This window comes from Macrobrachium nipponense, chromosome 25, assembly GCF_015104395.2.
Source record: "Macrobrachium nipponense isolate FS-2020 chromosome 25, ASM1510439v2, whole genome shotgun sequence".
NCBI lineage: Eukaryota > Metazoa > Arthropoda > Malacostraca > Decapoda > Palaemonidae > Macrobrachium > Macrobrachium nipponense.
Window position 1 is genome coordinate 9,774,524 of NC_087214.1, and position 72,089 is coordinate 9,846,612.

Genomic DNA, 72,089 nt, shown 5'->3' on the forward strand with positions numbered 1-72,089 from the left:
CTAAACATCATTACATGAGTAATATCACATTTCAATTGCATTCAGAAAATATTTATTTTCCCTTACCATTTCAATTATGTATCAGTTTTTTTTGGCGCCTATTATACACCTGGTACTTGCATTTCTTCATATTGAATGTAAGTAAACTATTACATAGGGGTTTTATCTTGATTGAACGTAAAATATAAAGTATGTAGAAATTTGTGTACGCTACACCCCCTCACAACAATGTACGCTACACCCCCTACAAGCCATATTGCCTTCAAACCATTATCACAGCAACAATGTTGGATAAAACCTAGATATATCTTCATATATCACCTACATCTGCCTAATATTCATATTCAATACCTTACCAATAGGATCAGGCTGCATTCAAGATTAGGAAACGATATGATATGGACGTCTCAAATTAAATCGGATGCTACAAAAATAAAAAATCTTACCTCCAATCCATACCCGTCGAGCTAGGAGAAATGAAAGCAGCCATCTTGGTTCACTGATGACGCTTCACATCTCAGTGCTGCCAACAGAACTCTTCTTTAAATTCTCTAATTTTAACAGAGCTTGTACGGTCCACCCCCGTGTACGCTAATCCCCCACATTACCCTATCACCTTTGAGGGTATGGGTTATTTTTATTTTTTAGCAGGGAGATCATAATGTTTAATTTTGTACATGAACTTCCCTGTCAGATATATACTTAGCTATAGTCTCCGACGTTCCCGACAGAATTTCAAATCTCGCGGCACACGCGACAGGTAGGTCAGGTGGTCTACCTTACCCGCCGCTGGGTGGCGGGTGTATGAACCAATCTACCTCTCCAGCCAGATTTTTTCTGTCGCTTGAAGTGATAACAACTGTTGTCGTTTCCTTCCGATAGATTCTTCATTTCTCGCTTGCCTGGAGATTGATTTGGACTTTTTGGTGACATATTCGCTCTATTTTGGCTTGGCATACGCTGATTGTGGATCGTTTTTGACTTTGCGCTGGATTTTCTTGTAGGATGTCTGATTTTGATTCTGTTTCCAAAACTCCGGTTTTGTTTAGAGTATGTTTTAACGATGGATGTAAGGTGAGGTCACCTAAAGCGGAGGTTGACCCGCACACTTTCGGTGTTAAATGTAGGGGGAATGAATGTTCGTTTAGTAACCCGTGTCAAGAATGTGAGGTTTTGAACGAAGATGAATATAAGGCTCTTTCTTCTTATATTAGGAAACTTGAAAGAGATATTGTGCGTAAGGCTTCTTCCAGGAGTTCGAGCAGGTCGAGAGTGAGTGAGAACGAAACTGACACTAATGTAGTTTTAGAACCTTCCTCCCAGGTCTCGGCTCCTGCTACCCGCACCGAAGCCGTAGCATAGATTCGTCTTCGGAGGCGGCGGCCTCAAAGGCTTCCTTGTGTTCTCAGGAAGACAAGTCTCTTCGAATTGATCAAGGTAAGAGTGTCAGTGATGATAAGTGCAGTGTACCCAGTGATGTGGAGGGTGCGTCTGATCGGCTCCTTAATGCCTCCAGGCCTAGACCTCTTCCAGACTCCCAGTTCCAGTGGAGGAGGAAAGTCGAAAGCGGCAGGAGGGCTAGGGAGAGCCCCCACCGGTCAGGCGTTCCCTCGGCAGATCCTGAAGTTCGCTCCCAGGCTGCCTTGGATTGTAAGAAGAAGGATATACTTCGCCAGTGTTTTTCGTTGTCTTCTTCGCCTTCGCCGAAGCGTGGTTGGAACTTTTAAGAAGACGTCGCTCCCGTCGAAGAGGGCTTCGGAGGCTCCCTTCAGTACTTTAGCGTCCAGCCCAGAAGACTTTTCTGAAGTAGCTTCCTTGCAAGCAAAGAAACCTAGGAGATCCTGTGATCGCCCTTCTACTCCCGCTCCTCGCTCTGAAATTGCTTCAGAAGAAGATCCTGTTGACTCTCCGACTCGAGTGCTAGCGCAGATCTCGGCCTTGGCGAACTCCTTGGCATCGAGACCCCGTAGAAGGAAGGATGTGTCTCTCCCTATTAAGAGATCGAGACGCTTTTCGTCGAAGGATCGCTCTCCTCGTAATCGGCGATCTCCTTCTTTTGAGGATGCTTCAACACATCGTAGGATTTCACGAGAGTGGCACCACTCCTGTGGCTCTCTCTCGGAGGTGTCGAAGCGCCAATCGTCGGATAGGCGCTCAATGGATTGCGAAGATATTTCCCCAGATCGGATTCCTGCCTCAGGTAGACGCTCCGCACCGTCTGTTTCTCCTTCCTCTAGAGTTCGTTCAAGAGGAGACTCAGAGAACCTAGGGAATGCCCTTCTGAGAGTAGGGGCGCTTCTCCTTCCGACTACTGTTATCGTACTTCGGAACCCGTGACTTGTAGGCACTCTTCACATGGAGTTCGCTCCTCGCCTGTAAGACATCGAGAGTCTAGTAGGAGCCCTGCGCCTGGTAGACGTCCTTCTTTTGGTAGTGGTTCTCCTGGGGAAAGGCGCCTTGGACCTCGCTTGCTTCGTTCTCCTAGTAGGCGCTTTTCTTTCTCGAGGCTCCCTACTCCTGATCGGTCCCCTCTTGATAGAAGTCAAGAATGCCTCAAGCGCCCTGCCTCTGTTAGGTGCTCGGAGCCTTACAGACGTTCTCCCCTTGGTAAGGACCAAGATCTCGTCGAACGCCCTGTTCCGTTTAAGCGCTCGGAACATAGCAGCCGCTCTCCGCTTCGTAGGCATCAAGAGCCTCTCAAGCGCCCTACTCCTGACAGGCGCTCTACTCTTAGCAACGTTTCTCCGCTTGGTAGGCGCCAGGATTCCCCCAAGCGCCCTGTGACTGATAGGCGCTCGGCGCCTAGTAGCCGCTCTCCTCACGATCGGCGCCAGGATATTAGTAGGCGCTCTCCCTCTCGTAAGCTCCCTGTGGATAGACGTGGTCTTTCTAGGGAAGGAATCCTTCCTCCTTTGCGGTTAAGAAATTGTCTTCTTCTAGGAAGGAATGCGTGATGAGACAAGAATTTTCGGACAAGCGTCCTTCGGTTTCGACTCGTCGCTCTCCTGTACGCCACTCTCCATTGGACTCTTCTCCTCATTCAAGACGTTTGTCTCCAACATCGCACTGTACCCCAGCAAGGAATTCATCTAAGGATTCTCATAGGGATCCTCATCCTCGTTCTCCTCTTCAAGAAGACCAGGAAGGCTCTGAGGAAGAAACTAATACATCGGCAGCAGTTTCTTCATACAAGAAGCTCACAAGAGCTTCTCCTTCAGGAGTTCGGGGAGTCTCTGAGCCCTACTGCTCCTCCTTCTCCACACTCGTTGTTCTCCACGGCGAAGGCAACGAAAGGATCTCCGTGTGTGAGAATGAAACCGACTCTATCTATGAAAAAAGCGCTCAAGAGTTTCGGTTCATGGATGTGAACCAAAGAGGAAGCGGGGAAAACTATGTTCGCTTTCCCTCCGTCGAAGCTTTCTGGACGGTCCGGATTTTGGTATGAGACAGGAGAGCCCTTGGGACTGGGCCTTCCGTCCTCAGCTGACTCAGATTTTTCGGCACTGGTAGACGCCACTAGAAGATCAGCTCTGAATTCGGCCAAAACTACGTGGGCCATGAATGAAATGGATCACATTCTAAAGGGCATTTTTAGTCTTGGAAGTATTTAACTTTCTCGATTGGTCCCTTGGAGTCCTAGCCAAGAAAACTCAAGGACCAGACCCTTTTTCTCCGGAGGATTTGAATTGTGTTTTATCCTGTATGGATAAATCGGTGAGGGATGGAGCCAGCGAAATCGCTTCACTGTTTGGGGCAGGGGTCTTGAAGAAAAGATCAGTATTTTGCTCTTTTTTAACTAAGTCTGTCTCACATGCACAGAGATCGGCTTTACTCTTTGCTCCTCTCTCTACGCAGCTGTTTCCTGAACATCTTGTTCAAGACATATCGAAGGCTCTCTCTGCCAAAGCTACGCAGGACCTTCTAGCACAGTCTGCAAGGAAGCCTCGTCCTTCCTTCCAGACTAAGACGAAGAAAGCGAAGTCGACCTCTCAGGAACCCTTTCGAGGGGCTTCTACTTCTAGATCCTCTTCGTTCAGGGGTCGTAGACCAAATAGAAGAGAGAGGACTTTTGCGAAGTCAGTCAAACCTCCCAAGTAAAACTCAAGTCCTTCAGACAACTGTAGGCGCCAGGCTTTTACAGTTTGCAGAAGTCTGGGCCCAGAAAGGCGCAGATGCCTGGACCCTGTCAATTTTGAGGAAAGGCTACCTCATCCCGTTCTCTTTGAGGCCTCCCTTGACGACTACCCCGAGGGAGCTGACGGCCAGATACAGGGACCCCATCATGAATCAGGCACTCCAACTAGCAGTAGATCAGATGCTGGAAAAGGAGGCGATAGAACTAGTGGCAGATCATCAGTCGGCAGGCTTTTCCAACCGCCTTTTCCTAGTTCCGAAATCCTCAGGGGGATGGAGACCGGTGTTGGACGTAAGCACCCTGAACTTCTTCGTCGAAAAGAAGAAGTTCATGATGGAGACCACTGCTTCGGTGTTAGCAGCACTCCGTCCAGGGGACTGGATGGTGTCCTTGGACTTACAGGACGCTTACTTCCACGTACCAATCCATCCTTCCTCGAGGAAGTTTCTCAGATTCATGATGGGGGGAAGAATTTTCCAATTCAGGGCATTTGGCCTCTCGATGGCCCCTCAAGTTTTTACGGCCATCATGAGAAATGTAGCACAATGGCTTCATCTAGAAGGGGTGAGGATTTCGCTCTACCTCGACGATTGGCTTATAAGGGCCAATTCCAGAGATCGTTGTCTGAAGGACTTGAAGAAAACCCTGGATTTGATGTATTCCTTAGGACTCCTGGTCAATTTACAGAAGTCAAGTCTGATTCCCGCTCAAGAGTGTGTTTATCTGGGGATCCAGATGAACTCTCTGAGTTTTCGGGCTTTTCCGTCACAGGAGAGGATAGCCCGGGGACTCTAGAAAGTAACAACCTTCTTAGGGAAAGAAGTATGCACAGTGAGGGAGTGGATGAGTCTGCTGGGGACGCTCTCCTCACAGGAGCAATTTGTTTCCCTAGGAAGGTTGCACCTGAGACCGCTCCAATTCTTTCTTCATCGGAATCGGAGTCGTCCTTTTCAGGATTTGAAGTTCTCCCTGTCCATTTCTCATCAAATCAAGAAGGAATTAACATGGTGGGCGGATCCCAACAAGTTCTCGCAGGGACTGTCTCTTCAATCCCAGAGCCCCAACCTGGTGTTGTTCTCCGATGCGTCGAAAACAGGTTGGGGGGCGACTCTGGGAACCAAGGAGGTGTCAGGAACCTGGATGGGGGACCAGTATTCCTGGCACATCAACAGGAAGGAACTAATAGCCGTGTGGCTTGCTCTAAAAGAGTTCGAGTCCGATGTGACAGGAACAGTTGTGCAGATAAACTCGGACAACACCACGGCTCTGGCATACATAAGGAAACAGGGGGGGACGCATTCCTTCTCTCTGTACGAAACAGCAAGAGATCTTCTTCTGTGGGCAGAAGAAAGGGGGATCAAACTTCTCACCAGATTCGTACAGGGAGAAAGGAATGTAAGGGCAGATCTCCTCAGCAGGAAAGATCAGGTCCTTCCCACAGAGTGGACTCTGCACCAAGATGTTTGCCAGAGCCTTTGGAAGTTGTGGGGCAGGCCTCACTTAGACCTGTTTGCAACTTCAAAGAACAAAAGACTGGATCTTTATTGCTCGCCCATCTCGGATCCAGGAGCAATAGGGATAGACGCTCTCCTACTCGATTGGAAAGGACTCGACGTATACGCGTTTCCCCCCTTCAAGATTCTGGGGTTGACTTTAAAAAAGTTCGCAGAGTCAGATTCCACGAGGATGACATTGATAGCTCCCTTTTGGCCAGCACAAGAATGGTTCACAGAGGTGCTGGAATGGCTGGTAGATTTTCCAAGATCGCTTCCTCTAAGGAGCGATCTACTCAGACAGCCCCACTTCGACAGGTACCACAAAAACCTCCCCGCTCTCAGTCTGACTGGCTTCAGACTGTCCAGAATCTGGTCAGAGCGAAAGGCTTTTCGTCATCAGCTGCTAAGGCAATCGCTAGAGCTAGGAGGTCTTCCACCTTACGAGTGTACCAGTCGAAGTGGGATGTCTTCAGAAGATGGTGCAAGAGGAATAACGTTTCCTCTTCCAGTACCTCTGTGAACCAGATTGCAGACTTCTTTTTATTCCTAAGACAAGAATGTGGTCTAGTCGTTTCTACGATTAAAGGTTATCGTAGCATGTTGGCGAATGTCTTCAGACACAGAGGCCTCAATTTATCGGAGGATAAGGAGCTGCATGACCTTATTAGGTCTTTTGATACAGCGAAAATGCAGTCTCCGAAAACGCCTAGCTGGAATTTGGATGTGGTCCTTCAATTCCTTGGGTCCTCTAGATTTGAACCCCCTAATTCAGCCTCATTCAGAGACCTTACTAGGAAGACTCTGTTTTTGATGGCTCTAGCTTCTGCCAAAAGAGTGAGTGAGCTTCAGGCGATTGATGGTAATGTGGGTTTTAAGGAGGACTCTCTCATTTGTTCTTTCCTTCCTGGGTTTCTTGCGAAAAATGAGAACCCATCAAATCCATGGCCCAAGAACTTCGAGATTCGTGGGTTATCTTCTTTGGTAGGAGAAGAACCCGAGAGGACTCTTTGCCCAGTGAGAATGGTAAAGTACTACCTTAAAAGAAAGGAGCAACTGAAAGCCAATCGAGAGGTCCTATGGTATTCAGTAAAAGACCCTACTCGTCCATTGTCGAAGAACGCATTGTTCTTCTTCTTAAGAAGTCTCATCAAAGAAGCCCACGGATCTTGCAGAGAAGAACATCTTAGGCTTCTTAAAGTGAAAGCCCACGAAGTAAGAGCCATAGCAACTTCTCTTGCTTTCAACAAGAATATGTCCGTGCGGAACCTGATGGAGACAACTTTCTGGAGATGTCAGTCAGTTTTCGCGAACCACTACTTACGTGATGCGAGAATCACTTACGAAAAATGCTTCGCCTTGGGCCCGTACGTATCGGCGGATTCGGTGCTGGGGCAGGGAGCTGGAACTCATCCTTTTTAGTAGTATAAATTTTTTGCCTTTTGTCTTGTGTTTGTTGTTGTTGGTTGCCTTAAAGAGGATGCATGAAGGCATCTCTTTAGGTCGTAATACTAACCTTTAGTAGTTTGGTTAGGTGGTCTGTTGAGTGTGGCTCCTTGCAGTAGTAGTGGTTCGGACCTGTTAAGCTAGTGGACGATCTCCCTTTAACAGGATCCGACTTGGATTCTACCACAAAAAGGGATCAGATATCCCAGTGGTAGATCCGAGAGTCTTTCAGCATCAGGTCACGTCCTAGCTGTAGCTCTCCAGGCAATGCAGACTCAGAGACAGTATCAATGAAGTCTTCTGCCTGAACAGGTAAGAACCAAGGTTATTTATATCCTACAACATCAGTTGTTTCCTATCTCTCCTTATTACTTTAGCTGTCTCTTACCCTCCACCAAGGGTGCCAATCAGCTAAGTATATATCTGACTGGGAAGTTCATGTACAAAAATGATATTGTTAAACTACAATAAAGTTTTGTACATACTTACCTGGCAGATATATACGTCTAATGGCCCACCCAGCCTCCCCTCAGGAGACAGGTGGAAGAGAAAATCTGGCTGGAGAGGTAGATTGGTTCATACACCCGCCACCCAGCGGCGGGTAAGGTAGACCACCTGACCTACCTGTCGCGTGTGCCGCGAGATTTGAAATTCTGTCGGGAACGTCGGAGACTATAGCTAAGTATATATCTGCCAGGTAAGTATGTACAAAACTTTATTGTAGTTTAACAATATCATTTTTTTCACTTTTGAATCAAGAATTAGCTTTTGGTAATATCTAAAAGTATTATTATAATTTAGTTAAAGAATTAGGTTGGTACTGAAATTTTGAAATGGTGGTTATGGCTGTATATTTCTTTTACAAGATTGTATGCTTAAGGAATTGTCACAGAAAAATTTATATGAAATTTTAACGGACAAGAGCTGTATTTTGTGTGGGAAATGTACTCGTGTTTAATGTTTGCAAGCTTTGCACAGAGATAAACAAAATTTTGTTTTTTCTTGAAAAACTTTGAAAAAAAAATGGTCACTGTCCCATTTAAAAAGATTTAATTAAAATTACTCCTTTTTGGAGAGAAGGGTGGATGGGATTTTGTGATGGTGAATGGGTTATCTGTTTAATGTTCATAGGTGGTGGTAGAGTATTTCATATCTTACTTGAAAAATTTGAAGAAAAAAAATTGTATTTTGACATATTTAAAGAATGAAATTTAAATAACTTTTATTTTATTTATTTATTTTTTTTTTTTTATTTTTTTTTGAAAGAGAGAGAACAGTGGATGGGATTTTGTTATTGTGAGTGGGTATTCTGTTCAATGATTGTGGGTGGGGCTAGGGTGTTTAATTTTTTTCTTTTTCATCAGGTGATAAAATATTAGGTTTTCATTGCTGTACCGTTCCTTTGTGAATACAAGAAAGCTTGTTAATTTTTTTTTTGATCGTTGTGAGAATAGACATATGGAAGGCTATTATTTTTGTTCTATTATGATGATGTAAACTCGGATGTACCTTTAGTTCGCAATATGAGACAACAGAATACAATACTTATCCTAACCCTACGGCAAAGGACACGAATTGTGAATTAATTTCAGATAAAATTATTAATTCACACAAAATTAATGAATGGATAAGTACTTACATGGTTCCATTAGCTGTCACTTAGTAATAATCCAAGATATCAATGGTTATTGCGTATTGCATGTGAATAGATTTATTTATGTAATAAAAGAGAAATTGTGAACATTCTCTTTCTGCCGTAACAGGTCAGCTTTGAAAACTGGGCCCTCGGGAAGAATGCTTGTTGGATGCTTTGGTAATTAGTAGATCGGAGAGAGAGAGAGAGAGAGAGAGAGAGAGAGAGAGAGAGAGAGAGAGAGAGAGAGAGAGAGAGAAATAGTGTTGTAGACTCATGAAGGGCGGGATTGGAGACCCAACGGCTGTAGTAGTGATAAGGTTTTACTTTTATGGTTTTTTTGTGTGTTTGTAACATTTAATAAGGACAGTGGAAGTGTATGTAGGCTGGTTATGGGAAGTAGCGAAGGAGGACATTATTGTTAGGGGGTAAGACAGTCGTGAAGGGGAAGGTTTGGAGACCCAACGGCTGTAATAGTAATAAGTTGGTTTTTCTCTAACTTCAAGTAACAATGGAATTGTATGTAGGCTGGTTATGGGAAGTAGGGAAGGTGGACATTATTATTGTTGGGGGAATCTTAACTTTTAATGAATTGGAACTTGATTGCGCTTAGAGAAACGGAGCTTAGCGACACGAATACAAATGAGCAAACTCAGAGGCCGAATAAAGACCGCTTCTCTTTACATGTCCTCCTACTCCTCCGCCTCCGCCTTCCTTCCTCCTCCTCCTCCTCCTCCTCCTCCTCCTCCTTTCGGGGAGAGAAAGAGGAAACTTAGCGGAAGTAAATAATGGTTATTTTCACCGGAAAGGCAGTGGGCATTTTCCGGGAGGTTTTTTTTTTTTTCCCTCGAATTTTTCATTCCACAATTTCGTACTTTTTCTTTCATTCCTTTTCAGTTTTCTGTTAAAGAAAACTAACGAGATTGCTGTCTTCCCGTCCCGTCCGCACTTTTTTTTTGTGCGCCCTCAGATCTTAAAAACTGCTGAGGCTAAAGAGCTGCAAGTTGGTGTGTTGATCATCCACCCTCCAGTCATCAAACACACCAAATTGTAGCCATTTAGCCTCAGCAGTTTTTATTTTTTTTAAGGCTAAATCTAAGCATGGTCGTATGTCTTGCAACCCTATAGGACAGGACACCACCGGGCCCTGGCTTGAGGTTTCATGGACCGCGGCTCATACAGCATTATATTCTGTACAGAAAAGTCGATTGTATTTCTTTGGAACATGTTTATTTTATTCATTACTTTTATTTTATGTAACGGTCGCTTCAGGACGTTTCGCTTACGCTCAGCTTTGTAGATGTCGTTTGCAATTAGGTCTGCTAATATGTTGTTATATAAACTTGTTGTCCTTTTTTTTTTTTTTTTTGCCGATTTCGTTTGTTATTCTCATTGCTTTGGCCGTGAAATTCTAAAAAGCTGTCAGTAATAAGCAGATGGTGTTTTACAAAAATTGTGACTTTTTAATTGTCCTTAGCAAATAACCAGATTCTCTCTCTCTCTCTCTCTCTCTCTCTCTCTCTCTCTCTCTCTCTCTCTCTCTCTCTCTTTTATATATATATATATATTATATATATATATATATATATATATATAATATACTATATAATATAATATGATATATATATATATATATATATCATATATATATATATATATATATATATCTATATATATATATATATATATATATATATATATATATATATATATATATATATATATATATCTATATATATATATATATATATATATATATATATATATATATATATATATATATATATATATATATATATAAGATAGGAGCTTTTGAAGAAAATACGGTCCCATTCAACCCTTTTGAAGAATAGGGGTCTCAGTTTGGGCCTATTGAAGAATACAGATCCATGGACACGGCGGTCGCAGCTCCTGTAGTTCCGCCACGGCCTTACTGTAATCCCTGTGGCTAGTGCGCGCAGCGCAACATTACCTCTTGCCAGAACATGCTGTGCTTTCCAAGAATCTTTAAATATGCAGATAAGGCGCGAAGCGCCGTTCCGCCACGGCCTTACTGACAGCACACTTAAATCGATCGTCCGCGGATATGTAGTCGCTCCCCTATGAATATAACATTGGTACTGACAATCAAACAAGCAATTGTTTGCTTATCTTTAAGTTTGTTCACCACTGACAACCAATCATGTTGTTACTTGTTGTCCTCGAGGGTTGTTCTCCACTAAATACCTTTTTAACAATACGGACCCCAGTTTTATCCTTTTGAAGAATAAAGGTCCCAGGTTTGAATGGGACCGCTATTCTTCAAAAGCTCAATATATTATGTATAATATATATCTATATATATCTATATATATAGATATATATATATATGATATAGATATATATATATATATATATATAATATGTATATATATATCTATTATATATATATCATATACATATATATAGTCATATTATAGATATATACTACATACATGTCTGCGCCTTTTAATTTGTCCTCTCTTGAAAATAAGGAATTATTGGGTCATATATATCATCCAATTTTTTTTGTAAGGATGCTTTTGACAGAGACTAATTATAATAAAATAAACGAATCTCTCTCTCTCTCTCTCTGTTTTGACCGATAGATCTGCCCCCAACATCACCGAGTACCGCCTGAAGATTTCGTTTGTTTAACCAAATCTCGACGTCTAGCAGCTATCCGTTATCCCGTCATGTCTCGTCTGGGATATTCCCTCACAGCGACACTAAGTCATTCCGTTTAAGGATTACCTTCAATTCAGTTCCGTAGATGGTCTGATAAAGCGCCGGTAAACACTCTTAGTTACCGGTATGGAAGGGGTAGTGTATGTCTACAAACAAGGTATTCTGTAGACCTTGTCTACAAATAGCCATACACGCCCATGTATATCACAATATATATATATATATTATAATATATATATCTATATATATATATATATATATATATATATATATATATATATATATCAATGTAGCACGAAAGAACACGCACTGGAGAATATCCTGAAATCCACGGTAAAAAGGTGAAACAAGGTCTTGGAACAAGTACTTGTTTCACTTACCTTTCTATCTATCTATCTTTATATGTATATACATATATGTACATATATATACATTATATATAGTGTGTGTATATATATATTTATTTATTTTATATATGTATAAATCTCTATCACTTCACTATTATTTATAAACAAGGCTCTACATCGGAAATAGTAATATGTATACACATCTACCGAAGGGGAATTATAATTGAAAAGTAGTTGGTCGTCTCACAGGCTCGAACCACCAAACGCAAGAACTAACGACTTCCAGTAACTTGCCTTTAAATTAAACCGTCCGGCTACTTGTTTCAAACGCACCAGTCCCATTTTGTTATAGAGCTTGTAATTTTTACATACGGTTATCAGGGAGGGTGCGGTTGTTCTCAACAAACAGGAGTATATCAATAAAATGGAAAGCATATTAAACGACCGAACGAAATTCGAAAAAGTAGGTTCTCCAGACCTTTATAATATCATCAAAACCGAGGCTAAGATAAACAGATTTTTAAGGTCATTAAAGCAAAACAAAGTTACAGACGAAAACACCTACCAAAACCTCTTTGTCACAGGTTCGTCTTATGGAGTGATGTATGGTTTGCCCAACATGCACAAGGCAGGGACTCCAATGCGGCCCATTCTCTCTTCTGTGAATATATACAGCAAATTATAGAATAGCCAAATACCTTGTTCCAATATCAGAACCCTTAAGCAGAAATTCTTACTCAATAAAAAAAACTCTGCTAGTTTCAAAGATGAGATTTTTAAAGAGGATTCTGACTTATTCATGGTTAGCCTGGATGTGGAATCTCTATTCACAAACGTCCCAGTGGGAGAGACCATCGAGATCATTTTAAATAAGTTGTTTTCTAGTGAGGGTGTTTTATTTCATAATTTTAACAAAACGTTATTTAAGCAATTTTTAGAATTGGCCGTGCTGGACACGGCCTTTATTTTTAATAACATTGTATATAGACAGGTGGAGGGGATGGCAATGGGTTCCCCTTTAGGTCCGGTGTTCGCCAATATCTTTGTGAGTTCTCTGGAAGAACAGGCGCTGGATAGTTCCCCTCTTTCTTTCCACCCCTTGTTTTATAAACGTTACGTCGACGACACGTTTGCTCTTTTCAAGCGTGATTTTAATGCCGACTCCTTTTTAGACTACGTTAACACCCAACACCCGAACATCAAGTTCACCCTGGAGAAGGAATCTAATAATAAATTACCGTTCCTGGATGTTATTGTCTCTAGAAATGAACGAGGGTTTTACACAGGGATTTATAGAAAAAATACTTTTACAGGGTTGGGCACGAATTTCTATAGTTTCTGTCATTCTAATTTTAAATTAAACTCCATTTCTACTCTCCTCCACACTCGTCCAGTTGGATGACCTTCCACGAAGAGGTCGTAACTTTGGCGAACTACTTTAGTAATAACACTTTTCCTCAAAGGGTGTTCTTCAGAGCCTTAAACAAGTTCTTAGACAAGATAATGGAAATGCCCACTGCTACCCATACTGTGCCGAAAATGAAAATGTTTGCAACGTTCCCTTACTTACATACATGATGATTATTTTAGGAAAAAGTGTCTAAATTTACTTCAGAGAGAATTGCCTGCCTTAAATCTAAAATTGATTCCCAAAAATCCTTGCACCATCGGGTCCTTCTTCAAGCTCAAGGACAAAGTTAGTCCGTTGTTTACATCCAACGTTGTTTATAAGTATACTTGCCCCAGGTGTAACCAGGTGTAACCAGGGGACTTACGTCGGATGTACCAAACGACTGCTAAGGGTACGCATAGACGCCCATAGAGGAGTTAGTTTTAGAACTGGAAGCAGACTGTCCAACCCAGAACAATCCAATATAAGGAATCATTCCAAATTATGCAAAATATACATAGATAACAAGGAGTTTCAGATAATAGGACAAACGCAGAAAAACAATGACCTAACAACCCTAGAGTCCATAATAATAAGATTAACTGTCCCATCATTAAACACCCGAACATCATCTACACAATTGTTCATTGCTTAATGGCCCTATTTGTCTTGTCGTTGCCTTACTGTACGTGTGTGCCTTGTTTATTATTATTGTAACTTTGTTTAAACAGTTTCTTTTTAACTCCCGTCTGGGTAGGTCCTTTTCGTGCCAATGGTGTTGTTTTTTTTTATATATGTATATTTTTAAATGAGTTAACATTTTAAATAAGTGATTTTAGTTATATATTATTGTAAGTGTTTTTATGATTAATGAATAAGAATCAACTCGCTGTATTTCAGCCTTGAAGATGGAACAATGTAGTTGTGAAACGTCGGCATTAGCAATAAACCTTCAATTATATTGAATGCCTTTCCCTGGACGCCTACAAGTATGATATCGAGAGTTGCAGCTCCATTTTTTTTAGTGTATATATATATATATATATATATATATATATATATATATATAGTGGAATATTGCATCTAAGTTAAACAAGCATCTTACTTTACTTAATTTGCAAGATTATATATATATATATATATATATATATATATATCTATATATATATATATATATATATATATATAATATATATTTTATAGAGAGAGAGAGGTAAACTGTAGACTAAAATACAATTTTTTAGTATGTGTATTTTAAATTATATCCGAATTAATTAACTTTAGCAGTCGATCTAATTTACTTTACTTCCAGATGTCACAAAAATTGAAAAGAAGTTGCATTCCTTATGTTCAAAAGTAAAGTAAAACTAAAGATACCGAAACAAACAAATAAATGATAGAGAAATTACAAATCAAAACATTTGTAATAAAAAAAATAATAGGGATTATCTCTTTGATTTTTGTAAATACAACAATCTCGGGGTCACAACTCTGCGTATGAAAAAAAACTTAAAACATTCTTTTTAACTAAAATATCTAATTGTTCAGCCTAGTCAGAGAAAGAAAATAATCTCACTGAAAAGTTCCAGAATCTGGCTATATCAGAATAGCTTTAATTGTGCCTACCCAGCCTATAACAATGAAGGAACTGCATTTAGCCCACCATTCACCAGTACCGTGGCGTTCACCAATTATTAGAGTCAGTGCACTAAAACATATCATACTGTTCATGAATGATTCGCCTAACGCAACGTGATCGGTTTAATACTTCGCAGGGGAAGCAGACACGTTCATAGATAAGCATAGGTAAGGTACTGTACGGAATTTGCCCGTTTTTCCGTACTTGAACTATAGCGTACCGTACTTGACCTATAGCGTACCGTACTTTGGTAAATTTATCGTATCGTAATTCCGTACCGTACACATAAGCTAAATATCAACCGTACCGTACCATAATGCCAGTTTACCGCCTGTAACCAACGTGAGCTGGTGCAACTTCTGAGGGCACCTTCATGCCATTCTTGCCCTCATCATATCCGGCAATAAGGCCGCTTTCTGCCTGGCACAGTCTGTTGAGTTACTTGTTCTTCTGTGTTAATTTTAGTATTTATTAGTCTCATTTTCTGTACACAAGTGTTTGAGATATTGAAAACTGCTTCAGAATTTTATCAGTCTCCCGATACCGGGTTGTTTAGTAGACCTCGAATTTTGCCCCATACCTAATGAACCCAGGTGTGAAGTACTAATGTGAGATTTTAGGTATATCGTATGGTTAACAGGCATTCACTGTCAGTTTGTGATTTTTTTTTTTTTTTTTTTTTTGAAGCTACTATGAGATTCAGGGCCTCTGTAACACGGTTTTTCGCAATAACTTTTTATCTATGCATTTCATAAATATAACGCTTATTCAGAATACATATTATATCTACACATAAATTTTGACTGTATTCTGCATTACGTAGGTGGAATAAATTTGGTACTTATAATGTAAAAGTGACCTTTTTTGAAGACGGGCCAACTTACTCAGAGAAAAGGTTTCGAACGCACTCGTTACGTAACTTATGACGGCATTTCTTCCCTCTTTCTCGATGGATGATTGGCTGTACGTAACGAAGGCTAAACCTCTGGCAACAATGACATACAAATTTAAATACAAGCAAAGCAGTACACCTTTATGAACTCTGGAACCTCTCCACTGATAATTGTCATAATGAACAAACCAACAAAATATGTTATTAAATACAAAAACACTTCGATTATTAGTCTAACTCCCAAAATAGGTTTCCTAAGAAATTACAGTCTACTTTATAGGTCACAATCAGATTGACAAGATGTAGGAAATAGCTGATAATTTTCAAAAACATAGTAGACAAGCTTGATTTGATAACTGCTATATCCAATTTCAAGCAATTTTTATTTATTGGCTATCTACCCATTTACTGAAAAAAAAAAAAACAGCCGGTACCGTATATTGGCTTTAAACCTTCACCAATAATTATCGTCAGAATGATGACTTCATGAGGCTCCACCCACTTTCGCCTTGTTATAATTCAGGATAACACTGAAGGCTACCATGGGCACTGTTGGATTAGAAAATTTAACATCTGTCTATAAAAACTAATTTCTCGAGTAGTTGTAAGAAGTGCTAAATGATCCTCAAGGATCCCAGCAGTTGGCCTAAACGTTTAATTCATGTATATTACTGTTATACTGTTGTGGCACTACTGCTACAGTAGTATTACTACGCTAGCACTGATACCCCACCCACATCTATGTATCGTTCCGCCATTCATAAAGTCTTTGGGTTTCAGAGCCGATGGAGTTTCTGCCTGGTGGATGGGCGGGGCAACATTTCGTCAAAAGGCGTGTTTACCTTGCTTACGTAATGAATGTTTTTCGACTCTTGGCTCGTAATCATTGGCCATGGCGTCGGCTAGAGCATTTTTACTCTATAAAAATTAAAACTATCGGGTTTAGGTTATTGATAATGCTGACAAAATTTGTGTGTGGTTGTAAAATATACATACGTCAACTTTCAGCTACATCCGATGCTTTGACAAGGAGCAAAGTCCAAAAAACCGTGTTACAGAGACCCTGAATCTCATAGTAGAATAGTTAAGGTATGTGATATGGGGCTATATTACCTTATTTGTATGCAGGATTAAAAGATCAGCTGTTATCCTCGACCAGCTAGAAGGGTCCATAGTACAATACAAAGCTAATCATTATCTTGTTTTTATTTTTTAAATCTTAAACAGATTGAGAGATAGAGAACTTATGCTTTACCTAAGCAATGACAGCAACATCCAGAGATGAATCCAAGTATTGTTTCTTGTCATGATTAATGACAGTTCCATCGCAAGAATGATGTCGAAAATGAGAGGGCAAATATTTTAGCCTTTACTTTTTTCAAATGTGATTTGAAACAGAACAAAGACTCTTTTCATACTTACATCACCCTTCATTAATCTTTCTTACCAGTATAAGGTGTGAGATTAGGATGCAGTTTCGTCGAATTATATAGTCATATATTTATTTATATAGTCAGCAATATTTATAACGAAACCCCAATATTATTATTTTTAAACCCCATACCAGGTATATGAGTATAAATTCATTATTAATTCAAAATGGGTTGAATTTTCCTCATATTGATTCCTACCAACTTGAAGCATAAGCCTGTGCTGGAATAAAAACTTGAGGCGATGTATGTTTAACGTCGACAAAAATCACCACGTTTCATTTATCACTTACACAATTAACGATCCTGAGAGAGGGAGGGGGGGGGGAGGTCTATAAATTACAGCACACACGAGCTGACCAAATTACAAGAACCGAATTTTGAAAACATGGAGGATACAGAAATAGGCCCAAAAATACAAGTAAATACATTGAGAAATGTCCTATAGACGGATACAGATTAGCTTTAACAATTATTATAGTCACGATACACGATCGTATTCTCAGCCATGAACATTTCCTGTCATAGGTTGGATCCTACAATTCAAGAATGACATACTCAAGTGCTCTCTCTCTCTCTCCTTCATTCTCTTCCTCCCTCTTCCTCCCTCTCTCTCTCTCTCTCTCGTCTCTCTCTCTCTCTCTCTCTCTCTCTCTCTCTCTCTCTCTCTCTCTCTCTCTCTCTCATATGACTTCCCCTGTTCAGATCCACCAGAATGGCACTTTTGTCATTATCCAATAACACGTCTTGTTATCGTTTCCATATAACTTAAGTGTTATTATGTAATATTTTGTTAGAGAGAGAGAGAGAGAGAGAGAGAGAGAGAGAGAGAGAGAGAGAGAGAGAAATAGACTATAGTGGGTCTGTTACCTCTTGTTCTTGGGTCAACTCAGTAGGGATTAGCGTAATTCTCTCTCTCTCTCTCTCTCTCTCTCTCTCTCTCTCTCTCTCTCTCTCTCTCTCTCTCTCTCTTTCGCGTAAAGCCGTTGGTCCCGTTGCTGAATAACCACTGGTTCCATGCAACGTAAAAACACCAAACAAACAGGATACGCCATATTAACTCTATGTATTTTGTTATTAACTATTATTATTATTATTATTATTATTATTATTATTATTATTATTATTATTATTATTATTTCGTGAACAATAATAATCATAATTACGGATTTCTGAATATCGAATTCAGGGTATGAAAGCAATGAGTTAGGCCTAAGTGCCCCCCAGATATCCGTTAACTCTTCCCCCCTGGCGTAGTACGACGTGCAAAATTTTTGAGATTACAATGTATATTTACGTACTGTAAATGTAAGGTTAACTGATATATGCTGAATTAACCTATTGTTTTAATACACATATAATAAAAGTCGTTAAAAAAATCCCTCTCCACTCCTTGTATCTGTATCAAAGCATAATAGCATTTATTTTGCTTGCTATAAGATCGACCTTTGTGATTTTCAGTTTGAATTCGATGACCGTTATGACTCCGTCACGCCTGTCCCCGCCTGGTTTATTACTCTCTCCTCTCTCTCTCCTCTCTCTCTCTCTCTCTCTCTCTCTCTCTCTCTCTGAACTCAGGATTCAATTTACGACGAAGGAAGTGTTTATGACAGAAAATATACGATCGTGTGCTTGTATCCGTCTTAGGCAACAATATAAATAACGAAAATGAGAGGTTTGAAATTGCCAAACGTAATTGTATTATATATATATATATATATATAATATATATATATATATATATATATAGGTATAGGTATACATATATTAGGATATATATATATATATATAGGTATATATATATATCTATATATATGACTCTTAATGACTCACTTGAAAATTAAATGGTGAATACTTGTAAGGCTGATTTTAGAGGGTGAGACAATTCTCTCTCTCTCTCTCTCTCTCTCTCTCTCTCTCTCTCTCTCTCTCTCTCTCTCTCTCTCTCTCTCTCTCTCAATTATTTTACAAAACGCAGACATCATCGATAGCTATTGTTAATATATCCAGTCTTGAAACGGTAGAAGATGCCATGAGTGAAATCGAAACAGTATTGAAAGATATAAAAAAGGGGATGTCGGCGAAGAAACTCTAAACTCAGTGAAGACAAAACCGAGTGTATGCTATTTGGATCTGATAGTGCACTACGAATATGTGAAGAACACTTCCCAAGAATAACTATTGGCTCGTCATCCATAAGCATTGTAGCGGCAGTGAGGAATTTGGTTGAGTGTTCATGAGCTTGGTGCGTCAGCCACTACTGTAATCATGAAATGTGTTAAAATGTCCATATGCCAAAACGGGCTTGTTCACCTGGGCATCCCGTAAAACACGCAAATAGGTATACAGAGAAATGAGAGAAATTAAAACAAAATAAAGAGGGTATCAGTACACAGTAAAAGAAAGTGTTACTGTAGCGAGTTTCAGTCCTCTCTAAGTAACTGACACATTTGCCCATTATTCCCTCACTGAAAAATGCAAAGAATAATTTAGTTTCTAATCCATTTGACCATGTGTCTGTTTGTCCGTCTCAGCACTATATGTCTCGTGCTTACACTATAAAATAGTCGCAACTCCTGCGTACGCTGCTCACGGGATTACGGCCAAAATTGGAACAGTGGAAGGAAGGAAGTTTGCTATCGATACAGCTGCGTCTGTATTTTGTAGTTATCTTGAAGTTTGTTTTGTTGATGAAATGCAATTGTTCCTGTCTTAGGGAGACCAGCTTGTTTAATGAATGTTATTATTCCATTTTCAGAACGTCTCGTTGCTGCACGCGGCGGCGTTGCAGAAGCAATCGTTCGGTGAGTACCAGTTATTATGTGCTTTAATTATCCTTGGGAAGGTAAAAAAGAAAAAACTGCAGCTGGTTTCACATACACACACACACACACACACACACACGTACGTCATGATTTGTAGTATCCTGCACAAATCGTAATTACCCCCCGTCTTCCTGTTTCGTTCGGAAGGAATTTAAATTTTTATTAGTTTGCTAATCCAACAATTTTGTTTTTTCAGTTTTAACTGTTGACTCCCCAATGGTGAAATGCTTGGTACTTTTTCTCTTGGTTATCAATATATATATATATATATTATATATATATATATATATATATATATATATATATATATATATTTTCATTTGTTGTGAAGTGACTGATTAGTTTTACATATATATATATATATATATATATATATATATATATATATATATATATATATATATATATATTATATTATATGAATTCCATCTGATAAAAGGAGCCCATAAAAAAACAAAAACACCAAAATATGGAGAGAAAAGTACTATATTTCAGAGACTGATGTCTCTCTCTTCAGGTACCTGAAGAGAGAGACAGCAGTCTCTGAAATATAGTACTTTTCTCTACATTTTGGTGTTTTTATGGGCTCCTTTTATTATTATTATATTATTAATATATATAATATATATATATATATATATTTTATGTAGTATGTATGTATGTATGTATGTATGTATATATGTATGTTGTATGTAATATGTATTGATGTATGTATATGTATGTATGTATGTATTGATGGCATTTCTAAGTTTTTTCTTATTTGACTTCGTCCACGAGCTTCTGAAACATTTTTATAACTGTGAGTGTTTTTATATTCTTTAATTGTCTCTTAGTGCTTTCTCGTCAGTATCGTAGCTTCTGCAGAATTGGAGTCTTTAGAATTTTTTTTTTTTTTTCTTTCTCTTTGTATGATCTTCAGTTCTGGCAATATTTTGTTGTATAGTCTTGGCGCGCAATGCTCAGATATAGAAAAAGCGCTAAAGTTGCGGATTGTGTTTTAATCCTTTCGTTCGTATAGTATTTAAAAATCGGGTGCACGCAATCGTTCGTCTACTGCTTCTTGTGTTGTGTTTCCAGGACTTGATTTCACTCCTAGCTTACACATATAGTGGCGTTGACACGTTTCCCATCTTGCGAAAGGTGGTATTTAATCCTGATCCAAAGGGGTACATTTTCAGGATTAACCTCCTCGAGGTTAAGGTTAATCCTAAGAGTGGGCATATTCGAGCGCACTGTCCACCTATTTGCTTTTATTCACAAGAGGGTTTGTTTTAAAGTATAGGTATATGCCGCAGGCTTATGTTAACGTATGTACTTATTTACATAGAAGGCTATATAATATATATATATATATATATATATATATATATATATATATATATATATATATATATATACATATATATATAAGCGAATACCACAGGAAAATGATAGTCAGAAATCCAAGCGCTTTCGTCCTTACTCAGACATCGTCAAGGAGCTAATGAAGTACAATTGGAGAGGAAGGTCTCAGGTACAAACAAGATCAGGAATACCAGATGGTTAATTATCAAAAGGGTAAAAATTAAAAGGGATAATCCAGGATTATCGGATATCACACGGTCACAAACTTAAACAGATTCTGACCCTAACCGAAATTACAAAGTATCTTTACAGTCCAAAACGTGTAAAAACTGAATATATTAATTTTGTTGCTTATATTTATCTACAACTTTTTTCATTATGAAAGCATCAAGTTTAAATAAACCAAGACTTAAATTTAGAACATTTCTATTATTTGACTTGATAAAACAAGATTCAATGATATTCCTTTTAACTGTGTCATTACATGGGACTAAGGCTCTTGCTTGACTCCAGTTAATAGGATGGTCTAAATCTCTCATATGTACGAATAATGCATTCGATATTTGTCGGTTGTTAGCTGCCAGTTGACTGATTTATTTATGCATTGATCCACTCAAGTCTCTCTGAAAGTTACTTCAGTTTAAACATATTTCGTACGATTTTTTTCTATCTATCTAATAATAGTTTACATTGCTGGATATATCTAACGATCACTCGGTTGTTACCTGCCTATTGACTGATATATTTATACACTAATCCACTCATCTCTCTCTCTCTCTCTCTCTCTCTCTCTCTCTCTCTCTCTCTCTCTCTCTCTCGTAGTGGTGCCTACTGAAAATGGTTATTAGAGTGACAGATATCTGAATGTATGGTGGAGCAGTGAAACGATAGACACTATGATTTATGGTAAAGCGACTGTTAAACTTGTGGTTGGTTACCTTCTTCGTAGTCCTCATGTGGACTCAGGGTATCAGCAATAAAGTACTTGTATTTCGAAGGTGAAGAAGATATGGCCACCACGGAACTTGCCTGTCGGCACGGTTACAGAAATTCGTTTGTCACGCAACTTTTCAACTTTTTTAGCCATGAAAAAGTCGCCAGTTGCCTTCAGATTAGTTTGAATAGGTAACTGGTTATAGTTACTTTGTGTTACAAATAAAAATTGAACCTTTCTACCGGACATCCATTAGTGTGAAATCCTTGATTATAGTGATGCACATATAACAGTCGCTTTACCATAAATCATAGTGTCCATCGTTTTACTGCTCCGCCATACATTCACATATCTCTCGCTCTAATAACCATTTACAGAGAGAGTGAGAGAGAGAGAGAGAAAGAGAGAGAGAGAGAGAGAGAGAGTCAACTGGCATCTAACAACCAACTGGATCGTTAGATATATACAACAATGTATATTATTACATAAATAGATAGATAGAAAAATCATACAAAATAGAAAAATCATACATAATAAGTTTAAACTGACGCAACTTTCAGAGAAAGACAGGGGAAGGGGAGGGAAGGAAGAAGGACAGGGCTGGCAGTGGAGCGCGGCGGGGGATGGGTGGGGGGGGGGGGGCGGGGGGGGGGAAGGTAGGCAGAGCTTTTTACTGTTGTGTTCGCATCCATTTCTGGCTAATGGAGTTTTTGCCTCTTGGTACAGGGACAAGTGTCTTTATTCTTTACAATTGGTGATTCACGATACCCTTATAAATTACGGCAGTGGGTGTGATACACTAAAGCAAAATCTGGTTCTGATACGAAGTGTTCGTTACAGAGTTATTGCCAAAAAACGTACTTGCACTGCCTCTGAAACCCATAGTAGGCACTGTATATATGATATATATATATATATACTTATTTCTCTATATAAAATTATAGGGCCTAAATGATAACTCCCCTCTGTTAACGATTTCATGGGCGATTCAAATCCGGGTCGTTTTATTTATTATGGAGCAAAAACAGCCAAGTGGCCTAAAAAGTGACCCTCGACGTCACGGCCACGGAGAGCCTGGGCATGTAGCCCCCTTGAAAAAGAGTGAGAAGATAATAATGATGGTTTAGACAATATTATAAACGAGATAAGAATGGGAAAAAATATTTTATGGAAATAATAACATTTTAAAGAAAATATTACATTGACCTTAATGATAATATTAAGGGATTCAGTATTTGCTGGTGCAACGGGAGATTGCTTTCCATTTCATTATATATATATATATATATATATATATATATATATATATATATATATATATGAGAATTGAATTTTGATTCATAATGATATGTTGCTTGAATTATAATTTAACATTTCATCGTGCATTTTATTTCACATGGAATTCACTGTTGCCAATTGGTATGTGTTTACCCTCCAAACTGGGTATAAGACTTGGACAAAACGTGGAAATTAGTGAAATTAGCCTATGTATTTGAAGTATATATACATAAATATTAACGCAATTTTATCATTGTTGCATTACTATGACTAGAATTCATGGAAACAGTTTATAATAATGCATAATGCGTATGTGTGAAGCTCCACTAATGTGGCATCGATGATTTTGCCATTCTTAGCATGCAAACACTAAAGGTTACATTTATTTCTAGCATACAGTTATTAAAAAAAATCTAAATACTGGTATAGACTTAAATCAATGAAAAGTGCTAGCCAAAAAAAAAATTTTGTTTATAATCCACTAATCCGTAATCTGCTCCGCGATGGTTTTCGGCAGCCAGATGTACGACAATGTTAGAAACATTGGATTGTATCTACTTTAGAAATATCTAATTTTTCGGGGCAGTTTGGTTGTAAAAAAGGGATAATAGACATGAATTAAATAAACACTGAAGTAACAAAGTAAAGTTAAAGTAAATAATGAGTAAAGTAAACAATTCAGGGAATAAAGCTTTGCACCTCATACACCGCGTACTCGTGTGCTGCCCGTAACTGTGTTTGTGGAGTGCGTTCTTAGGAACCAGGAACAGCAACGTGGTTCAAGTGCAATTTGGAGTGAATTAAGACCAAAACGTGTATAATAACAATCAAATAAACACGGTGGAGTTTCAGTTGTGATGGCAGTAAAGGCCCTGTCACACTATGTCGGACGTAAATGCGACACGATGTCGCACCTACATGCGACTATTATATCTAATGTACCTTTTCACACTATGTCGGTCCGGCAAATTTGCCGATCCGCCATCGCATTACATCCGACAGGCCCCACTGGACATGTCCGGTGCTGCACCCGGACGCGATTGCAGTTGGCCATTGAGTTCAATACGTGTCTTCACACTATGCGATTGTTTCCTGCATGTACGTGCGGATTTGAGGGATACAAATAGTGTTATTCCCGTTGCTGAAAAACCACTGGTTCCATGCAAAGAAAAAGCACCATACAGTAATAATAATAATAATGATAATAATAATAATAATAATAAATAGTGTTATTGGTAAATAATAAAGAACTAGAGGTATGGATAGCTCAAGTATAAACTACTGAGAAATGATTTGCGGTTTTGTTTCATTTAGGTTACATATACGTTTTGATACTGAAATTATTAGAAGGTTATCGGCAAATTATTTATATAAAAGAGGGCTAAAAGCTTTTGATTTCGATAAATATGATTTTTCAAGAAGTTTTTATAGTTAACACTTACTTTTTATTTACATTAATTAATGGAACAGAGAGAGAGAGAGATGGATTTTTTATATCAAAGTAAAAGACTTTTGTTTTTTAGATAGATATATCAGTTTATACTTTTGATAAATGGAGATGTTTCAGCTAACACTTGTTGCTTTCATTTATCCTTTTTTATTTCTATACGGAAAAGCAAATTTATAAGGAAAGGTGCATATTATTTCCTCTTACCTGATGGTAACTGCCAGTTATTGAGCTGGCGAAATAGCATCTCTGAATGTCGTATTTTCTTTAGGCAACTGGTCATGTAGACGTGACAAAAGTTCGTCAAAGGTTATTTTAGACAGTCTGAAGTAAGTGAAAAATTTATCATCATCTCTCTTCAGCTCCTCGAAAAGTGTGACAAATGCACCATACAATTGCCTTTGTGTATTCAAAGGGTGTAGTACCCAGTGAATTCTAGATTTTCTCTTCTTTTTTTCTCAAATGAAATAAATAAAGACAATAATTTTCTCTTCCTGTCCATCTAGTAGTCACCACTACAGGCTGAGGAGCGCTGACTGTAAGCACTTGTCAAAAATTGGGTCATTTGTGCGGCAGTCGGACAAATGTACGATTTGCGCAATTTTGTGTCGCATTTAGATGTGGCACTGTAATTGCATCTTGGTGCGACAAGAATCGCATAGTGTGAAAGGGCCTAAGGATAAATAAAACCACCGATTACAAGGTAAAAATTAATTTCAGTTCAAACCATGACCCCTTGAATAAATAGTTTCATACTTTCACTAATATAGGCAATAAAATGTTGTTTTATTGTGCTGATTACAACTGCAATCTTGAGTAAGAACAATAAACGTTACATATATACGCTAACATCGTTCAAATGAGTGCTGGGAAAGATGGTGGATTGTCTGTGGTTACGAACTGCAAGTCACGAGGTTCCAGCCATATTGGATTTCAAAACTGCCTTGAAAACATATTTTACGAAGAGCTCACATGCTTTATTTAGTTCGTATGGCGCTTTCATATACCACATTATGTTGACGAAACTTCATTCTTTTGAATGGTATACTTAAAGATGTAATTGTATTCTTGTTTCACCAATTAAATATCGAGTGAATAAGGCCGAGCCATGCGATGACGGTGGATCGACTGCGGTTGTTTACCCTATATTTCTTACTGCTACTACACGTTCTCTCTCTCTCTCTCTCTCTCTCTCTCTCTCTCTCTCTCTCTCACACACACACACACACACACAAAGAGAGCATAAACATAAATATCGGCCTAGATTTTCAATCTTGTTCAACATTGTTAACCGAAAATTGCTTCTCTCTCTCTCTCGTTGCTGGAATCGCTGGGGAATAAGATGCTATGATTCTGGTGACAACCAAATACTCATTAGGTCGAAGAAATGGTTGGAAATCGCAAGATAAACGCCCTTGGTATCACGATCACTCTTCTGTCGAGTTCAGACGATGATATGGAATTCTGCTCTCTCTCTCTCTCTCTCTCTCTCTCTCTCTCTCTCTCTCTCTCTCTCTCTCTCGTTTGTTTTTGTTTGTTTGTTTATGTCGCTATCCTACACCTATAATCGTTATTACCATAAGTAATACTTGTAAAAGTCGCACCTCGTTTCCTTAAATATTAAAAACGGTAAAGAATGAATGTCACAGATGTAACTGGAACAGCAGCAGTCTTACTCTAGACCTATAGTTATTAAAACGGGCGTTGGTCTCTCTCTCTCTCTCTCTCTCTCCTTCTCTCTCTCTCTCTCTCTCTCTCTTCCTTCTCTCTCCTCTCTCCTCTCTCTCTCTCTCTCTCCTTATTTCTTTAAATTCTAATACCTATTCCATTCAGTGTGGTCATTATCGGTCGTTTTCAGTAATTTGACCGATTCTTTTTCTTTTAAGGCGAGTTCGTCAGTGGGACGACCAACTTTCTTACTTGAGCTGACTATCTATTGTTTATTAGCAAATATTCACTTCTCAGGCGTTGAAATTTCTTGGTCTGTTACCCAAAGTTGTTTGAATTTGGCCGATTGGTCCTCCTGGGTTGAATTTGCAGTGGCAGACCGCTTGCTCTGTCATTCCATTGTTTTTATCTGGGAAAAGAGTTACAAGGAGTTACATGGATTAGGATGTCTCAAAGACTTGTTAGTCCATCCGAGGAGACATAGTGTGCTCACTTATCTGTAGGAACAGGTTTTACTATGCATTCACAGTGTCCTAATGATTTTGTCTAGCTTTCTTTTAAACTATTCTACACTTGCTGTTTACAGCTTCTGGTGGCAGTTTATTCCACGTGTCATATATCTTGTATGTAAAGAAGTTCCCACACTGGGATGTGTTGTGTCTTCAGTTCTAGGAGAGAGAGAGAGAGAGAGAGAGAGAGAGAGAGAGAGAGAGAGAGAGAGATTAACCTCTTTTTAAACCAAAATTCAAACTACTCGGAAAAACTGAATTAAAACCAGTTATATATTTGTAAGGATATGAGCTTTTTTCAAGAAACGAAGTAAATAAAAAAAAAACTGCATAAGCCACGTTCAGTATATCAATATTTAAAGTGTCAAGTTGAAACTTCTGTTCGTTTTTGCAAATTGCAAAGTCTGGTGGATGTCATATGCAGCCCTTGAACACTTCTAGCGACCAGACAAGTCGCCAGTAATGGGTTCAGTTGGCGCCGTCTGTTCTAGGTTACGGCAGGAATATAAGTTATTTTTTATCGTATTCCTCAGGAGTGTTTATTAGCAGCTAGGAATGAATGCCTTCACGGGTGCTGGTTAATAATATGTCTTCTTCAATTCTCTGGAAAGCTTTTGAGCTTCAAATGATTCTCAGTCCGTTAATAGACTTAGGACGTTCCTTATTCCTGGTTCCATTAATGTCCTCAGGAGTGATGTTCCGAAGGGAATGTGGTGTCATTGTGCATCCATGAGCTAGGCCAAGAATTATTCCTGTCAGTCTTCCTCGTTATTATTAAAAAAAAAAGTGGTTTTGTCGAGCTGGGGAACTGACTGGGTTAATGTTCTGACTAATTTTAGGCCTAGCATCGTTCTGGATCGTCATTTCGTTCTGTCTGGAGTTAGTCTTGTATATATTGGCCTGGTGTTCAAATTTTAGTGTGACGGTGCCTTCCACTCTACTGTATCATATCTTACTGTATTGCATTGTGAATGTGTTTGTATGTATATAATATATATATATAGATATATATATATATATATATATATATACATATATATATATATTATATAATATATATATATATATATATATATATATATATATATATATATATATATATATATATATATAAAACTGTTGGCTGCTACCTCTCCATACCTTTAGAAAAAAGTTTCAGGGATATTCCCGCTGGATATTCGAGAAGTTTGTTATATATATATATATATATATATATATATACTATAATATATATATAGATATATATATTATATATTGCTACTTTCAAAATGCATGTTTTCCCCTCTTTGAAATGTCATGTAGATTGTGCAACATTTTTCAGATTCCTAGATAGCTTAGAATAGGATGTTTTAAAATGTGTGTTCAGATTTCGCATTAACGTCTTGTAAAAGAATATATATATAACGTAAAGAGAGAGATCCTTGTCTTTTCAAAGCTGCAAATGTTTAACTTTTATGTCAGCACTTTAAAATTAGAGTCTGCGAGATCCGTTTGCTTCCCTGCTCTGTCAGCGCGTTTGATAGCGAGCTCGTTGTCATAAAAAACATGTCAATCTTAATTATCGTTTACCCTCCGTTTCAATCGGGTACGTATCTGTTGAGCAGACTTGTATGGTACGTGTATATCTTTGTCAAGTCCCACGTGGATGTTGCACATTATGTGTGTAAGATTGCGTCAGATTTCAGAACTTTCTGGAAGCTTTCGTACCCAGAACGTATTTGTCATCTGCCTAGCCCAATTTCCGCAAGGAAGAGTTTTCATTCGATCTTAAGACCTCGAGGCAGTTAGATCTCCCTCTCTCTCTCTCTCGCTCTCTCTCTCTCTCACTCGACATCGAGATTTTATTAACGTAACGTAAATTTGGTCACTCATAACTTGTGAGAATTCTATATTTGATATTTCTTAGAATTTATTTAGTTTATTTAATTTCTTTTGTGGAATCTGAACAAACATTTCGTAACGGCGCCTGGTTTTTTTGTGAAAGTGTAATATACAAGAGAAAGAAAGAGTTGGTATACCAAAAAAGGTAAAGTGTGTTATATTTTTATTAGTTGCAACTAATAATGGATAGGGAGTGTTTAACTAATAACGGATAGGAATTGTGTTTAACTAATAATTGATAGGAACTGTTGTCTGTTACGAAGGTTTGGTAAAAACTGTTAGTTACAGTGTTTTGAATGAAAAAGATTTACACTTTTACACATTGCTGATATTTTTTGTGTTTGTGTCTGTTCCATTGTTTGTGCACTTATTCATTTTCTTATTGAAGTGTGTCTTTTTGTTTTATATTTTCATTTACATTCACCATTTAATTGACTTAGTTATTTTCATTGCTTTATCATTGCACATTTAATTAAATTTAACACTTGTGAATTGATTTGCATTTACTTAGAATTCTTTTCAAGTTTTATTGTTGTTCAGCACTTGTGAATTAATTTCAAATTTTCAATTATTGCCTAACACTTTTGAATTTTGATTGAATTAATTTTCTTGAATTTTATGATAAATTAATTTTGATTTAATTTTACTTAATTTGATTCAAGAATTAATTAAACTTTACTTTGTTTTCAAGTAACAGTAATTTTCCCTGATATTGTGAATTTCACTTATAAATTTTGAATTAATAATAAATTTTTGTATTTAAAATTTTTATAAGTGTTTTCTTTATCTTACACCAGTATAAGTATATATAATTATGACTATATTTATGATAGGTAGAAACATAGAGTGGTAATTGATTTGCTTTCCTTCAATTTTCTTGAAGTGACTTAGAACCAGGGAAGTACTTAGACTTCTGAAATCAGGGAAATACTTAGAGTTTGAAAGTTGTTGATGGAGTGATGCCCTTTGATTAATTTAATTACTTACAAGATTACCTCACACCTGTTTTGATGAACTTAGTCTGATTTTCTGCAATACTGGTAAGTGTTAAGGGATCACTGTTGCCTTTAGTGTATTCAGTCGTTTAAACGTGTTATGAGGGTTCAGGTGTCTGGCTTTTGTGAGGTAATAATTGATAAATGGTAACCAGATACTTGGCACTTCGTAACATTATTTAATGGTGCCCAGAGACCCGGGAAAGCAGATTTTATTATCACTCTAGAATATACTGGTGGTGTTAGGAATATATTTTGTTAGAAGAGTGACCATATAGTTTTTGTTTTGCATTTATTGTATTGAATTGTAAGTTGATAACTTAGAGGAAAATGGCTCAGTTCAATGTTCAGGAATTTTTAGCAGCTCCTTTCCAGTCAACCCAAGTTTTGTCTGAAAACCACTCTGTCTAGAGCACAGTGGAGCGCTTTAGCAGAGGCATGTGGTAGTTATGTGTCTACTAGTATGGTAAAGGCACAAATAAGATGTATTGCTATGGAATCATTGATAAACTCTGGTAGAATAACTGATGAAGATGAGTTAGAATTGGCTCAAGAGTTGTTGAATGTAGCACGTGCTGATCTCATAAATAAGCAAGCAGAAAAGAAAGAGAAAAGTGATGCAGAGTTAGAGCTTAGACGCATTGAAGCAGAAGAGAATTTGATTAAGCTAAAAATGCTTGCTGAAAGAGAGAGAATGCACGCTGAAAGAGAAAGAATAGACAGGGAAAAACAAGAAAGAAGAGAAAGAGAAGAAGAAAAAGCAGCAGAAGAGGAAAGAGAGAGGATAAAAGAGGAAAGAGAAATTGCAAGACATGAAAGGGAAATGGAATTAATAAGAGCTAGATCCACATTACCTGTAACACCGTCTAACCCTAACCAAGGTAATCAAGACCCTGTATTTGATGTAGTGAGAGTACAGAAGTTAATCCCTAAGTTTACTGAAGAAGCTCCAGATGAGTTTTTTGATCACTTTGAGAAAGTGGCTTCAGGTATGGAATGGCCAGAGGATAAATGGTCAGTTTTGCTACAAAGTTTCTTAATTGGTAAAGGGAGAAGTGCTTATCTAGCCTTAACAGCTGATCAGTGTAAAGACTACAAGGTACTTAAACACAGTGTGCTACAAGTTTACCAGATGACCCCAGAGTACTACAATGAGAGATTCAGAAACTTGAGAAAAGATGAGAAGGGAACCTTCTTAGATTATGCTTACAAAGTGAGAAGGTTTTTCAAACGTTGGGTAGAAGCTGCTAAAGTTAAAACTTTTGATGAGTTAGAAGAGTTACTTGTTCTTGAACAGTATCTTAAGGGAAGGGTTCCTGAAACATATAAGAGCCTATTTAAGAGAGAGAGAAGTGAAGAAACTTGACAAAGCCACTACACTTAGTGAAGATTACAATATAATCAGTAGCAAACGTAATTACAATGTCAAGTACCAGAGTCAACAACGCCCAGGTTTTAAGTCTTATCCAAATAACAGGAACAAATTTAATGGGAAACCTTCAAGTGATACTACTAAGAGTACACAAGGAAATACAGCTCAGCAAATTAATGTGAAATCCTCATCCAGTTTTTCAAGACAGTTACAGAAACCTAATGTTGTCTGTTTCAAGTGTGGAAGAGTAGGACACTACAGTCAAGAGTGTTACGGAATCAACAGCAGTCAAAACCAGTTAGTCAAGTTGTGAAACAAACTATGAAGAGCAGTGTGGGAAAGAATCAGACTCCAGAGAAGAATGAAACTAAACAAGCTGAATGTTTAGCAACCAGTGGAAATGTCACCTCAAGCAGTGAGTGGCTAAGCAGTGTGGAGGCTTTTAAGCCATATATCTATGAGGGTATGCTGTCAACTCAAGAAGGAAGTATGCAGGTACCAGTCAAGATATTACGTGATACAGGGAGTAACCATAGTGTGGTAGTACGTGGTTCTCACCCTCAGTTGGAGAAGAGTCTCACAGGAGATTCAGTTATTTTGAAGGGTATAGGAGGAGAGGAAGTAACTCCTATATGCCGCTTACACCTGTCATGTGAATTGGTGACAGGGAATGTTGATTTTGCTGTAAAGGACTCACTGGCTGTGGAAGGTATCAAATGTTTCTGTTGGGGAATGAAGTTGGTGGTGTGCCATTTATTCCTTGTCCTGTAGTGACAGACAAACCATTGAGGATTAGTCCTACAGAAGAGTTGGAGAATACCCCACCTGCCTCCTAGTTGTGTAACTACCAGAAGTATGAAGAGGACTACGACTGTAAGTGAAGAAACTGAGGATTTACACACCAAAGAAGGATCAAGTGAAGGATCTTTGTGCTTAGAAGAATTATTCCAGGGAAGTGAAGTTTCCCATAGTGCTGACCAAGAAGAGATTTCCCAAGAAGATGAAGAAGAAGACGACGACGACGATGAAGAAGAAGAACCTGATGTTCCTGAAGAGACTCCGAGTAGTCAAAGTGTTACTGAAGACAGTAGTGAAACTACAGTAGCTGAGTTAGCAGATATTGAGAATTCAACCCTTAAAGTTGGTCAAGTGACAAGAGAGAAGCTGATGGACTTGCAGAAGAAGGATGGATCGTTAACTGATTTGTTTTTCAGAGTTGTTGATCGAGAAGAGATGCAACAAACTCCTACCTGTTACTATCTGAAGGAAGGTTTACTGATGAGGAAGTATAGACCTACAGATATACCAGGAGATGCTGTATGGGGCGAATATCATCAAATTTTGATTCCATATCCGTTGAGAAAGCAAGTGGTTGCAGTAGCTCATGAGTCTGGACATATGGGAATCAGGAAGACTGTGGAGAAGATCATGAAATATTTTTTCTGGCCCTGGACTTCAGAGATGTTAGCAGGTTTTTGTCGTGAGTGTCATACCTGCCAGATAGCTGGAAAACCGAATGAAACCATCAAGAAAGCCCCCCTACAACCTATAGAAGTTAGAGGAGAACCCTTTAGCAAAGTGATTATAGATATGGTTGGACCATTGCCGAAGACAAGAAAGGAAATGAGTATTTGTTGACAATTAATGGTGTCCCTGTGAACAAGGTATCCAAGAAGCAATCCCTGTTAGAAACATATCTGCCAAGATAGTTGCTGAAAAACTTGTGGAGTTTTTCTCAAAGTTTGGAATACCAGAAATAGTACAAAGTGACAGAGGAACAAACTTTACTTCAAAGTTATTCCAGGATGTGATGAATTTGTTAGGAGTGAAACAACAGTTATCCACTGCCTATCATCCAGAAACTCAAGGTGCCTTGGAAAGGTTCCACCAGACATTGAAAAGTATGCTGACAAAGTATTGTTCTGAGTCAGGAAGAGAATGGGATGTTGGTTTACCATTAATGTTGTTTGAAGTTAGGAATGCTTATCAAGAAAGTATGGGATGTTCACCTAATGAGATGATTTTTGGAAGAGAAGTGAGAGGACCGTTGAAGATTCTTGCAGAAAATTGGGAAGAAAATCAAGAGGAAAGCCAAGCAGAGTATGTGAAGAACTTAAGGAAGAGGTTGAAAGAGATTAGAAAATTCTCTTTAGAAAACTTGAAAATGAGTCAAGAGAAAATGAAAAGGAGGTTTGATGCTAAGACTAAGCTAAGAAGTTTTAGTGTTGGTCAACAAGTGTTAGTGTTCTTACCTGTCAAGAGATTTCCCCTCACTAATAAATTTCAAGGTCCTTACAAGATAATTCAGAAGTTAAGTGATAGAACTTATGTGATTGATACACCAGAAAAAAGAAGAAGACAAAGGAAGATACATGTGAACCTCTTGAAACCTTATTTCTCAGAACTAAAACTGAAACTGTGTCAGTAACCCAGACAACTTTATCTACAGAAGACGATGATGGCTACGAATTAGGAGCTGCAAGCAAGATGAATAATTCTTCAATTTTGGAAAATTTGAAGGATAAACTGAAACATCTGAGTGTTGAACAAGGTGAAAACTTAAGTGACGTAATTAGAAGTTTTCCAGAAATTTTTTCAGATGTGCCTAGACGTACTGATCTGACCAAGCATGAAATCAAGATTCAAGAAGATGGAAAACCTTTCAAGCAAAGAGCCTATCGCTTATCACCGTATCATCGAGATGTTTTGAAGAAGGAAGTTGAGTATTTGCTGCAACATGGATTAGCAGAACCGCCCAGTTCAAGTCACTTCAGTTCTCCATGTGTGTTAGTGAAGAAACCAGATGGTTCATTTAGGATGTGTACTGATTATAGGAAGCTGAATTCTATCAGTGTGGCTGATAATTATCCTTTGCCTCTTATAGATCAGTTACTTGATAATATTGGGCAAGCCAAGTTTGTTTCCAAGATAGACTTGTTGAAAGGATATTATCAAATTCCCTTAGATGAGAATGCGAAGCTGCTGTCAGCTTTTATTACTCCTTTTGGACTATATCAGTATACTGTTCTGCCATTTGGTCTGATGAATGCACCCGCAACATTTCAACGAGTGATGGATCAACTGCTAGGATCAATAGAAGGAGTAGGTGTATACCTAGATGACATCGTGATTTACTCTACAACGTGGGAAGAACATCTGAAGAAAGTTTTCAAGAAACTACAAGAAGCAGGATTAACAGTCAACCTAGAGAAGAGTGAGTTTGGAAAGGCAACTGTACAGTATCTTGGGTTGGGAAGTTGAAAGGCCCTCTTTGCTCCAGATAAATGCTAATGTAGAAGGTATCCGTAAGGCTACCCCACCCCACCTACTACCAGGAAACAGCTACAGAAATTTTTGGGGATGGCTGGTTTCTATCGTCGTTTTTGCCCAAATTTCTCAGCCGTAGTAGCTCCCTTGACAGACTTAACTAGTCCCAAAGCTAAGTTTATTTGGACTCCAGAGTGTCAAGAATCCTTTGAGAAGGTAAAAGCCATTTTAACTTCAAGACCAGTACTTCAAGCTCCAGACTTCGACAAGAAATTTGTGATACAAGTTGATGCGTCAGACTGTGGTGTTGGAGCTGTTCTACTTCAAGAAGATGAAAATAATATCTACCATCCTGTATGCTTCATGTCTACAAAATTGAAAAAAACATCAGAAAGTATATTCGACAATTGAAAAGGAAACTTTAGCCTTAATCACTGCATTGAAAAAATTTGAAGTGTATGTGAATAGACCTAGGAATGAAGAAATATTAATATTGTCAGATCACAATCCACTGTCATTTATCCAGAAAATGAAAAATCACAATCAAAGACTCACCAGGTGGTCTTTGTGCCTGCAACAGTATAACTTAAGAGTGCAGCACATTAGTGGCAAAAACATGTAGTTGCTGATTATTTATCTCGTTGCGAATCGTTGGATTCAACACCGTGATAAAAAATCTTCTGGGGGGAGGTATATTATATATTGCTACTTTCAAAATGCATGTTTTCCCCTCTTTGAAATGTCATGTAGATTGTGCAACATTTTTTCAGATTCCTAGATAGCTTAGAATAGGATGTTTTAAAATGTGTGTTCAGATTTCGCATTAACGTCTTGTAAAAGAATATATATATAACGTAAAGAGAGAGATCCTTGTCTTTTCAAAGCTGCAAATGTTTAACTTTTATGTCAGCACTTTAAGATTAGAGTCTGCGAGATCCGTTTGCTTCCCTGCTCTGTCAGCGCGTTTGATAGCGAGCTCGTTGTCATAAAAAACATGTCAATCTTAATTATCGTTTTACCCTCCGTTTCAATCGGGTACGTATCTGTTGAGCAGACTTGTATGGTACTGTATATCTTTGTCAAGTCCCACGTGGATGTTGCACATTATGTGTGTAAGATTGCGTCAGATTTCAGAACTTTCTGGAAGCTTTCGTACCCAGAACGTATTTGTCATCTGCCTAGCCAATTTCCGCAAGGAAGAGTTTTCATTCGATCTTAAGACCTCGAGGCAGTTAGATCTCCCTCTCTCTCTCTCTCGCTCTCTCTCTCTCTCACTCGACATCGAGATTTTATTAACGTAACGTAAATTTGGTCACTCATAACTTGTGAGAATTCTATATTTGATATTTCTTAGAATTTATTTAGTTTATTTAATTTCTTTTGTGGAATCTGAACAAACATTTCGTAACGGCGCCTGGTTTTTTTGTGAAAGTGTAATATACAAGAGAAAGAAAGAAGTTGGTATACCAAAAAAGGTAAAGTGTGTTATATTTTTATTAGTTGCAACTAATAATGGATAGGGAGTGTGTTTAACTAATAACGGATAGGAATTGTGTTTAACTAATAATTGATAGGAACTGTTGTCTGTTACGAAGGTTGGTAAAAACTGTTAGTTACAGTGTTTTGAATGAAAAAGATTTACCACTTTACCACATTGCTGATATTTTTGTGTTTGTGTCTGTTCCATTGTTTGTGCACTTATTCATTTTCTTATTGAAGTGTGTCTTTTTGTTTTATATTTTCATTTACATTCACCATTTAATTGACTTAGTTATTTTCATTGCTTTATCATTGCACATTTAATTAAATTTAACACTTGTGAATTGATTTGCATTTACTTAGAATTCTTTTCAAGTTTTATTGTTGTTCAGCACTTGTGAATTAATTTCAAATTTTCAATTATTGCCTAACACTTTTGAATTTTGATTGAATTAATTTTCTTGAATTTTATGATAAATTAATTTTGATTTAATTTTACCTTAATTTGATTCAAGAATTAATTAAACTTTACTTTGTTTTCAAGTAACAGTAATTTTCCCTGATATTGTGAATTTCACTTATAAATTTTGAATTTAATAATAAATTTTTGTATTTAAAATTTTTATAAGTGTTTTCTTTATCTTACACCAGTATAAGTATATATAATTATGACTATATTTATGATAGGTAGAAACATAGAATGGTAATTGATTTGCTTTCCTTCAATTTTCTTGAAGTGACTTAGAACCAGGGGAGTACTTAGACTTCTGAAATCAGGGAAATACTTAGAGTTTGAAAGTTGTTGATGGAGTGATGCCCGTTTGATTAATTTAATTACTTACAAGATTACCTCACACCTGTTTTGATGAACTTAGTCTGATTTTCTGCAATACTGGTAAGTGTTAAGGGATCACTGTTGCCTTTAGTGTATTCAGTCGTTTAAACGTGTTATGAGGGTTCAGGTGTCTGGCTTTTGTGAGGTAATAATTGATAAATGGTAACCAGATACTTGGCACTTCGTAACATATATATATATATATATATATATATATATATATATATATATATATATATATATATATATACACACACACACATACACATAATCATTGTATCCATCGTATGTAAACCATAGGCGTAGGTTCGAACTCTTGTGAGACTAAACGCCATAATTCCCCCTGGGAATGGATTATTCCCGAGGTTGAGCCAGTACGGTATTAAATGCTGTCTGTGCTTTAGTAGATGTGAGTATAAAACTTTCACAAGTGAAGAAATGACAACGATTCATTCTTTCGTTTCCCTTTACGTAGATACTTATGTGAGTTTTGGGAGGAGGGGGGAATAGGCTAATGGATGCTGTAGGTACTTTAGGTATATATATATTTTTTTTAAGTAACCAGGCGTTGCTAAGCTGTGGTATTTCATCGTCGTCATGAGTTTTATTGCGGTCGAGTTCAGTCGAAATAAGAAATCATGGTATGAATACTTAAGTGATTTGGTGATGGGAAACATTATAGATATATAACATATATGAGTTTTCCCGCTTCCCTGACTAGCGTGTTCTCCTATGGTCTCTGCTCTTATATAAGCACATTTTTTTTCTCTCTCTCTCTCTCTCTCCATGTTGTTCCTTATTTTAAAAACGGAGATAGCGACGAAATTTCTAATTACAGGCCAATTTCTTTACTCCCGGTCTTATCTAAAATATTAGAAAAAAATAGTATCTAATCAGTTAACTGAATACTTAGAAAGTAATTACCTCATTTCTAACAGTCAACATGGCTTTCGACCAAAACTATCAACGGAAACAGCACTATTAAATATATCGGATAAAATCTACGATAACATAGACAAGAAGAAAATCTCCCTTTTACTACTTCTCGATCTGTCGAAAGCTTTTGATAGAGTGAACCATGAAATTTTGCTGGGTAAATGTCAGACACTTTATATTGATCCATCCTGGTTCACAGACTATTTACGTAATCGAGTACAATCTGTCAGACTCAAAAATGTTGTCTCAACCCCCAAAAACGTCGGTTTTGGTGTACCTCAAGGTTCAATCCTGGGACCAGTTTTATTCAACATCTATGTAAATGACCTGAGAAATTTTTTAAGTGACTGTTTCATTGTTCAGTATGCTGATGACACTCAAATAATAATTGATGGCTACATCGATAACTTGGAAGATTTAGTTGAATGAAAGTAAAACTCAATGTATATTCCTAGGCTCCAGGCAATATCTATCCGAAATCGGGGATAACATCAAAATCAATTTTAATGGGGCCATCATCGAACCTATGGAATCCGTAAAGAATCTTGGAGTGCACTTCGATAAACACATGACATTCGAAAAAAACATATTGATGAACTGCCCAGAAAAAGTTTATGGGGACACTTATTTATCTCAATAGACTAAAAAATTTATTCGAACCAGAAACTCGCCTAATCGTAGTGCAATCGTTAGTACTAAGTTTAATTCATTACTGCTATATAATATGGGGTTCAACAAGCAACGTCCTTATGCAACGAGTACAAAAACTTCAAAATTTTGCGGCTCGGGTGGCCATGGGTACTGTGAGAAAATATGATCATTTATCTCCAATTTTACTAGAACTGGGTTGGTTGAAAGTGAAAAACAAGTACACTTTTGATGTTTGTGTTTTTGTTTTTAAAGTTTTAAAAAATGTTTTGCCGAACTGGCTTTATAATTTTAGAACCGTTGACTCGGTGACAGGGATGACTACAAGACAAGCAAATAATCTAGTGTCCAGAAGAGCCAATACCGATATAGGATCAAGGGAAATAAATACTAAAGGTCCACAGTTATGGAATAGTTTACCTGGCTCATTGAAAGACGAAGAATCCCTAAGATCTTTTAAAAATAAACCAAGAAAACATCTTTTAAACAATAATTAATCTTCGTAGATAAGTTTTATAGGAAACAACCGTACCTGACATTAGCCACGTCTCATGTCAATAACCGCTTTTTAAGACATGCCATTATCTATGAAGAACATTTTATATTGGAGTAATTTTACTAATTATTGTTCTAGGAACAATGTTTCATATAAACCAAAGTTGTGATTTTCCTAATTCAAGTCTAGTGTATATGTATAGTATGTGTATGTATATGTGTATATGTATATATAGATATGTATATGTATGTATGTGTGTATATGTGTATATGTATATATAGATATGTATATGTATGTATGTGTGTATGTTGTTATAGTATACTGTGATTTTATTGTTTTAATAGCTTTAATGTACGCTTTCTAACCTTGGTTGATGACCTGATGTAAATAGAAAATCCAATGTATTATTGGAATAAAGGTTATTATTATTATTATTATTATTATTATTATTATTATTATCTCTCTACTCTCTCTCTCTCTCTCCTCTCTCTCTCTCTCTCTCTCTCTCTCTCTCTCTCTCAGCGAGGCTTCCTTTCGTATGGGAATTCGTATTTTAGGAGTAATGTCCTTTGTTATGTCGAGTCATCTGGATACCAATAGTACTTATTAACCAGCAACAGGGGCAGATCAGCTAGCTCAAACTGCCACCCACATACATGCCAGTTTGTATACGTAGGCTTTTTATATTTGCACGATCTAGTAGGTGTGCAGTTTTTGTAGGTGGGTAGTCGCCCACCCAGTTAACATGTTACGTTCAGGCATGTTTTTATTAAACTTGCAATTTGGTTAATGTCTTGCGGTCATTATTCACATAATCAGTGATAAAAGGTAATAGCGATTAATGAGACTAACCTTTAAAGCATGTGTCAATGATTATGGACTGTACCTCGTTCACTTCTCCTAGGCACTTGCAGCACTGAATGACCTCCTAGGTCCCAGTGCTTTGCCTTTGGCCTAAAATCTATATTCAATTCAATTCTATATTCGCATAAATTGACAGTTACTAAATCTAGGCTTGAACTGCCATTACATACGAAAACCACACCCTGAATCCAAGAGGATTAATACAGAAGTGTTAATCGATAAACTACTGCGACTGAAAGAAGAACGCAAAATCGAACTTAAACAAGAGTGCATCGCTGGATTACTGGGTGAGGGCCAATAGAACACGTGGTAACTACTTTAGTCGCATAGTCAGTCCACAGCTAAAGAAAGCGGCAAAAGAATTGAGGGAAAACGAAACCATAATAATACGCAAAGGAGATAAAACCGCAGTGTACGTCATAATGAACAGAGATGAATACGACACCAAAATGGATAATATACTAAGTGATACGAATAAGTTTCAGCCACTTAAAAAAGACCCGACAAATGACCTCAAAAAGAAGATGATGAGACTAACAGAAAAAGCGAACAAAGAACAGAGAACAGTAAACTTTCCAAAAATCATCGGAGACTTTGCACCCGGATACTGCTACGGCACAGTCAAGATCCACAAACAGGGAAACCCATTACGGCCCATTATATCCCAAATGACATCCCCCATGTATAAAGTGGCTAAGAAATTGAACGAAATTATAACGCCGTACATTCCTTCAACGTTCTCGCTAAAATCATCGACGGAATTCATCGATCTACTGCAAGACACCACACCCGACGAAGACATAGCATCTCTGGACGTCGAAAGTTTATTTACTAACGTACCAGTGGATGAAACAATACAAATCATCATGAACAAGATATACCGGTCTGAAAAACCACCATTACCGATACCCGAAAAAATCTTAAAAGAGATGCTAGAAGCATGTACAAAGGAAGCCCCATTCCTCTCACATAGGGGCGAAATATATCGGCAAAAGGACGGCGTAGCAATGGGTTCCCCCCTTGGGGTTCTTTTTGCAAACGCATACATGGCACACACAGAAGAGGTCACTTTGAAGAAACACCCAAAACCCAGAATCTATGGGAGATATAATTGATGATATTTTTATCACAACAAAGGGCGAAAATGACATAGATGAATTAGTGAATAAACTCCAAGCAAATTCTACATTGAATTTTACGGTAGAAAAAAGTAATGAGAAAATGCTCCCCTTCTTGGACGTACTTGTGACCCAGAAAAACAACAAATACAATACCACCGTATACACTAAAAAGACAGATGCTGGGAGATGCTTAAATGCTAGAGGAGAATGCCCTGATGCATATAAACGGCCTGTGGTAAATGCATACATAAAACGTGCCATAACACACTGTTCGACGTGGAAAGCGACGAAACGAAGAAATTAACAGAGTTCAACAGCTGCTCACAAATAACGGCTACCCAGATGACATGATCCAGCAAGTTGTCAAAAGAGATTAGAGGCTTTCCAAAACCCGACCCCGAGGGACAACACACAAGGACAAGACAAAGAACAAAAAATAGTGATATACCATCAGATATCATACAACAAACACCACGAAGACGAAAGGAAAGCCCTCCTTGGTATACTGCGAAGAGGAACCACCTCCTAGCACCATATAACAAAATAACAGCAAGAATTTACTGCAAGCCAAATCTTACGGCCTCAATGGTAATGAAAAATAGTACGGCTCCATCGACGGAGAAAGAGGTTGAATCTGATATAGTTTACAAGTTTGTCTGTGCTGACGAGCAATGTCAGTCCCACCAAAAATGCTATATCGGACACACAACAACTACACTCAAACGTCGCATGCAGGCCCACAGAAACCAAGGTGCTATTCACCAGCACCTTTGTGGATACCCACAATAAAAAAACCATCCTTGCAAGAACTTCTCACAAAACACTAAATTAACCCCAAGGAAGGCAACTACAATCGTTTATTGATATCAGAAGCCGTCAGCATCGCCACGCAACGCCCAAACCTTAACATCCAACGCGAGGCAGACCGATCTTTGCCCTCGTGTAGGAGGGCAGCCCTTCAGCCGCCTGGAACAAGACCACTACCACACGCGGATAGGAGCGCACACTGACATTTTGTTAATTAAACATATATGTAATTAATATATATTTATGTAAAATTTGTATATAATAACTTACTTTCAACTTTTGATATAATTTCTGTTAACATATTTATTTATTTGTCTTATTTTATGTTTCACTATAGTCTTTTGTAAATATTTAAAACTAGGTATCTGGCAATTGTACTACCTTTCCGTCCTCATGACGTCACAAAACGCATGTAGGCTCATATTTGTATCAGTACGCTTGATAACGTCAATACGTATAGGTTGACGAAACAGCTGTTGCGTTTTTGTAAAAAATACTGGAGTAAATGGAAGAACCCCCATTATGTGTCCATTAGTAACCTGAACAATGAAGTGAAGAAAATAATTAGAAAATATGAATCAATTTCAAAAAAGCTGGTAAACAGTGAAAAAGCCATTCTATTCAATGAATGATATATTAATAGATAATATATTTTATAATTTATAGTATAGATTATATATCTATATATATATATATATATATATTTATATATTGTGTGTGTATATTGGAAGTAATGTAAAACTGTGTTTTATTAACAACACCGATGATGATTAGCCTCATTTATGGTAGAGTTGTTTTAATTAATGATGCATAGTGCCAAGACGAACGGTAATTTTAACTTTATCAACATCAAGGAAGGACTCCACGTGAACAAAATAATTCTGTCGCAATTTTTTTTAACATCACTGATATTTCATCTAGATTGTGGGAAATTTGTTTCGCTCAGTGGGAAGATCGAAGGAATATACTCTACAAAATTACAAGGGTAATTCCTTCCACTGAGTGTTCTCTAGTAGTAATTAGTAAATGGTATAAAACGGGCTGTTAAGCACACAATTCTTCCGTGCGCCTAACGTGTTTTCAGACTTGTGCCAGAAAATCCAAAGGATTAATAATTGCTTGGTAAGCTTAAGTAGGCTAGTTAAATTCCGGTAAAAGTAATTCAGGTAAATGCAATTAATCTAAATAGGACTATGAATAAATCAAACCAAGGCCATAAAATTCCCAGGGTAGTCAGTTTGGTCCCAGAATTCTATTAAGTTCCGACCCGGTTAAAGTACAAAATTAAAGTAAACTAATCCCACGAATAGTAATGCAAGAAACAGACAGACCTAATTTCGATAAATTCTTACTACGCCCATATAATTATATAAGCCTTTGTAAAATTATTCAATCTGAGTCTATGCCTAATTAATTCTCACAAACTCCAATATTACAATAGCCTAACTATGTAAAAGGGCTTAAAATTTAGTCACGGTAAAGAAACCAGTGTATTACGTCTTTAAATAAGTAAGTTAAGTTAAATACGTAGTTAAACGTTAAAAGACGAAACCGCTTCCTAACGAAAAGTCCGTTGGCTCAAATCAGCTGTCCAATAATGGCGGTCTAGTCTTTGTGGAAAATTAGTATTTTGACCTACCTTCAAGTTAACCCAGTTTGGACACACACCTCTTACTTCACGTGTAAACTAAAAACAAATCCTATATATTTAATCAGCAAACCCAGCGACCTCTAATCGCATTCGTGGAAATAAATTGGTACGTTGATAAGAAATGTTATTCCACTTACCGAATTTTCCGTCGACCGATCATTGACGAAGGCTGTTAAAAGTTTTGGTTGCAGATAGGATATTCGGATAGATGAGGTTTTAGGATAGGTACAAACAGGAGGAGATCATCAAACCAATATTTAAGGGTTATTAATAAAACCCTACACAACGTAAATTAAACTTAAAAGGGCGAAGTCGCGACCTAGTTGTCGCCTTCTTCGCTCGCCGTCCGTTTGAACAAGGCCCAAAAAAAAACAAAAAACCCAAAAAGCGCCCGACCTAAGCCTACCCCTTGAAAAGGCCTATGTCAGGTCAATGGTTTCTTATCACTCCCCAAATCAATTAAATAATTTCTTAAATAATTTGAAGGGACAGTTAAATCTATTTATTAAATCTATCTATCAAATATTTAAAATGCTAAGTAAAGTTAATCAAGTTATTCAAAATATAATATTAATTTTTTCTGCAGAGCTTATACTTAAGAAAATGGGGTATAGTTACTTTGTAGCTCTTAGCAGTGACTTCGTTAAAGGTTAGAAAATGTATATGTACAAATAAATTTACAACATCCTCCCGGGGGAGATAACACAAAACACACAGTTTTGTGTTAGGTTAAACAGCTTCATCATTAATCAGCTGCTGTAAGAATCGCCTCGAGTTGGTGGCGGCTCTTCTCTTCGGTCTCTCTTCTGCTTGATAGCCTTCAGAATTTTGACTGTCTCCTAAATTTTTCTCCGCAGCTTCTACAGTATACATATCCTCTGGCTTAGAGACCTTCAGCGGGTAAAGTTTGTCAACTGACCTAGTTGTCTCTCCATTGCTGGTCTGTAGCTTCACAACTCTGACCAGTCCATCAGAGCTGGGCATCAGCTGAATGACCCTTGCCAATTTCCACATGCAACGAGGGGTGTCATTATGTGCTAACACCACATCTCCTACTTTAATCTTGGTTTGGAACGGTTGGGTTGGATCCCCGTTGAAATAGTATCTATCTCTCAGGGACTGCAAGTATTCCTTCTCCCACTGTTCTTGGAATGCATGTATTACCTGAGATACAAACTTGAATCTCTCATTACATTGTTTGTGGTCAGCTCAAAATCTGGGTCATTCAGGTAGTCCCGGCTATGGTAGTGGGTAACGAGTTTAACTGGTAGCCATACAACAGGTGAGAAGGGTAAGGCATCGACGGTATCTGGAGATGTAGCATCCACATATGTAAGAGGTCTATTGTTAATACGACGTTATTTGTTAATCTCAGTGACAATGGTATTCAGTTCGTCAGAATTAATCCTATTCTTGAATATAGCTTTCTTAGTGCTGATTTCACACTGCCAACCATACCTACTCATAGAAGCCTCCTTGATGGGGTGCCCTAGGTGTGATGAATGTCCATTTTTTTACAATTTCCCTTAGTCAGTGTGGACTGTACGTCAGTGTCATCATACAAGGACTGAATCAAGGAAGAACCAGTTTTGAAGTTAGTGGCGTTGTCAGAAATCATTCGACGAGGGCAAGATCTTCGTGCAGTGAATCGCCTGAAGGAATTGAGAAAAGCAGTGCTGGTTAAGTCTTTTACCACTTCCAGGTGACAAGCTCGTGTTGAGGTACAAGTGAATACGACTATGTAAACCTTGTCTAGTTCTTTAGTGGCTGGATTGCAGATAAGAATTTGTCCAGTCAAATCTACTCCGGTCACCTCAAATGGCCGGAGACTGTTCACTCTGCAAGCCGGTAGAGGTGCAGGAGGAGGCCTGCGCAATGCAGGTCCTTCCACACGGTTACATAGGTGACACTTCGTTTTCATCTTCTTGACACACTGTCTCAGTCTTGGTATCCAGTATTCTTCTATCACCATTGCAAATTGTGTCTTGAACGCCTGCATGAAGAACATTTTCATGTGCTTGAATGACTATAAGTCCAGTCAAAGGAGAATTCGGAGGTAAAAGCAAAGGAAATTTACTGCTATATGGAAGGTGGTCCGCATTTTGTAGTCTCCCAGTGCATCGCAAGTCCATTTCTCATCCAGGAACAAGCCTAGGCATTTAATTCCTGGCTGGAATTTTGTGGGAATGCTTGTTAAGGTATGACAACTCCTCTGGGAAATACTGACTCTGTGTGAAGCCAATAAGAATTCGTAATGCTTCTGAGTTCTTTACTTCGACATTTTCAGAGTTTACGGGTCCCGAGTTCTTAGTTTTACGATTCCCAACGGTACATTTAAGGAGCCTAGTGAACTTAATTACTAGCTTAGTGACATTTATAAGTTTAGGAAGGGAAGCGAACCTATGGAACTCTATGGGACAAGTAGCTTCTTCACTGACAACTGTAGTTAAAACTTCTCAGGTGTTTCAGGTGGGTAGCATGTAGATACATCTGCCTTCTCAGGCCACATCTCTGGGTTCGGGAGCCAACTTGGGCCATGGAACCAAATTTGACTTTTCTTAAACTGCCGCATGGAAATCCCTCTAGAGACAAGGTCTGCTGGGTTTTCTTCACCAGGTACATAGAGGTACTTCACTTCAGTGACCTGACTTATCTCATTCACCCTGTTGCGGACATAGATGTTTTTAGATTTGTTGTTCTGATCCAGTGTAGGGCAGCTTTACTGTCAGACCATATGACAGTGTCAGTAATCTTGACACCATCGGTAGTGAAAACGGTTCTGAGGTAGTCAGCTATTTTGACTGCACTATAGTTGGCAGTCAGCTCAAGTTGTGGTATGCTTTTCTTTTTGAGATGGGCGACTCTTGCTTTAGAGAAAACCAGGTTTGCACCTGCGTGTTGGTCCATCAAATAGGCTGCAGCCCCATAGGCCTTTTCACTAGCATCACAGAATACGTGAAGAGAGTAGTTGGTCCCTCTGTTGGCTGTGAAGCGTGGGAATTCCTGGTATGATATGTTCTCAAGGTCTTTCTTGATCTTCGACCACTCTTCTTGAAGTTCTGGTGGCAAAACATCATCCCACCTTTTAGATAGTTTCCAGATCTTTTGCATAAGAACTTTGGCTCGTACAATTGGGAGCAAACAATCCTAGAGGGTTAAATACTTTTGAAAGGTTGCTCAAAAGTAGCCGTTTGGTAAGCGGAGCTTCCTCAAAGGTAGGGGGTTTTATGCTTAAGTGGTCAGTCTTGTAGTTCCAATGAAGTCCTAGAACTTTGACAAGATCTGAGCCTTCTGTTGTTCCATCACCTTCTTGTTTTACCATTCCGTTGAAGGTTGGGTCATTACTGATCCATTCTCTTAAAGGCATTCCGGCATCTGACAGGACTTCCTTTGCAACCTTGTAAAGGCTGTAGAGGCTGACTGTTGTTGGTAAGGAACCAATTAAGTTGTCCACATAAAATTTGGTCATGAGGAAACTAACTTCAGGTGAAGTGGGGTAGGTTTCAAAGTGATGTTGCAAGGTTGACTGGAGTAAAAAAGGCGAGCAGGTGGCTCCAAAGAGAACTGATCTAAACCTATAGGCTTGAAGGTCCTTTTCATTGTTAAGATCTTTTAGCCAAATGAAACTTGTATAATCACGATCCCTAGGTTGGAGACCTACCCGTAAGAAGGCTTTGCTGATGTCTGCCGATACCGCAAATGGGTCGAGACGGAATTTCAACAACAAGTCGGTTAAATGACTAGTCAAGGATGGGCCAGAGTATAAGCCAATCATTCAGGCTAGGGGCCTGCTTGTCCATCCGGGCACTTGCATCAAATACAATACGAATGGGCGTTGTAGTTGAATCCTTAATCACAGGTAAATGGGGTAAATAATGGACATTTGTCCGGTTTTGGTCTTCTTCTGGCACTGTTTCAATGAAGCCGAGAGGCAGTTGTTCTTTGATGATCTGGTCATAAATTTCCAGACACTTAGTTTGTTTCAGCTTGTGAATAGTACTGTTCAGTCTTTTCCTCGAGAGTGCTAAGTTGGTAGGGAGTTGTTTCTTATCGACTTTCCAGGGGAGAGATACCTCATATCGTCCTTCAACCATATTGATGGAATTCTTGAATTCTTCCAGTACAAATTTATCCTCAGGTGACATATCTTGATCAACGATTCCGACTGATTCTAGGGTCCAAAGCTGTTGGATGGGGTCTTCAGCAAATTTGCTATCAGACATCTCAAGTGGTATCTCTAGAGCAGCTTTGGAAGGTTCATCAACTGCTAGTTTCATTACAGTTACAGAATGAGCACTGATAGGGGTGTCATTACTAGGCAGTTTACCAGCGACCAGATATCCTAAGGAGGACTCAATCAGGTTCACTCCGTTTGCTTGTGGAGAATGGATAAAGTCAAAGTAGTGATCTATGCCAACAAGCAGTTTCACCTGGTCAATCTGACTACTTGACAAGTTAGATCAGCTAGGGTGACATTCTGGCTCTTCAGTTCAGACACTATCTTACAGAGTCCACGAGGCCTAGCGCTCCTGAGGTAGTTTAGGTACGACAATAGCCTTTAAAGTTACAAGGCTGTCATCGTTTACCCTGACAGGTACAGGTGGACCGTACTATATTCTCTAGGTTCTTTGGTATCCCAGAACCCACTGATGCTCAGTTGGACAGGATTGTCTCGTACAAGTTTACACTCTTCCACTGCCTCTTGTGTGATGAAGGTGCGTTGCGCCCCAGAATCAAACAGTGATCTAAGTTCCTTGGTGTTGCCTGAGGGCGGACACACCACTTTCATTAAGGCAGTAGGGAGAATTCCACTTGTTTGTGACTTTAAGTCTTTGTCACTGTCATTGTCTCCACAATAGTTCACAGCAGAGACCTCAGTTGAGGAGTCAGGGCACAATGCTGAATGGTGTAGTCCAGTTTTACATGACAGACATTTGTGGAACTTCACAAGACAATCGGTTGTCTTATGGTTAGGTGAAGTGCATTTCACGCAACGATTTTGTGCGGTAAGTCTTGAAATGCGCTCTTGCATGGTCTTGTAAATGTCACACTGGTAGGCTTTGTGTTCTGGTCTATCACAGAATACACAACTTGGAGTTCTAGAGGTCTTATTAGGCTGTCCTGGAGTGACAGAAATACTCAGATTCGTAACTTCGTTTTTCTTAGGGGTGTAAGAACTAACCTGAGTTTTGGTCTGATTACCTGGTCTATTGGAACTTTGGTTAGGCTTGGGTTTTCTATGGGAGTAATCCTTGTTCTTATCCCTAGGTTCAAAATCCAAGGAAGAACAAGGTCAGGATTATCTTTCCTAGCCCCTCTCTAATATCTAGGAGTGAGGGGTAGTCCTGTCCACACTTGTTTTTGGATTTGTTCTTTCACCTTGCCAGGTAGTTTTTGAAAAAAACTAGAGGTCCAAGCGTCCAGGTACAGTGATCTGAATTAGGTTTGTTTCTTTCTATGCCTCTAACATATTGTTCAAGTTTAGTCCAGAAGCCACGTAGTGAATCCAGGTCTGCAGAAGGTTTAGGCAGGCCTGCTAGTTGACAAATTAGAGATGAGATTATTTTCTCTGGATTAGCATAAGTTTTCTTCAACAGGTCAATGGCGTCTAAATAGTTTCATTCGTGACAAGAATATTTCTAATCAGAGTTAGAGCTTCACCCTTCAAACATCCCTTCAGGTAATTAAATTTGTCAACAGCTCTCAAGTCTGGACGAGAGTGAACGTTAGACTCGAAAACATCCCAAAAAGGGGGCCATTCTCCATCGGTCCCTTCAAATTCCGGTAGTGATAAAGACGGCAACTTAACCTTATGCCATGGCCTAAACTCTGTTGCAATACTCCTCTGGGGTTTGGCTTCCATGCAAATGATTTTTAGTTTCTCCAAAACTTCAGTGCTCTCTGTGATGACTTGGTTGGCATGACGCCGCTTTGTAGTGAGCTGTGTTCTATCAGGGTCTTGCTCAGAGAACCCTGCTTCTCCAAGTTGAACTAAGTACTTAAAGTTGAGTTCTTCATACTTCTTTATTTGAGACTCTAGCCTAAGACGATATGTCTCCAAGGTCGAGGACTCAACATCACTTGCCCTTTGAATCAAGTCCACAGCAGTTGTGCATAGATCCTTGCAGTTTTCCTCATAAAGTCGGAGGGAATATGCTAATTGTGTCGCAGACATTTTATGAGTTTAAAAGGTAACAAGACAAAAAAATCCCTGGACAACAACACAGGCCTTAAAACATCCCGCTGAGGATGCCAATCTTCCTTTGTGGGAAATTTGTTTCGCTCAGTGGGAAGATCGAAGGAATATACTCTACAAAATTACAAGGGTAATTCCTTCCACTGAGTGTTCTCTAGTAGTAATTTAGTAAATGGTATAAAACGGGCTGTTAAGCACACAATTCTTCCGTGCGCCTAACGTGTTTTCAGACTTGTGCCAGAAAATCCAAAGGATTAATAATTGCTTGGTAAGCTTAAGTAGGCTAGTTAAATTCCGGTAAAAGTAATTCAGGTAAATGCAATTAATCTAAATAGGACTATGAATAAATCAAACCAAGGCCATAAAATTCCCAGGGTAGTTCAGTTTGGTCCCAGAATTCTATTAAGTTCCGACCCGGTTAAAGTAAAATTAAAGTAAACTAATCCCGAATAGTAATGCTAAATAAACAGACAGACCTAATTTCGACTAAATTTATTACTACGCCCATATAATTATATAAGCCTTTGTAAAATTATTCAATCTGAGTCTATGCCTAATTAATTCTCACAAACTCCAATATTACAATAGCCTAACTATGTAAAAGGGCTTAAAATTTAGTCAAGGTAAAGAAAACAGTGTATTACGTCTTTAATAAGTAAGTTAAGTTAAATACGTAAGTTAAACGTTAAAAGACGAAACCGCTTCCTAACGAAAAGTCCGTTGGCTCAAATCAGCCGTCCAATAATGGCGGTCTAGTCTTTGTGGAAAATTAGTATTTTGACCTACCTTCAAGTTAACCCAGTTTGGACACACACCTCTTACTTCACGTGTAAACTAAAAACAAATCCTATATATTTAATCAGCAAACCCAGCGACCTCTAATCGCATTCGTGGAAATAAATTGGTACGTTGATAAGAAATGTTATTCCACTTACCGAATTTTCCGTCGACCGATCATTGACGAAGGCTGTTAAAAGTTTTGGTTGCAGATAGGATATTCGGATAGGATGAGGTTTTAGGATAGGTACAAACAGGAAAGGAGATCATACAAACCAATTATTTAAAGGGTTATTAATTTCTAAAACCCTACACAACGTAAATTAAACTTAAAAGGGCGAAGTCGCCGACCTAGTTGTCGCCTTCTTCGCTCGCCGTCCGTTTGAACAAGGCCCAAAAAACCCACGCCCGACCTAAGCCTACCCCTTGAAAAGGCCTATGTCAGGTCAATGGTTCTTATCACTCCCCAAATCAATTAAATAATTTCTTAAATAATTTGAAGGGACAGTTAAATCTATTTATTAAATCTATCTATCAAATATTTAAAATGCTAAGTAAAGTTAATCAAGTTATTCAAAATATAATATTAATTTTTTCTGCAGAGCTTTACTAAAGAAAATGGGGTATAGTTACTTTGTAGCTCTTAGCAGTGACTTCGTTAAAGGTTAGAAAATGTATATGTACAAATAAATTTACAACATAGATATTTCAAAATACAGCTCGTAATGACAAGAATTCAAAAGCCATGCGGTTCATTATAATGCTTTTATGTCTCCCACTCTCTCATAATGGCGACTTTGAAGCTGGAAGGTGCCCAAAGAGGTACCTCCTCTTCCCCACTTTTGTAAGGTTGCCGGGGTCTGTGGTGATGATAGTTGGCGTTTTGCGTGATATGAATCGGTAGAGGTGTAGTGTCCATAAATCGCTTCCTGTTTCGTTTCTGATTTCAATTTTAATTTGACTCTCGGTGGCAGAACAACTGAATTTCTCGTTTGCTATAGTTTCCTATCACTGAGTCCAAAATCATCGGTTATAGTATTTGTGATTTTTACAAATGTATTACTTTCCATTCTATCATTTTATCGTCAATATTATCATCATCATCAGTTTCAATATTATATATATTATATATATATATTATATATATATATATATATATATATATATATATATATATTGTTGCTCATTATGAGTTTCTTGTTACTAATTGCTTATTTAGGATGCTTCTTAATACATCTAAATCAGATTTTTATTGCCACCGCTCGGCGGTTATCATGTCAGTCCTCTCTCTCTCTCTCTCTCTGCCATGAGAACCACCCAGACATTTGGTACAGTTATGGAAACTGCCATTCGTACGCAACTACATATAATATCTGCTCACTGGGAGTTCATTGCAAGACGTAACCTTGCTTGCATTGCTAATCAATCAATGGAGTATAATTTTTTAAAGTTATCAAAGAGTTGGCAGGAAATTAATGTTGGTTTATTTGGGAGTTATCTGTGATACCACTGGAAGTTGTGTTGACACTGGTGAAGGTATATACCTAGTTTAGAATCTGGGAATATCTAAAAAAAAATATGGACTTTGGTTATAAGTTTCCATTTGTCTGAACGGTTTCTCAAAAGTTCATAAAACTCACTGAAACATTACCAACTGAAATTTCGTTCAATACGAAAAGTTTGCAGCATGAAAGGAATAATCTCGAGAACTCTTCAGAAATTTCAAGAATCATGGAATTTCTGCATTAACGAGATATTCAAGCTTATCTCTTCACTCTTGCATTGAATCGTCATTAACCCTCTTACGCCGATTGGACGTATTAAACGTCGAGTCAAAATGTCTCCCGTATGCCGATTGGACGTATCATACGTCGGCTCAAAAAAGTTTTTTTTTTGTTTTTTTTACAAATTTCGTGGAAAAATACTTATAGGCCTACCAGCCAAAACCTTTGGTTCACGCGCCTTTGGGGGATGCTGGGAGTTCACGGATCAAGGCGTTGTTTTGTTTACAATCGCTACGCAGGCGCGCAAGCGCGAATTTCTTTCTTATCGCACTAAAAAGTATCAGTGACACATCTCGGAAATTATTTCGTCACTTTGACATAATTTTTGAACCATTTTAAATTATCCTTTACATGAAGTATTATATATGAAAATGTGCGCAATTTCAGTTTAAAAATACAACAAAAAATACTCATGATTGTACGATTTTATCAATTTTGAAATATTTTCATATAAATAACAATAAGTGCAAAATTTCAACCTTCGGTCAACTTTGACTCTACAGAAATGGTCGAAGAAACGCAATTGTAAGCTAAAATTCTTATATTATAGTATATTCAATCATTTCCCTTCATTTTGCAACAAATTGGACGTCTCTAGCACAATATTTCGATTTATGGTGAATTTATGAAAAAACTTTTCCTTACGTTCGTGCGATAACTCTTCCGATAAATTTTTTCGTGCGATTGTCCTCATGTTTGCACCCTTTTAAATTTGCCGTTACATAAAGTTTTATATATGGAAATGTGCGCAATTTCATGCACAATATAACAAAAAAACAACCCATGGTTGTAGCTTTTATCAGTTTTGAAATATTTTCATATAAATAACGTTAAGTGCAAAAATTTCAACTTTCGGTCAACTTTGACTCTACCAAATGGTCGAAAAACGCAATTGTAAGCTAAAACTCTTATATTCTAGTAATATTCAATCATTGACCTTCATTTTGCAACGACTTGGAAGTCTCTAGCACAATATTTTTCGATTTATGGTGAATTTATGAAAAAAAAAACATTACGTTCGCGCGGTAACTCTTCCGAAAAAATCAGAATTTTTTTTGTGCGATTGTCGAAATGTTTGCACCATTTAAAATTAGCTGTTACATAAAGTTTTATATATGAAAATGTGCGCAATTTCATGTAGAATACAACTAAAAATGATTGAAGGTTGTAGCTTTTCTCTTTTTTCGAAATATTTGCATATAAATCACGATAAATAGAAAAAAACCACGTTCGGTCAAATTTGACTCTACCGAAATAGTTGAAAAACGCAATTGTAAGCTAAAACTCTTACGGCCTAGTAATATTCCGTCATTTTTCTTCATTTTGAAACAAATTTGAAGTCTCTAAAACAATATTGTGATTTATGGTGAATTTTTGAAAAATATATTTACCTTCACTCCGCGCGCCGATTCGCGGCCGCAAGTCTCCGAAATACGTACATCGCATTATCCTAATATTTGCTCCTTTTCATATTAGCCTTTTTATAGAGTTTCATATATCAAAATGTGCGCAATTTCATGAAGAATACAATAAAAAATAATTTGAAGGTTGTAGCCTTTTTCCATCTTCGAAATATGTGCATATAAAAAAATATATATATTAAAATTTCGACATTCGGTCAAATTTAACTCGTCCGAAATGGGTCGAATCTGCAATTCAATAATCTAAAACTCTTACAGTATCGTAATATTCTATCATTTGTCTTAATTTTGAAACAAATTGGAAGTCTCTAGAACATTATTTAGAATTACGGTGAATTTTTTAAAATAACATTTTTTTACGTCCGTGCGTTACGAATTCGTACATCATTTTGTGATAATATTTTTCCGGTGTTGCTTTTGATTTTATTGTTTTACTATGTATTATATATCAAAAGGATTGCAATTTAGTGTACAATACAACGAAAAAAAAAGTAACTCGTTAGCTTTGACCGTTTTTTGCACAGCGTGATTTGAATACAATTATCTATTAATTTTTTTTTTTCGTTACCATATATCGCATTATTTACATATGATAATGATATTATTTTTCATTTCTGATGATTGCATACTAAACTTCAGGCAATGAAAAAAAAATGAGCCAAAAATGAACTCTTAATCTTTAAAACTAAGCGCGCTGTGATTTTTTGAAAAAATTATTTTTTCCGGTTCCGCGCTCACTCCAAACCGGCGCCGGCATACAGGAGAGGTTTTGATTTTTAGGGCTTCGGCGTAAGAGGGTTAATAGACTTCGGGGAAAAAAAAGTTTTAGTGAAAGTGTTGGAAATTTTGACTTGTATGATAACCTTTTCAAAACATCGTATAGTCATGTAAACCACACGGACACACACACACACGCACACACACACACACACACACACACTCACACTCCAGCTAAGAGAGAGAGATAATCCAATAGAACTAGGCAACAATTATTTAGCTGGTTTTTTACGAGCTTTGTGCTGCCAAAATTGGTATGATGAAATCTTGTATTTGAGGGGAGAGAGAGATAGAGAGAGAGAGAGAGCTTGCTTGCACGTGTCTCCAACTCCCTGTGTCGTCGATCTGGGCGTTATTCCGCGTCAGTGTATCGCCTCATTCCTGTGTTGTTCACTTTTATAATTAAATTTCGAAGATGGAAAATTGGTTGAAATGCCACACCTTAGGGCCGGATGTGCAAGGGTGATGATACACTCAATACAGAGGCAGTCAATTTAAAGGTAGTCAATTTCTTCAATTTTTAGGCCACTTTATTCTCGAGTGTTCGACATGGGGTCCAATTATCAATTGGTCAAAACAACTTCAGAGTTGCTTTAACGGCTATCTCGCAGTACTCTCTCTCTCTCTCTCGAATCTCCCTAAAAACTCTCTCTCTCTCTCTCGTCTCTCTCTCTCTCTCTCTCTCTCTCTCTCTCTCTCTCTCTGATGTAGCTTGGTCGTTAAGGAAGTTGCTGGCGGCGTTTTATTTCGCTTCTATGCTTCGTAGTTACAATCTCTCTTCTCTCTCTCTGAAATTAAGGTTTATTTCAATGACAACGCTGTATATTGCTTCTGCGGCCTACGAAACATTCATTAGATTAAACAGTGGCTTGAGTCCTTGTAATTACATTAAACATTTTTTATTTATTTATTTATTTATATTTATTTATTTATTTATTTTTCGCTGTAGCTATGAACACACTCAACTTGAAAGAACTTCCGTTAAAGAAAGCCAAATGCGGCTAACAATTTAGATTGGTACCCCATGAAATTGAGTGTTTTCTAATTCAAATTGGTCCGTTTTCTTTCCTCACAGCCAATGTTTTACGAAGTATGTTACCTTCCTGGATGTTTATTTTCCGATGACAAGCCTAAAATGGAAAAATGTATATGAGAAAAAGGGGGGATATATACATAGTTGTTAAATATTACAGCATTGGCCGTTACTTGCGTATAATCAGTTAAAAAGTTATTTAAAATATATAATTGCGTTTTTATATATTGCATACGTTTATCACGATGATGTGAATTTTTTTTATCAGTGACAAATTTGCTCTTGCCAATGTCATGCAGACTTTCAGTCGGGCATTGAGACTGGATTCAACACTTTTTTAAAAATTATTTTTATTTATATAATTTCGCTGGTACTCAGTATTTAAAATTACATCTGGAAGGAGCAATTACATTACAATTACCTAAAAACACATTCAATTACAACCAGGGTTGCAGTGCCAAAAAAGCAGTGGAAATTGCATGCATTGACGTCTTAAAGTGATTCAGTTCATTGCAGCGTTCGAAGTTTATCTGTCCAAAGCATTGGTGAGTGCAGGCCTTTTGGAGACAAAAGGCTGTATCCTGGATCCCTGGTGGGTGGGGAGTTTATAGTCTTGACATCTCGCAAAGGTCTGCGTTATTTTGTTTAGTTCTGGACGCAGTGTTAGGGAATAATATCATATATTCCTTCGTGACAAATTAAAAAATGATACTACTTTATTCAATCCAAGATTTGAAAATGCTCTTGAGATACTGTATTCGTGGCCTTTATGAATCATGAAGAGTTTGGGTGTGAAATGTTTTGTAGAGCAGGTTAGACGTAACCAGCAGTTAAGATCCAGTGAATTCTAACCTGAAAACGAAATACGGGAAACTTCGACAAATCTACGTCAATTCAGTCATGAAAGGTAACGATTGATACCCTGGAATGAGTCTTTCGCAGAGAGTGATGTTCCATTTCATGATTTTTTTATATAGATTATCTACAAATGATCATTCTATCGACTTTAGTGGGAATTTGGACTTTGAGTCCATTTTCTTTGCTCCTTGATTCTAAAGGCTGCTCATTGCACGAAGGTTTTGTTGATTTTAGGACAATGGAGCGTTTGTTGGTAACTTGACTGAGACGTGATCATTTGACGAGAATACTGAACCAATACAGCTTCTCACAGAACCACCTGCTTTGCGTTTTATTATAAATATGTATACTATGTACTGAACCAATCTCTCCATACAGCTTCTCACAGAGCCACCTGCCTTTGCGTTTTATTATAAAATATATACAATGTGCAGTCTCAATGAGTTCATTTGCTTGTACAGAAGCCCGACGAAGGCTTGATATCAACAATAAATACCTTTATTATGTAAATAAACCGACCGAACATCACTTCCGTGCTTGGCCGAAGTGAAAACTTTGTTGCCGATTGCATTTCTGCAGAGCTTGGTGGTGTGTTTGTACATCTGTTGCTTTTCGAATAAAAGCCGGGTGTGCTGATTTTAGAGAGGTTCGAGTGTTCTTTATCCGATTTTAGAAAGATTTTGTTTTTAGCAGGTTTCGAAAATATTTAGCTGGACGAATTCCATCGCATGGTAACCTGCCTGGGCTCTGTTTCTGTAGTGACCGTATTTCTGTAGCTTTCTTCGATCTCATTTCTATTGAAGATGTCATTCCACTTCGATCAGAGAGAGCTTGTTGTCGTGTGGATTTGCCGAGTCCTTTATGAGTTGTCAGATTGGGGTGTGTGTGTGTGTGTATGTATGTATGTATGCGCGCGCGCGCGTGTGGCGGCTGAACTAACGCGAAAAGGGACTTTTTTTTTTTAATAATTAAAGTTTATATACAAACATGGCAATTTTCATTTACACAATTTTTTACAGTAATATTGTTATATACATGCCTAACAAGTTGAGTTCATCTCGAGTTTAAAGGTCACCATAAATTGAATTTAGGACTCATCTGCAATAATTTACTTTATCTTTGAGAAAACTCAAGGTTTTTATTTCAATAAAGTTTTTAACTCTACTTATCTATATACAATAAAGATAGTTACATATCTATAAGATTGCTGTGTTTTTATCTTTGTTTTTTACATAGTCAAAGTCAAACATTAAAAGTTTTAGCCAATCTCTGTTCATAATAGAGCACATTAATGTAAATTTATTTTTGAACCACCTAAATACATTATACACCTTACTGCAAAAGTAAAAAAATATGCATTGTATGTTCTGGTTCATTACAAAAATCACAGTTTCCGCCTTTCCTTGTTTTCAATAATGCAAGTCTCATATTTGTAGGCAACACCTCATGTACATATTTATATAAAAATTCCCTTTCCTTAACATCTATTATTGAGTTGTTAAAGTTCTTCCACATTCTCTCCCAACGCAACAAAGGATAATTACTTTTAACAATGGCAGGAACTTTAACAAATAAGACTCTATAAAAAAATTTAACAAATAAGACACTATACAAAATTTTACTACTTATATTTGGAAAAATTGGATGTTTACAAACTAAACTCATACTTTCTATTTCCCTGGGATAGAACATTGGAGGAACAAAGGATTCATCAACACATGGATCTGTTTTAATTAAATAACTCAATCAGATTTTGTTATAATACACATTCATAGCCCTTCCAAATAAGGCTTCTTTAAGATTTGTGGCTGCAAGTATGGCAGCAACTTTATGATAAACACAAACTAATGTTCAAGCCACCTTCATATTTGGGTAAAAACAAAGTTTCCCTACGTATTGGCTGATATTTCCCCTTACATAATAAATACCTGAATATAATAGCATTTATTTTCTGTGCATACATTTTATTAAGTGGCAATGCGTGAGATATATACCAGACTTTTGACAACAGCAGTAAATTTACAATAATAGCTTTTTGAAAAATTGTAAAGTATCTATCTGATAACATGTTTATTGTTCTCTCAAGCTTGCCGATGACCAAATCCCAGTTATTTTGTACAGTACTCGTTTCTGTTTGACAGTAAAGAAATCCCAAAATTTTTAGTACATTCTCTGTTCTTAACCATGGTATTCTCCTGTTTGTCCACCCTATGCCTGTGACGTGACACTACTTTTATCTCTGTTCAGTTTGGCACCTGTTGCTTTTTCAAAATCACACTTTATGTAGAAGCTGAGGTGGTATAATGTTTTCATGCAGTTTAATTTTCAAATATAGAGGTTCCTGCCCATTGATACATAAACAACTTCTACAATTTTCATAAAAAAATTCTCACCCACTCTACGTACAAGTTTGGTATTCCTAATTTACACATAATTTTGAACAAAAAAATGTGGTGAACAGCATCTAAGGGCTTTGCCAAATCCAGTTTTACAATATCTCCATTTAGTTTTTCATTTACATAATGAATTATATCACGGATGTTATTATTACAGTTGACAGTAGATTTCTCTTTGACACTGCAGTATTGTTCTTCAGATATTATTTTAGGAATAACATTTTTAAGCCTGTTTCCAAATATCTTAGCTATTATTTTACAATCAACATTCAAAAGTGAAATAGGTCTCCAGTCACTCAATGTCTGACCCTTGGTCCCCTTACTAAGCAGTTTTATCAAACCAGTGCTTTGTGGCTAAGTCAGATGTTTACATTCAAGAACTTTCTTAACAACCAATGATAACTCATCTTTTATAGTAGACCGAAATTCCTTATAAAATTCAGCCGGTAGACCATCCATACCTGGTGCTTTCCCATTATTCAGGCTCTTAATAACATCCATTAACTCCTTTTCATTAACATTGCATTTAGCATGTCACAGTCTTCTTCGTCTTTAATTATTACATAGATCCAGAAACTCCTCCTGAAGATTCATATCAACATTCCCTTTCCCAGATAAACTTTTGTAAAAGTCTGTAGCTTAGTGTAATATGGCATCTGAATTATACAATACTTGTCCTTCTTGTCCCTTGTCCTCATTTGCTTCCATGTATAATCCTTTTAACCTTTACTGCAAGAGATTAATTAGATCATATTTCTCCGATGCCATCCTTTTAGCTAGCTTGATAAATAATGCTTTAATCTGAACCTTTGAATAATCCCACCATTCTAGTATATCAGAGAAATTACACTTTTCTTTTTTTAAACTCTCCCATAAGGCCCTGAAGTTTTCCTTTACCTCATCATTTGCCAGTAAACTTACATTTAATTTCCATACTTCCATACCAGTTACAATAGTTTAATATTTTATTTTTGACAAAACCACGTTGTGATCTGAAAAGGATATGGGCACCGTTTCCTATAAATTAATATTTGAATATAGTTTTTTTTTTTTTTACACAGTCTCAATACGTGAAGCATAGTTCTCTCGTGCATACGTGTATTCTTTTGTTACATTTATATTTGAGACATCCTTCCAACCAATTCCCTTACATAAATTAATGAATTTCTTAGACATTATTTTTTCATTCCTTGTGGCTTACATCCCCTAGGCTTGTTACAGAGTTGAACCACCACATATTATGTTAACATTATTCCTTACATAATAATGCAGGTTGTCAAAAAACTCTTCCCTCCCCGTCTTTCTACCAGTGCCTGATAGAGCATACGCATTCAATAAAAAGACCATCTGTTCGCAAATGCCTATTCTCAAACTCAATACTCTACGTTCATCGTCTTCTTGGCGAATAACCTTCAAAGGTGGCAATCGTTTAGTAATTAAAATTGCTACACCTCCTTTTAAAACAAGTTGTATAATTTATAAAGATTTCATAATATTCAACATAATTTAACTAATCAACATTTTTAACATTATGTTCCTGTAACATTATTATATCTAATTTATAGTAATTAGCCATCAATATGAGTGTCCAATGCTTACTTTCTTCATTCAGACCATTAATATTTATTGTAGCAACAATCAGTGCCATGGATAAGACAAAAATGTAAGCTGCAAATGTGACTAATAAGGAGGAAACTTTAGAACCCAACTCACTAAAGTTATTGTGCTATTTTTCTCTTCTTCGCATTATCTGGCCTTCGGTTCTTGTTCTTTTTCAACTTGAGTTTTCCTCCCTACTTCATTTTGACTGACCATTCATTAGCAACAACACTTTTTATCTCTGATGTACGTAGATACAGTACATTTACGTTCTGTCCAAGCTGATGCCTCTAGGTTACTTAGGGCGTCCAGAATACGAAGAAATAACGGAGCTCAAAAGCAGCACGTCTGTTTACGTTCGCGTTCTTCTCCTCCCCCTCTATGCTGTCACTTTTTTTTTTCCAACACAGTTCCTAACATTATAACTGTCTGGTGAAGTGCTACTAGTCATGAGAATGGAGTTACACCAAAATTTAGAAGAGAATATAAAGGAGAATAAATACAAAAGTGGAATGCAGCCTAAGAATTAAGGCTTTAAATCTGATATAAATAGATTACTGCTCCATTTAATGCTAAAAAGCAGGTAAAATTGGCACTTTTTTGTGAAGTAGATCCTGCAAGAAAAATTATGATACTGTCCAAAACCACTGACGACAAACCTTGCAAATGTTACTGATTAAGGGTAGGTCACTAAAGGGCAACCAAACAAGCTTCATGTAAGAGAAACCAAGACTTAAAATTTTTTGGATAAGAGGATCAAAGGCCATACAGCCTGTAAATTTAACTAATTGACACTAAAATTTTTACATTACCTCTATGCTACAAATTGTTGTTATACAATACTGTATAAACAAAATTTGTGTTCTCAATAGCAATATCAATCTATTGGGGGAACAGAGGTTTGTGGTAATTTCCTAAATCCTTTTTTCTTGTTTTCTCTTATTTTACTATTGTGCATATTATTATCTGATCTGTTTCTAAAACAACAACATCCGAGTCCAAAGAATTTATTACTTCTACATCACTGCATCTCTCAGGAACACTACAGGACTTTACATTATTAAATGGATTACTTTTTCCGAGAAATGACTCTGGCTGAGAATAATTTTTCCTTTTAACGATGTCTAATCTCATATTCTCCTTGTATTCAAAAGCTGTATTACCCAAATCACATTCTCCATTTGTTCATTTCCAGCGAGACTAACATCGGTTTTTGGGCAAACATCATTGTCATCTATTTGCACATTACACTCATCCATTTTACTTTCGGAAACTTCGACAGCTATGCCCCTTTTCTCTGTATTTTCTCTTTAGACATGTGGGACTTTTTAATGTGACGATTCAAATGGCTCAGAGTTACATATGACTTCTTACACAATTCACAAGAGTATGGTCTATCTTGATGTAACCTTAAATGAATTTTGACATTGTCTTTACCAAGTTTCTTGAAACAGATTGGTCAGGAATACGGGCTCTTTGAGTTATTTATTGTCCTAGTCAGGTAAAGGCTATTATATTTTGTTACAGAAACATTTTTAGAGGCAGTTGAAGAACTTTGTAAGGTAATGGGCCTAGGGTTCATAATACTTCACACTGATAAGTTGACACTACTGCAGCCCACATTATTTGCAAAGGCTACTTTTTCTCCTGTACCACTTTTTTTTCTTTTATTTAAAAATCATAAGTACATTTTACAAATAAATAAATATGCTATTATGTAATTTATGTAAACAAATTTACCAAAAAACGAACATCTAAATATAAATCATACACATCAAACCAATTCCTATCTATTTTTCATAAACTTTAAAATACACAGTTGAGGTACTTATCTGTAAAAAATGAATTAATTTTTTCATTAACGAGAATTTTCATCATAACCTAGCATAACTAAATTTCCTTTTTTATACTGACATATTTCATTTGTATCAAAATTTAACTGTGTCCCTATCCAAATTGAATATAAGTACCCTGTACTTAGCACACTTTGTAAAATTAACTAAGTAAATGACTTGACTTATTTCCTACTGCCTCTTCTCTTTGAATGTTTGATACGACTTGTCCACAATCTACTTGGCTCCTGACTAACTTTCCAGCATCTTTTGATGCATTTTCACTTATTTCACTACCAGATGAGTTACAATTGCTTTTAAATCCTAGTTGCCCATGCACATCTTCAATGTGTCACTTAAAATTGTCACTTAATTTGAATATCTTACCACAAATTTCACATTAATGGGATTTTTCTGCTCCTTTAGAATTTGAAAGCTTTGTCCGGTTTCCCTTTGAAGTTACCTGTGAATCTATAGGATTTGAACTTTTCAAAGGTATTGTATGTTTGGGATCTAAAATGTGCTGTTCACTACCAATCACCAAGAAGCAGATAAAATTACCAGGACTTTTCCATGGATTTACATAATTAAATTCTTACCCGTAGCTGTGCATCTTACAGCACTACCTGATGATACTAACGTATTTGAATCAGGAGGAAAACAAGAATCTTGTTCGCTTAAAGTCTTGCTCGCCATCAACTGTGAATCAGCAAACTTCATTTTCTAAATCTCTATAGTTACTTCCATTTTCTAAATCTTTATGGTTACTTCCATTTTCTAACTCTCTAAAAATGCTTCCCTTTTCTAAATCTCTATGAATACTTCCATTTCCTAATCTCTATGTTTACTTACTGTATTAGAATGATTTAACAGATGCACTCTTAAAAGATCATTATTCTCAAGCACTTTCCCACACTCATAGCACTTAATATGAAGAGTATATAAGAGGATCGACAAAGGTAGTTGAGATATCGAAGAAAATACAGGAGGGAAGGCTTCGATGGTATGGACACCTGTTACGAAGGGAGGAACGTCATGTTGGAAGACATACGATGGAAATGGAAGTGCGGGGTAGAAGGAAGAAGGGAAGACCAAGAAAGAGATGGCGTGATTGTGTAGGGGAAGATATGGTATTAAAATGTATAAATGAGAACGAGGCACAGGACAGAAATCGATGGAGACGACTCATTCGCAATGGCGACCCCATATTAAAATGGGTTTAAGCTAGGAAGAAGAAGAAGATAGCACATAATATAAGGCTTTTGATGAAAATGCTGTCATGTTTTCATTCACTTTCTCTTTTGGAATGTCCAGACATTCCACACCACAATGCCTTGAGTCTCTGGGGAATTTATTTTTACTTATGGATTTGTTTTTGTCTTAAGTACTATTCTCTTTTCTTTTCAAATTGGTTTTATCCCTGAATCTTACAACATCCTTAGTTTTCTTAAATATTTCCAATCCATCTTGATCCACTGCTGTGGATGAGGGAAGAATTTCAGTAAACTTCTCTTCCAAAATGAGTACGTCGAATTCTTCTGATTCTCCTTTATTACTACTAAGCTGCATAATTATATCTTGCCTCGAATGCTCAACTTCATGGGAATCTAGTTTCCCCAATGGCTGTGGGTGCGTTCTGAAGACTTTTCGTAATCAATTTCGTCGTTTAATGGCTAACTATTCGTGCCTGCATAGTTCGTCACAGAAAAAACTCGCTTTTAACGAAATCAACATTTAAAACGGTTTAAATCACATCTAGAGCCATTGGAATAACCACAGTCCAATGTAAGGTTCGAATGAGTAAAACATACCCCACTCGTTGGGCAAGACATAGAGGTTAGTTTATAGCGATGAGTATGAGTCCCATATTCATATGAAATTTTCCTACCATTATGATATTGCTTTCGGCCCAATCGTCCACTTTTCGGCTTTATATATATATATATTATATATATATATATATATATATATATATATATATAAATATATATATTATATAAACCTTGGTTAGTATACTTCGGACACTTCTACTTTATAAAACAATTCCTCTGCTTCGGACACTTCTACTTAATGAAACTTATCAATATGATAATAATAGTAAGTAAGTAACAGTAATAGCATTCCCCCCCCCCCCCCTCTCTCTCTCCCTCTCTTATAGCACATACGTAAACGCACTTTCTTCCATTTCCGTAGAATCGAAATATAAACCTCTGTACTATAAATACCTAAAACTTTGCGCCTCTCTCTCTCTCTCTCCCCAACCGCGATCTTGGCATAACCAACGACCGGACAGTAGTTGACTACTACCGTCACTGCCTTGTTTGAAAATTCAGCGGCCGCGTCCAGGCTTCACCTAAAGTAATTCCTATAGTAAAGGACCGGCGGTTTGTATAGTTAGAAAAAATACAATTTACTTTCAAAAGTTGTGATATCGGGTGGGCCTCTTGACCCGAGTATATTCTTGTAGTCTTGTGTGTTGAAATGTCTTTGTCTGCTGTCCCAAGTGGGTTGAATTTGGCCGACTGGTTCTCCAGGGTTGAATTTACACAAGTTCAAAGTCTTCTGCACATAATGTATACATCGGTTGCTCTAATATATCATTCCATTGTTTTCCGTCAGAGAGAGAGAGAGAGAGAGAGAGAGAGAGAGAGAAAATTTTCCACTTTTTAAACCAAAATTCAAACTACTCTGAAAAACTTAATTACAATCAATTATATATTTGTAAGGATGTAAGTGTTTCTTCTAGAAACGAAGCTAAGCAAAAGAAAACTACATAAGCCACGTTCAGTATATCAATATTCAATGTGTCAAGTTGAAACTTCTGTTCGTTTTTGCAAATTGCATAGTCTGATGGATGTCATATTGCAGCCCTTGGCTCTGACTTTTCCAGTTTACGGCAGAATATAATTTATTTTTTAGCGTATTTCTTAGGAGTGTATTTAGCAGGAATGCCTTTACCGGTGTTGGTTAATAATATAAGTCTTCTGCAATTCTCTGGAAAGCTTTTGATCTGAATGATTCTCAGTCCACTTATATAGGCCTAGGACTATGATGACTTTGTTCATTTTTCTCTTATTAAAAAAATACATTTTAACGTTCATTTTACAATGCAATACGTATACAACATATGTAATTTACGTATATACATTTACTATATATATATGCATACATAAACAGATCTACATACTGTAATTACATACCCATTACACTTCCATGTGTATCTGCATATGTATATTAAAATTCCAGGTAACTACGCGTAAAATGAGAACAAATGTTTTTTTTTAATTATTTATGCAATGCATACTTATTACTGTATATATTTCTCTTAGAACAATTAAGTGTAGATAGTCTTAACTAAAAAAAAAAAAAATCTATATCCAAAACGCAACCTCATCATGAAAGTCATATTGAGGTGAAGCTCTGTCATATGTAGAATTAGTATTATGACCGAGTGGAGAATGGGGGAGGATTCATGCATTAAGTTACATATATTCCTTTTCCTCATTTGTTCCATAATCGTGTTATATTATTTCAAGCTTTTAATTCTGTTCCGTTTATCATATATGGTAGTTGTTAATATGTGCACTGACTTGTTCTCACTTCATAATGTTGCCTTTTATATCTTACAATATTACGTTACAGTTGAGGGCAGGTCCTTGAAAGATGCTAACCTATATATCTATGTGTTAGTCTTTAAGTTTGTCTTCCTTTAAGGGGGTGGGGGGTTGTCACACGTTTTGCTATGTTCGGTTAGGTGAGTATGGTAACCTAATGTTGATGTGCCTTGTAAGTTTTTTTTGTTGTCAAAAGCAGGTCCCATATAAAAATACGATCATTTACAGAAATAGAGTGATGATAATAATGAATATTCTTGAATCTTGACTTCTATCTATGCTACAGTACTGATAATATACTTAGAATATATATACATATATATATATCTATATACTATATATATATATATATATATATATATATATTACGTATGTATGTATGAATGAATTCATAACTATGTAAAATGGGTCCTGCCACAACATTTCATTGCAATATTTCCATAATAAATAACTATATTGGGTTTTCATGGAAATAAAAGGAACTTTTTACGAGTTTACTCGGTATTACTTGTAAAGTTTACATTAAACACACCCCCCCCCCCACCCCCCCACCGAAACTGGCGCCTCTGAACCTGTTCGTCTTTGTTTTACTCAGTATTGCGCACTTTTTTTTTCCCTAAATCCGGCGCCAGTTTCACTTAACGTTGGAAATCAACCCGCCCACAATTCTTGCGACCAATCGGAGTCTTCATCACCCACGCACAACGTGTGAAATCAGCCCCGCTCCCCCCGCAATAACCCGCCCACAATTCCTCCGATCAAATCAGAGACATTTTCACCAACGAACAAGCCTTGTGATAGGCGTACAGTGTACGCGTTCGCTACGTGTGCTAATGTCTGACGCCAGACGGCGAGACCTAGCGGACCCACGCGGCCACGCCACCAGCACATAGTATTAGAGTCCAGACACGTGGCAATGTCTATCAGTGTAGCATCCGTTGTGCTCTGGTATTTTAGGTAAGATCTTTGTGGTATATGTTTTCCCTCTTTCCCTCTAAACTGGCTCACTCTCTTTTCAATGTGTCGCATAGTAATTTTCATTTAAACAGCATGGAGAATAGCCAGCGTGGCATAATTTATTTATCCAAAATTTCGAAATTGGGTCTCGTCTTCAGGGCTATCTCGGAGATCGCCCAAAAGACGAGACCCAAAGTCTCGAAAATTCGGATAATTAATGAATAATGCTACCCTGGCTTTTCGACATCCTGTTTGTATTCAGAATCTACGGCGTTCCAGATGCCCCAACCTTCCGTATACTTGAGGTCTAAAAGGCAGTTGAAGCCAAGCCTTTTAACTCGTGTGTTATACGCTAATAATTATATCCAGTCTCGTATATATTACATTTTCCCTTATTCTGGTTTTTGGTTTATTGAGAATAATTTCCTTTTCAGGATGCAATTGCACTATGTTGAGAAAGAAGGCCCATCTACGTCACCTTATCGTTCAAGTTTGCCGGTAAGTGTTTCTGTGGTTGTTATCCCCTATTATTGAGATGTGTAATGCAGACGGGAAACGGCTGTATAGGCCCTAGTGAGCGTTGCACGTCTTAGATTGTAAACTGATAATTGCAGTTTCCTATAGCCCCCGAGATGGGGTGAGGGCCCATATGCCAATACATATGTAATTGTAACCTACCATTTTGTAACGAACTCTTCACTCGTTATTTTGAACCCCATAAACACTTGGCAAACTATAAATAACTTGGATAACGTGGTTTACCTTATGGTAGGTCTATACAGGCTGATACTCTGGTTATTATTACGTAAGTTGCTAATAATATATATATGAAGTTGTAACTATAATTTGTAATGAGTTCTTCACTCGTTATTTTGAACCCTAGGAACAGATATTGAATTTATTTAAACGTCATTTTTACATTACCTTATACGCCAGCTACGGAAGGTTGAGACAAATACAATTAGCCAATGGAGGTATTTAATTCTAATGCAGAAGGGTACATTCACAGTGATTTCGTTTTAAAGTATAAGTAATATAGTATGTCGTGCATGTATGCTAGCTTGCTTGTAAGGTATTCGTCCCCGCGAATACGAAAGCCTTCTGGAAATGGGGCGTTAAATGTATTTCGCCCTGTTTAGTTCGAGTCCCTGTGGGATAATTACAGTCGTCCAATTAAATATTACTCAAAATTCTTGTTCAGGAGGCAAAACTTCATAGAAAACCAGCAACTGCCATAGGTTAGGTAGCCGCCGAGTAGTAATATACGTCTACCGAATTTAGGTCGAAGTAGTATAATGGTATGATCAACGTGTTTTGCTTTTGTACCGACGAATGGAAGGAGGTTACAAGTAATCTTTTTTAAAGGCACAATGACTCTGAGGTCACTTCCCTTAATCATCCATACATAGGGAATGGCAGTGCCGCTCAAAAAAGAAAGAAAAATACCAAATCCACCAAATTGTCACTTATTTCCTGAAAACTTTAAACGAGTTTGAGAAAATATGGCAGCAGTGCCAATCACCCTCGACTCTTCCAGATCAGTTGACCCAATCGTGTCCAACGAGTTTGATTCCAGTGGGCTGGGTGTGGATATGTTTTTTCTCCTTTTCTACATGTCCTACCACGCATCCGAATTCCCCCAATGAATTTGAATTGCTTCCGGTGACGAAGTGGCAAATTACGTTGATGCCTGTTAATGGACCTTTAAGTGGGGTATAAGAATGGTTGTTCTGGCATATGTTCACGCGTTTTGAACGAATTTGGTCTATTTTCGTCGGAAATACGAAGGGTTGGGGTAAAGGTATAGACACGAAGTCCAAACCTTTCGATTGTTGGTTTTTCTTCTAGTCAATGAATTTCCGAAGGGAGTTTGTGTTCGGAAGACTACAGCCACCTCTAACATTAAATATTCCCATCTTGAAGTGAATCTTGTTATCGCGCACGGGGTATTTTTGTTTTGGGGGGGGGGGGGTTGCTAATTAATATCAGCACCTCTCTCCCCACGCTTTATTTCAACCTTTGGTCAACAGGTGTCGCCAATTGCGCGGTGAAAATAGATTCGAAAATTGTTCACCTGGAAGTGTTTCTTGAATATATATATATGAAAAAATGGTCAGTTACATTCACTGCCATTGTATTATTTAATATCCATTTCGTAAAACAAACAATACATCATGTGAGTGGGCGGAGTTCGATTTTGAAACGGACCCCTTGCTTGTTTTTATTTTATTTTTATTTTTTTTAAGGTCAGTATCTGCCAAGCACTTGTTTGTTCTTCAAGTGTTCGTTTGTCGAACGTAGCATTGTGGACAACTATGAGATTCGGGGCCTCTGTAACACGGTTTTTTCGCAATAACCTTATCTATGCATTTCATATATATAACGCTTATTCAGAATACATATATCTACACAAATTTTGACTGTATTCTGTATTACGTAGGTTGAATAAATTTGGTACTTAAAGGTAAAAGTGACATTTTTGAAGATGGGCCAACTTACTCAGAGAAAAGGTTTCGAACGCACTCGATACGTAACTTATGACAGCATTTCTTCCCTCTTTCGCGATGGATGATTGGCTATACGTAACGGAGGCTAAACCTCTGGCAACAATGACATACAAATTTAATTACAAAAAGCAGTACACTTTATGAACTCTGGAACCTCTCTACTGATAATTGTCATAATGAACAAACCAACAAAATATGTTAATAAATACATAAACACTTCGATTATTAGTCTAACTCCCAAAATAAGTGTCCTAAGAAATCACAGTCTACTTTATAGGTCACAATCAGTTTGACAAGATGTAGGGAATAGTTGGTAATTATCAAAACATAGCTTGATTTGATAACTGCTATATCCTATGTCAAGCAATTTTTATTTATTGGCTATCTACCTATTTATTAAAAAAATAGCCGGTACCGTATTTTGGCTTTAATACCTTCACCAAAAATTATCGTCAGAATGGTGACTTCATGAGGCTCCACCCACTTTGGGACAGACAACCAATAATGATTTACTCTTGCATATCAACCCCTTCGTAAAGTAAACAGCATAGCAATTAAGCTGTTCAATGGAATATTAAACATGCAAATGATTATCCAGTCATAAATGAATGCTGAATATTCAAGAAAATTAGTAAGAGCTTGTGCACAACAGTGATTACGCTTCAGTCTTGTTCGTGAAGGGAAGTCCGTTCACTCTTTGTGAAATAAATTGTTAATTCTCTCTCTCTCTCTCTCTCTCTCCAAAACAACCGCTGCAGTAGTTCTGCGCATGCGCAGCCTGTCAGACGCCACCGACGCTTCAGAAAAATATCTTTCAAAGAATACTGCGTCGGTTCCGTTCTGTTCTGGCCCAGTGTGCGCAGTCAGGTAAGAATGCATGCTTTCGATTTCTATCGGACGTTCGGTTCTGTTCGGGCGCGTCCGTTCGCGCTCGGTGTTCGGCAAGCTTTAGTGGGTCGTACCTTAGGCCTACTCTCCTAAGTCAAGGCCATCTTCACTCATACGGGAAACATTAGCTTGTGTATCTATTTTTTGGAAAGTCATTATCTTCAATAATTTCATTCATCCATATTCTTACAAAAACATCATTTTTTTCCCATTCTTTTATGATAACGATATAGTACAGAACGTTTGGCTATGCAAGATGGGAACTTACTTTTCCTTCGCTGTTGGATTGAATTACACAAATGTGAAAGAACTTTCAGCGTAGAAGAGAATATATTCAAATGAAATTACTTGGATTACACAAAACAGATGATGTGTCTCATTGCATATATCGATAAACGAATCAATGCCCATAAGTGTAATCAGCCAATCAGAGGAACCCTTACGTCCAGTCATTCGTTTGAAGTAGTTCTAGGTAAATGTCACTCTCATTTCGTGTATAGGGATAGTCTGTTAATATATTATTTAAATAGTATCAATAATTTTCGGTCGTTTTATGTACATTATTTATCGTTTCTATGAGAAATCAGAACTAGCTTTAAAGGGTTTAAGAGGTAGGAGAAAATCCTTACCGAAGTTATACATGCTTGGATAGTTGTCTACCTCGCAAACAACTCTTCTTCCCTCTTCCCGAACACACCCCTACCCGATCCTGCTCTTCCGTTTTTCTACGTCAGTCTCTAGAGCCAAACGCAAGTGTATAATTTTACTTTTTGTAATTTCCCTCTGATAAACCGTTTTAAATCTTGAAAAATCATGAATAAAACCATGAATCGCATTGTAGTTTGGTATTAAATTTTTTTTTTCTATTATCAGGTCATTTTATTTCTTTTCAAATAAGCAAGTGAAATATATTAGCTGGTAAGGAAACGTCTCCACCATAAGGCTTGCCTTTGCCAACAGCCAATTCATTCATGTTTTCAGCACTACCATGTAAACAAAAGCGGCGTTGCCATTTAGCGTGCCTAGTGAACGCAGGGGGGTAAACGAAATTTTTCCGCGACTGTACAACTTCAAATACACAATCAGATGTAAAATCTTAAATAACAGGCGGTAAATACACCGATCGGTAGCTCGAATTTAACACCGGGCCGCCGCCTATTGAATTAATGACACGGTTATTAGGTTTGAAAACCACATTATATGTCCATTTAGTGGATTTTTTCAAGGTAGATTACCCTGGCTCAGAAAAACACAACCAGCTCCTTTGTGTGTTTACTTCTGAAAGAACGCTTGCACTGCAATACACTTACGGGGCAATCTGCCTATCTCAAAGAAAACTATTTCCAAAGCAGACTGCGTTACACAATACACTGAACTTTTTATTTAGGATGCAATCAATTTTAACACTCAGACTTAAAACAAAGTTAATCAATACAGTGTGCATGAGTAAAATCAACTTATTTTTACACATTCCCAACTTTGTCTTAACTTTTTACGTTTTTCTTGACTTAAACCCTTAGTGAATATATCGGCAATCATATTTGTTGGGCAATATTGCAACTGTATTTAATTTTTGTCACATTGATCTCGTACATAATGAAATTTAATGTAATATGTTTTGCAATACCATGAAACTTAGTATTCCTTGACATTAACAATGGTAGACTGGACTCTTCTAAAATCAACATTGGGCCTTTACATTCAAATTTCAAATCTCCTCTTGGCTTCTGCAACCAAACAGCTTCTCCTGTTGCGACAGCTAACTCTATGTACTCTGCTTCAGCAGTTGATCAAGCCCCACACTTTTGTTTTTTTACTCCAACTCACAAACCACCACTAAGGTGAAAACAATAACCAGAAGTTGATTTGCGATCATTGATGTCACGCTTTACTGCTTTCCAATGCTGAGTGGTAGGTTTAGCACAATACCTATCAACACTGCGATATCAGCACTTGTTTTTACAGACAAATACAATAAACTC

General features: G+C 37.4%; 1 protein-coding gene across 1 annotated transcript in view; it reads right to left on the reverse strand.

Annotated features, from left to right (window-relative positions):
- The window catches only part of LOC135199283 (uncharacterized), a 2,939-nt gene extending 2,333 nt beyond the window's left edge, over positions 1–606 (reverse strand). Inside the window, exon 1 of the mRNA XM_064227192.1 lies at positions 447–606. The gene's annotated coding sequence lies outside the window, so the exon portion shown is untranslated. The remainder of the gene's footprint in view (positions 1–446) is intronic.
- Between the last annotated feature and the right edge of the window lie 71,483 nt (positions 607–72,089).